Source organism: Oncorhynchus tshawytscha, linkage group LG23, assembly GCF_018296145.1.
Source record: "Oncorhynchus tshawytscha isolate Ot180627B linkage group LG23, Otsh_v2.0, whole genome shotgun sequence".
Classification (NCBI taxonomy): domain Eukaryota; kingdom Metazoa; phylum Chordata; class Actinopteri; order Salmoniformes; family Salmonidae; genus Oncorhynchus; species Oncorhynchus tshawytscha.
Genome location: NC_056451.1, coordinates 2,622,668 through 2,692,437, shown reverse-complemented (window position 1 = coordinate 2,692,437; position 69,770 = coordinate 2,622,668). Strand labels below are relative to the sequence as shown.

Below are 69,770 nucleotides of genomic sequence, written 5' to 3'. Positions count from 1 at the left end.
ATCTTTGACATAGAAGTGGAGGCTTTTTCCTTCAGGAAACCTACTGGAAAAATACTGAAGAGAGCTCATTTTCCATAACCTGTAGGTAGGTAGGTAGGTCTGGGGTCTGAACGGATAGTTCAGAGCTCCTGCTCTTCTCTATAACCTGTAGGAGACACAATACATGGTCTGGTCTATACTTAGCATGTAGGTATCTCACTAAGGTGTGGCACAAATTGCAATGTGGGGGTGGGGAATGGGCAGGGTATACACAATTTAAATACTGTAGTATTTACTATAGTTAAAAAGAGTAGTGTTTTTGAAGACATTACTGTAGTATTTACTACAGTGCTTTTTTTGCGGCTAATACTGTAGTATTTACTGTAGTATTCTAAAGATACAACATTCTATTATAATTACTACACATGATTGAGGGATAATACAGTGTGTAGTATATTATTCTACAGTATACTTCAGTTTACTATAGAATTCTATAGTAAGTACTTCAATATTCTATAGTAAACTAGTCTTTTTTAATGTGGGAGGGGTCTTACCAATGTTGAGCGGACTTTAGCCTAGAGGCTCGGGAAAGCCTGACTAGCTCAGTGGTCTTATGAATGTGATGGGGACGTGTCCAGCCATAGAAGTTCTGACAATATGAGTTTAGTCCCTGTATGCAACCATGTATTTCTCTCTTCTTGGCCAATATACCCCCTGGCCTGGGCTAACTAGTGTTGTGAATGTGTGTTGTGGACATTAGCGGTCTCTGTTGTCTTGAATCCCTTGTTTTCCCCATCATCATACCCCCCTGGGCTTAATGCTCTCTACTGAAGTGTGAGTGAGACAGCTGACACAACAGCACAGTGTTAGTCAGACTCTAATGTCAGTGTCAGACTGAACTTCCATGGCACAGTGCAGCACAGCATGACAGCTAGCATCAGAGAAACAGACGCTCACCTCCATCCAACATCAGAGAGAAACCTGCCAAAGCCAAACATTTCATATTAGGACTAACATGCTGTGCCATGTCATGGCCGGTCGGGGTGGGGCAGCCTTCAGGGCATCTATCAAGCAGTGCAAACCCTGCGTCACTGCTGCCACCCAGCCCTGTAAACCCAGATTATCCCATTAACTCTTAGCCCACAGCAGAGCAGAGATCCCAGAGCCTACCTGCAGTCACACATCACAACAGGGGGTCAGAGGCAATTGCATTCACATAAATCACTGATCATTCACAATCACAACCGCTCCGACATGGCTAGTCCAAATACTTATATTATATTTATATATATTCTTAATTCCATTCCTTTACTTTAGATGTGTGTATTGTTCTAGTCAATGCTATCATATAAAAAAATCTGTAAATATACACTATTCTATCCTACAGATATATACAGATATTCTACAGATATACTAAATATTCTATCCACATACATCATACTATATATTTATACTCCGGACTCCAATATTGCTCATCCTAATAGTTATACATTTCTTAATGCCATCCTTTTACTTTTAGATCTGTGTGTATCGTTGTAAATCGTTAGATATTACTGCACTATTGGAGCTAGAGAAACAAGCATTTCGCTACACTTGCAATAACATCTGCTAAACATGTGTATGTGACTAATACAATTTTATTTTATTTTAAGCATTATAGACTTCGATCCGATAAATTCACAGCCATACTTCCATATGCAAATTATTTGAAATCATGCATCTCACTCACGCTTATACAGCTTTTTATTGGTGGACAGTCCAATGAGAGATCACAAGTCTCTCAAATAGTAACTCACATCTGGAAATGTATGTGAGGAGTCAATGTATTTCCCAGGTGTGGCGGTATGGGTTGGCCTTCGTTCAAGAGCTCTGTGCACCAGCCAACTCCACTCCAGCCAAATCAGAGTGGTTGCCATAGAGACAGTAGGTGTGTATTCCTCAACAATGGTTGACAGGGGCTGCATGGAAAAAAAGGATATGCAAAAATTGTCACATTATGCATTTGGTGACTGGAAACATCCTCATTGCATGGACAATTCTGAATTTTATATCATTACAGACAACTTTATCTTCAGAGATGCCATAATCAGTGAGTGCTTTGAAAAGCAGTAGCGGTGGATGGGTCAAATCACTGGGGATGCCAAGCCAGGGAAAAAAATGGCATATTGTGTGTTGTGATAATTGTGTTGTTTGCACTAGAACATGTTAGTTCATATACCTTGCCACCGTGATATATAAGCCTAAAGGCAGAGACAATACGAGGGGGCAGAATAAATTCAACCACCTTTGTTTCATCACAAAACCGGACAACAACATATGTCCACAAATCCTATTGCATGTAAAAAAATATATTAAAAAAACAGTTACATGACATACAGCATGGACAATCAAGTTCATGTTTGACATTTTCAGACAACTATTTATTTAGAATCACAGAGAGTTACCGCAAGTCGCAAAGAAAACAGGAGATGCCTCCACTATTCCAGCACAATTTCAACTTCCACATCATCAAATCACCTATGCTTAGTCTAATACAGTGACAATTAAAAGATACCAAAAACAATTTAGTCCAATCAACGTAAACTAAATATGATGTGGCTGTCCATGGTACCAATTTCTCTGTGTGTGTGTTCGTACAAGTACAAAAACAACATGTTGACTCACCCTACTTGTAGAGAAACGCCAATGCCATCCTCCTCTCTTTCATGTCGCCGAAACGGTCTATGGCGATCATACTGTAGGCAACACACGTTTAGTTTTTGTTGTCCTAGCTAAAATGCTTGCTCGCTAGCCTAACTTCCTTTCATGGGCAATGATGAACCAGCAAGTTAACATTAGCCTACTATATCTATCTATATATTGAACTTCCATCCTTTCAGGCCAGGGGCATGCAGAATGTATGAATTTATGGTTGGATCAGAATCGCCTTTATTATCATTGGCCAGTACAGAGAATTTAGTAAGAACCACAAGTCCAAATCCCTATCTCCATCCTTTGTTAATTTAGGAACAGGACAATTTTCGCTAGCAAGCTAGACACCGGAGGAAGACAACAACGAGATGCAACAATTCAAGTTTTTTTCTGTCACTGTCGTTTGGCTGTGTTCGTGATGTGATTGGTGTGAAGCCAAATCCAAACTGGCTTCCATTGACGGTTTTTGGGGGGGGTGAATCGGGACCATTCACAGTTGAGCTCAATGCTGATTGACTATTGTTTTTATCAAGGGAGGCCAAATGCACGCTGGCTTCCCTTGTATTCAATGCTACGGGAAGCAAATCAAATCAAATGTATTTATATAGCCCTTCTTACATCAGCTGATGTGCTAATGTGCTGAAGTGCTGTACAGACACCCAGCCTAAAACCCAAAACAGCAAGCAATGCAGGTGTAGAAGCACGGTGGCTAGGAAAAACTCCCTAGAAAGGCCAAAACCTAGGAAGAAACCTAGAGAGTAGCCAGGCTATGAGGGGTGGCCAGTCCTCTTCTGGCTGTGCCGGGTGGAGATTATAACAGAACATGGCCAAGATGTTCAAATGTTCATAAATGACCAGCCTTGTCTCAGGATGGTAAGTTGGTGGTTGAAGATATCCCTCTAGTGGTGTGGGGGCTGTGCTTTGGCAAAGTGGGTGGGGTTATATCCTTCCTGTTTGGCCCTGTCCGGGGGTGTCCTCGGATGGGGCCACAGTGTCTCCAGACCCCTCCTGTCTCAGCCTCCAGTATTTATGCTGCAGTAGTTTATGTGTTGGGGGGCTAGGGTCAGTTTGTTATATCTGGAGTACTTCTCCTGTCCTATTCGGTGTCCTGTGTGAATCTAAGTGTGCGTTTTCTAATTCTCTCCTTCTCTCTTTCTTTCTCTCTCTCGGAGACCTGAGCCCTAGGACCATGCCCCAGGACTACCTGACATGATGACTCCTTGCTGTCCCCTGTCCACCTGGCCGTGCTGCTGCTCCAGTTTCAACTGTTCTGCCTTATTATTATTCGACCATGCTGGTCATTTATGAACATTTGAACATCTTGGCCATGTTCTGTTAAAATCTCCACCCGGCACAGCCAGAAGAGGACTGGCCACCCCACATATGCTCTCTCTAATTCTCTTTCTTTCTCTCTCTTGGAGGACCTGAGCCCTAGGACCATGCCCCAGGACTACCTGACATGATGACTCCTTGCTGTCCCCAGTCCATCTGACCGTGCTGCTGCTCCAGTTTCAACTGTTCTGCCTTATTATTATACGACCGTGCTGGTCATTTATGAACATTTGAACATCTTGGCCATGTTCTGTTATAATCTCCACCCGGCACAGCCAGAAGAGGACTGGCCACCCCACATAGCCTGGTTCCTCTCTAGGTTTCTTCCTAGGTTTTGGCCTTTCTAGGGAGTTTTTCCTAGCCACCGTGCTTCTACACCTGCATTGCTTGCTTTTTGGGGTTTTAGGCTGGGTTTCTGTACAGCACTTTGAGATATCAGCTGATGTACGAAGGGCTATATATAAATAAATACATTTGATTTGACCAGCATGGTCAAATACTAATAATTACAGTAGTTGTCGAGGGTGCAACAAGTCAGCACCTCAGGAGTAAATGTCAGTTGGTTTTTCATAGCCGATCAATAAGAGTATCTCTACTGCTCCTGCTGTCTCTAGAGAGTTGAAAACAGCAGAGCAAGGACAGCAAGGAGTCATCAGGCCAGGTAGTCCTGAGGCATGGTCCTAGGGCTCACGTCCTCTGAGAGAGAGAGAGAAAGAGAGAATTAGAGAGAGCATACTTAAATTCACACAGGACACCGGATAAGACAGGAGAAATACTCCAGATATAACAGACTGACCATAGCCCCCCGACACAAACTACTGCAGCATAAATACTGGAGGCTGAGACAGGAGGGGTCAGGAGACACTGTGGCCCTGTCCGACGAAACCCCCGGACAGGGCCAATCAGGCAGGATATAACTCCACCCACTTTGCCAAAGCACAGCCCCCACACCACTAGAGGGATATCTTCAACCACCAACTTACCATCCTGAGACAAGGCAGAGTATAGCCCACAAAGATCTCCGCCATGGCACAACCCAAGGGTGGGCTCCAACCCAGACAGGAAGATCACATCAGTGACTCAACCCACTCAAGTGACGCACCCCTCCTAGGGATGGCATGGAAGAGCACCAGTAAGCCAGTGACTCAGCCCCTGTAAAAGGAGAGAGGAGAACCGGCCAGGCAGAGACAGCAAGGGCGGTTTGTTGCTCCAGTGCCTTTCCGTTCACCTTCACACTCCTGGGCCAGACTACACTCAATCATAGGACCTACTGAAGAGATGAGTCTTCAGTAAAGACTTAAATGTTGAGACCGAGTCTGCGTCTTTCACATGGGTAGGCAGACCATTCCATAAAAATGGAGCTCTATAGGAGAAAGCCCTGCCTCCAGCTGTTTGCTTAGAAATTCTAGGGACAGTTAGGAGGCCTGCGTCTTGTGACCGTAGCGTACGTGTAGGTACGTACGGCAGGACCAAATCAGAAAGATAGATAGAAAGATAAGAAATCAGCCCTTGCCTTAATAGGAAGCCAGTGTAGAGAGGCTAGCACTGGAGTAATATGATCACATTTTTTGGTTCTAGTTTAGCACTAACTGAAGTCTTTTTGGTGCTTTATCCGGGTTGCTGGAAAGTAGAGCATTGCAGTAGTTTAATCTAGAAGTGAAAAAAGCATGGATTCATTTTTCTGCATCTTTTTGGACATAAAGTTTCTGAATTTTGCAATGTTACGTAAATGGAAAAAAGCTGTCCTTGAAACAGTCTTGATATGTTCGTCAAAAGAGAGATCAGGGTCCAGAGTAATGCCGAGGTCCTTCACAGTTTTATTTGAGACAACTGTACAACAATCAAGATTAATTGTCAGATTTAACAGAAGATCTCTTTGTTTCTTGGGACCTAGAACAAGCATCTCTGTTGGTCCAAGTTTAAAAGAAGAACATTTGCAGCCATCCACTTCCTTATGTCTGAAACGAAGGCTTTCAGCAAAGGCAATTTTGGGGCTTCACCATGTTTCATCGAAATGTACAGCTGTGTGTCATCTGAATAGCAGTGAAAGTTAACATTATGTTTCCAAATGACATCACCAAGAGATAAAATATATAGTGAAAACAATAGTGGTCCTAAAACGGAAACTTGAGTAACACCAACATTTACAGTTGATTTGTCAGAGGACAAACCATCCACAGAGACAAACTGATATCTTTCTGACAGATAAGATCTAAACCAGGCCAGAACTTGTCTGTGTAGACCAATTTGGGTTTCCAATCTCTCCAAAAGAATGTGGTGATCGATGGTATCAAAAGCAGCACTGAGGTCTAGGAGCACGAGGACAGATGCAGAGCCTCGGTCTGACACCATTAAAAGGTCATTTACAACCTTCACAAGTGCAGTCTCAGTGCTATGATGGGGTCTAAAACCAGTCTGAAGTGTTTCATATACATTGTTTGTCTTCAGGAAGGCAGTGAGTTGCTGCGCAACAGCCTTTTCTAAAATGTTTGAGAGGAATGGCCAAGCACAGGAAGCAGCTCTTTCAGTAGTTTAGTTGGAACACGGTCCAGTATGCAGCTTGAAGGTTTAGAGGCCATGACTATTTTCATCATTGTGTCAAGAGATATAGTACTAAAACACTTGAGTGTCTCCCTTGATCTTAGGTCCTGGCAGAGTTGTGCAGACTCAGGACAACTGAGCTTTGGAGGAATACGCAGATTTAAAGAGGAGTCCATCATTTGCTTTCTAATGAAATTGATCTTTTCCTCAAAGAAGTTCATGAATTTATCACTGCTGAAGTGAAAGCTATCCTCTCTTGGGGAATGCTGCTTTTTAGTTAGCTTTGCGACCGTATCAAAAATTAATTTTGGATTGTTCTTATTTTCCTCAATTAAGTTGGAAAAATAGGACGATCGAGCAGCAGTGAGGGCTCTTCAATACTGTACGGTACAGTGCAGTATCGTACTCTTTTTGTCATCCTCTTTTTGACCAGACAACATCAGATAGATGGGCTACTCATACAAAGAAATTATTTGTTTATTTTTTGTTGGTCATTTTTTGGGGGGAAGCCTGGCTTCCCTTGGCATCCATGACTAACACGCCACTGTTGAAAAGACCCTTCACTTCAATGCACCATGGAAGGACCCAACATCTGAAAATATCTTATTTCTCAACTGTGATTGTTGGCCCTCTCCCTCGTAAAAACAATCTTTTACACTCACAGAAAGCCTGCCCCCAGGGTCCATAAAAAATTATCAGGACAATAAACGAAAAGAAGCCAGGGTTTTCACTGTGCCAACCAGCTGGCAAGGAACCATTGGATTGATGCACCGTGAAGAGTCGCATCCTTTCGGACTGCCACATCATCTCCCCCTAAGCTCATCTTTAGAGTTTGAGACGGTCGGGGAGTTAAAAATCTAATGTCTTAGTCACTATTCTTCACTCGTCTGCATCTTCCACATCCAACAACAACTAATAAAGGTCATTGACGTCTGAAACAATGTTTTGAAAACAAAATACAATAGCTAACTAAACATGTTTTGTGAGCGAGTCGCTTTAGTCGAGCAGGGCGGCTAGCTAGCTAATTCCTCAGATCATATGGAGAGGAACGACACGTTAACACATAACGCTAATGAGTTGGATAGAGAGCAGGGCTCTCAAATAAATTTTGGCGATGCGGTTCCGGGGAGAGTGCACTCGTGTGTTTTCTAGTTAGACCTATCTTAATGTGCTGGATGAGATGCATGGGTTGTGGTGTCAGTATGTGGATTGCCCAGAGGGCCATGGAGGTCCAGGGTCCTGTAGCGGCATGATGAGAATTTCTATCTCATTAAGAGCAATAGAGCCAGTCTGACCTCTCTCATCTGACCTCATTTTAACAGGAGGGGATGGAAGCACCGGTTATTATGCTCTAACATGAGTGAATGATTACCGAGGCACTGATTAGATGGGAGTGGGGACTTCGGCCTATAGTAAATGCAAAAATATCTGTTCGTACACATACGTTGCCACAATCGCTCTGAAACGTTCTACAGATGCCAAACTAAGATAGTTGGAATAGGTCATATAGATGGAAAAGTTTGATTTCATGTGGGGAATGACTTTCATAGGATTTATGCGGAGGATTTGAAGTGCTCTTTATTTTTTCAAACCTTTTACCCTTTCCTTCACTATATCTGTGGTCATTACCCCCTTTCCATAATTTCAAGTTATTCAATCATTCTACATTTCTAAGCAATTGATTAGTGCGGGCAAATGAGCAAAAAAAGTTCTCATAATGTAGACCACTCCTTTCAGCGGTATGTGTTTTAATCTCCTATCTTTGGCTGTGAAGTTGTGTGGAAACAACTGACATACATCTAGGCTAATCTGTTTCCTCTTGGCAGCTGAAGTGAGTAACATGAACTACCTTAGATTAGATATTTTTGTGTAGAGCTACAGTTGAGACCAGGACCGGAACTCTTGCATGTTATCTGCATATACCACTAATGGTGATGCAAGATGCATTTTGCAAAGTTGCAAAGTCCATTATATGGGCAGTGCATTTTGTGGGGATAAAGAGCTTAAGGTTTGATTTGTAGCACTTTACTTAAAGCCTGCAGGTATAATGAGGCGGCAGCATTATAAGGCGGTTATAATGCAGTGTAAGACATGTCATACATGCATGACTCCTTAATAACGTCTAGACTCATTATGATCCTGACAAAATACCAAGCATTTTGAGTCAAATAAACATTTCCCACATAACTGTATTATACATCTTGAGCCATTATGAAAGGTCATACACTTATAACAATTCATAAAGCATAAGACCTGCACTTCTGCAGGGTTTAAGTCATCTGTGTCCTCCCCTCTTATTCCTCTACCTCTTTCACTCTCAGTCTCCCCCTTCCCCCTGCCTAAGATGACTGGATTTCCAGGTGGGTCGCATTAGTTTGTCCTGTCGACGTGACATTCCTGGCACTGACGGCACAGTTAGTTTTGGGTGTGGATCAGAAGCTCCCGGACAGAATGGGATTTCCAGCTTTTCTCAGTCAATGTGTTTTGACTCCTGGTGAGATAGGGTCGTGGCAAATGAAAAAGCAGCAGCTGCTTTAATATTGATGTTTCCTACTTCACCGGCGTGCGTGTGACTGTGTGTGAGTGCGCATGCATGCATGTATGTGTGCGTGCATATGATGTATGTGTGTGCACGTTCACGCGTGTGTGTGTGTAAGTGCATGGTGAGACTGATCTGGGTTTCTTTTAACAGGGCCATACTGAGGATAACAGTACGGGTCGTGTTTCAGGGAGACACAGAGAGGCCCATCTCTGTCCTACTGGAGGTCTCATAGGTCGGATTATGGGCTGCATATGATCTGACAACTAGGGAGTCCAGTGACACCTGCGAAGGAATGCACACCGCTAGCTGCTAAAGCATTTTAGAGAGTGATGGGCATAGCAGACCCTATTTGATCTGACCTGTGTGCTGTGCTGTGTGGGTTCACCCTCCACCTGTCATGTGTTGTGTTGGTTTGGCTGGTACATTTCTCCAGTCCAACCGTACACCATCAACCATCACTAGACCTCTGCCCCAACACCTGCACCTCTGGCTCAGCTAGGCCAATATAGCAAAGCCTCCAAACTTTGGCACTCGTTTACACCTACCACGGTGTATTTCAGGGTTTTTTCTAATATCTTAACTAATTGTAATTGAGCTGTTAATTCAATAATGTCGTGGATAGGAAGTGATAGGAGTTTTGCTCCTCACAAAGGTAGTGGGCGAAGACCTGATACAACAAACCTACAACTGACAAAACAATGTCATGTCAACCCTTGGTTTGTCCCCCGCCTAGCAACAGAAACAAAAAGGACTATTTTCTGCAGCCTGGTTGTCTAGCCAAGTGGCCAGTAGGACGGGATGTTTGGTGCGGTCCAGGTAGCACGTGGTTTTAGCCCATCATAATCACCAACCTCATTGAGCTTCAAAGACGTCCCCAGACAGCAGCCAAGATGGCAGGACGGCACATTGTGGGCACGCTCAGTGCAAGCTTGTCTTGGGAACGGACCTTAATGGTCTAAAGCAGCCAGCTGAGCTGACGATTGTGGAGCAGTCAAGTAATCCATGCTTAACTGGCTCCATGACCGCTAAGTGGGATTGGGAGTCCTAGCGGGGCTCTAACCACTCTCCGTGGCTATGAAGAGAGACTATAAGCTGCTGGAAGGAACTTTAGCCAATGGATGGGTGAGGACTGCAGCGTATGAATAACTCTTCAACACTCAACTTATGATGTTCTTGGACTGTCAGACACTCTCTAGTGAGTTAAAGTGACATTTGTCACAGAGTCAAAGAGGTAGAACAGAATTGTATTCTTACTCGACACTGAGTCAGTCTCAAAAGTGATGTAAGAGTACAACCTATAGAGGGCCAGAGTCAAAGGCCACCTTAGTTAGGGACAGAGCCGAAAGCACAGACCGTAAATCAGTCCACATTCGCACAGCCCACTTAAGAGACATACTAGTATCATAAGTCCATTATGGGATGTTCTGTGTTGAGTTCTATTAGAACATTATCTTTATTGAACTGCTCGTTTTGAGCCTGGTGTGGCCAGAAATTATATTCTCTCACCCTGAACCCAGAAGCTTGTCTTGCTATAGTTGTTTGCTGTAGGTGTGAACACTTGTGAAAAATAGTTGATAAATTGTGATGTGAGACAAGGTTGTAATTCAAATCAAACTTTTTCACGTGCCCGAATGCAACAAGTATAGACCTTACCGTGAAATGCTTACTTACAAGCCCTTAACCAACAGTGCAGTTCAAGGAAAGTTAAAACATTTACCAAATAAACTAAAGTAAAAAAGCAAAAAAGTAACACAATAACAAGGCTATATACAGGGGGTACCGGTACAGAGTCTGTGTGTGGGGGTACAGGTTTGAGGTCATTTGTACATGTAGGTAGGGGTGAAGTGACTATGGCTAGATAATAAACAGCGAGTAGCAGCAGTGTACAAAACAAATGGAGGGGTGTCAATGTAATAGCCCGGTGCCCATTTGATTAATTGTTCAGCAGTCTTATGGTTTGGGGGTAGAAGCTATTAAGGAGTTTTTTGGTCCTAGACTTGGCGCTCTGGTACCGATTGCCTTGCGGTAGCAGAGAAAACAGTCTATGACTGGAGACTGGAGTCTCTGACAATTTTATGAGCTTCCTCTGACATCGCTTATTATAGAGGTCCTGATTGCAGGAAGCTTGGCCCCAGTGATGTACTGGCCTGTACGCAGTACCCTCTGTAGCGCCTTACTGTCAGATGCCGAGCACTTGCCAAATCAGGCGATGATGCAACCAGTCAGGATGCTCTTGATGGTGCACTGTAGAACTTTTTGAGGATCTGGGGACCCATGCAAAATCTTTTCATTCTCCTGAGGGGGAATAGGTTTTATCGTGCCCTCTTCATGACTGTCTAGTTGTGTTTGGACCATGATAGATCGTTGGTGATATGGACACCAAGGAACTCAAAACTCTCGACTCGATCCACTACAGCTCCGTTGACGTTAATGGGGGCCAGTTCAGCCAGCCTTTTCCTGTAGTCTATGATCAGCTCCTTTGTCTTGCTCACATTGAGGGAGAGGTTGTTGTCATGGCACCACACTGCCAGTTCTCTGACCTCCTCCCTATAGGCTGTCTCCTCATTGTCGGTGATCAGGCCTACCACTGTTGTGTCGTCAGCAAACGTGATGGTGAGGGAGTAGTGTTTGGCAACGCAGTCGTGGGTGAACAGGGAGACAAGGAGGGGACACACCCCTGAGGGGCCCCAGTGTTTGAGGATCAGCGTGGCAGACGTGTTGTTGCCTTACCACCTGGGGGTGGCCCTTCCGGAAGTCCAGGATCCAGTTGCAGGGGGAGGTGTTTAGTCCCAGGGTCCTTAGCTTAGTGATGAGCACTATGGTGTTGAACGCTGGGCTGTAGTCAATAAACAGCATTCTCATCTAGGTGTTCCTTTTTTCCAAGTGGGAAAGGGCAGTGTCGAGTGCGATTGAGATGGCTTCATCTGTGGATCTGCTGAGGCGGTTTGCGAATTGGAGTGGGTGTAGGGTATCCGGGAGGATGTTGTCGATGTGAGCCATAACCAGCCTTTCAAAGCACTTCATGACTACCGACCAGAGTGCTACAGGACGGTAATCATTTAGGCAGGTTACATTTAGTTTCATTGGGCACAGGAACTATGGTGGTCTGCTTGAAACCTGTAGATATTACAGACTCAGTCAGGGAGAGGTTGAAATATCAGTGAAGACACTTGCCAGTTGATCCGTGCATGCTTTGAGTACACGTCCTGGTAATCCCACTGCTTTGTGAACGTTGAACGGTTTAAAGGTCTTCCTCACATCGGCTACCGAGAGCATTATCAGACAGTCATCCAGAACAGCTGGTGCTCTCGTGCATGTTTCAGTGCTGCATTCCTCAAAGTGAGCATAAAAATGCATTTAGCATGACTGGTAGCCTCGCATCACTGGGCAGCTCGCATCTGGGTTTCCCTTTGTAGTCCGTAATAGTTTAAGCCCTGCCACATCCAACGAGCACCAGAGCCGGTGTAGTAGGATTCAATCTTAATCCTGTGTTGACGATTTGCTTGTTTGATGGTTCGCCTGAGGGCCTAGCGGGATTTCTTATAAGTGTCCGGATTAGTGTCCCGCTCCTTGAAAGTGGCAGCAGATGTTGCCTGTGGCTTCTTCTCCATGGCTTCTGGTTGTGATATGTATGTACGGTCACTGTGGGAACGACGTAGTCAATGCACTTATTGATGCTGCCGATGACTGAGGTGGTATACTCCTCAATGCCATTGGATGAATCCCGGGAACATATTCCAGTCTGTGCTAGAAAAACAGTCCTGTAGCGTAGCATCTGCGTCATCTGACCATTTCCGTATTGAGTGAGTCACTGGTACTTCCTTCTTTAATTTTTGCTTGTAAGCAGGAATAAGGATTATAGAATTATGGTAAGATTTGCCAAATGGAGGGCGGGGGAGAGCTTTGTATGCATCTCTGTGTGTGGGGTAAAAGGTGGTCAATAGTTTTTTTAACCTCTGGTTGCAGATATGACATGCTGGTAAAAATGTTGGAAAACAGATTTAAATTTACCTGCATTAAAGTTCCCTGTCACTAGGAACACCGCTTCTGGGTGAGTATTTTCTTGGTTTGCTTATAGCCTTATAAGTTGGTTGAGTGCGGTCTTAGTGCCAGCATCGGTCTGTGATGGTAAATAGATGGCTACGAATAATATAGATGAGAACTCTCTTGGTAGATAGTGTGGTCTATAGCTTATCATAAGGTACTCTACCTCAGGCGAGAAATACCTTGAGACTTCTTTAATATTAGACATCGCGCACCAGCTATTATTGACAAAAAGACACACCCCACCCCTCATCTTACCCGACGTAGCTTCTCTGTTCTGCCGGTGATTCGAAAAATCCCTCCAACGCTATATTATCCATGTCATCGTTTAGCCACGACTAAGTGAAACATATTACAGTTCTTAATGTCCCGTTGGTAGAATAATTGTAATCGTAGATCATCAATTTTATTTTCCAATGATTGCATGTTAGCAAGTAGAATTGATGTCAGTGGGAGTTTACTTGCTCGCCTACGGATTCTCCAAAGGCAGCCCAATCTACGTCCTCTTTTCCTCAGTCTTTTTTTTACGCAAATGACGGGGATCTGGGCCTGTTCGCGGGAGAGCAGTATATTTTTCGTCGGACTCGTTAAAGGAAAAAGTTTGTGGTGAGTAATCCCAGTTCTTATGTCCAGAAGTTATTTTCACTCATAAGAGACAGTAGCAGCAACATATAAAAAAAAACAAGTTACAAACAACGAACAAAATAGCACAACTGGTTATGGGCATGTAAAACGTCAGTCATCCTCTTCGGCGTCATCTTAAATTCTACTCATCACCTTACTCTCATGTCCAGTCTCATCACCCTTTCATTTCCAAAATGAGGATCCCAGTCTCACACAATGAGGTGGGGCTGAAATGAATAATAAGATGAAGCCAAAGACCGATTCACCGTTATTATTACGAAGCCTCAAATTTTGCTCTAAAACAGAGGGACAACGACTAAGGTCTCATTCAACTGAGTAAGTCGAAGTAAGGTGGGGTGTGTGAAAATGTCCATTCAGGTGGAAGACAAAAAGGTCACATTCAGTAGGCACCAAAAAAAAAAACCTGACAGAAACAGGTAGGGACTACCTGTACTTGTCCAACAAGAAACAATTGTTGTTTTGCTACGGTGGGCACTAGTGAATATGACCCAGGTGTAGCTAGGCCTTTGCCTGGAATGTTCCATGCTCCGGGTTGGATCGGAGCGCCTTGTCACAGACTGGGAATGTGGGATGGAAGGAAATGGTATTCCGTAGAGCGTATAAATGATTCCCTTTTCTCAATAAACATATTAATCCTGAGGTACATTATCTCCTCTGGCTGGCCTGGAGGGCAACTGACGGTACTATGAGCTTCCCATCTGCAGGATGAAGAAAAAAACTGACAGAAATGCTGTCTCCGTCTGTCCCTGCACAGGAGGACTGTGCTCCCAGAATGTCTGGCTTGCTGCTCTGTTACGCTCATCAGGGTCGTATTTATGGGAGCACAACGTAGCAGAACGTTGTGCAACAGAAAACAAAACTAGTGCTTCTTACTGAACAAGTGTAGATAGTATCTCCCCGTTTCTTATTTTTTTTGTGCCTCGTGAATACAACACAGGGAGAGACATTTATTTTACTCAAAAGGTTGACAACCTACCTACTGGTTGTTAGGAAATGACTCGATCGAGAAACATGGTATAGAGGTGATGGACACACTGGTTGCCCTCTAGGTTACAGAGACCTGGTAGTCCTATCCACCAAACTACCAAGAGTGAAACAGGGAAGAGTCAAGGGGTATGCCAATTTGTTATGGACCAGACCTAACCCACTCCAATAAGTTAATTAAAACAGGAGCATTTTACATCTGGTAAGTCAATCTTAACAGAGAAAAATGTCCACCTGTGTGCTACCAATATCCCCCCAAAAGACTCCCCATACTTTAATGACGACAGCTTCTTCATCCTAGAGAGGGAGATCAACCATTTTCAGACCCAGGAACATATAGTCTATAGTGTCCTAAACACCAGAACTGGACAAGAACCTGACACACGCAGCACACAGGGGAACAAACACCTACAGCATTCCCTCCCCCTATGGGAAAGGGGACACCTAGTCAGTCGCACAACTTAATGAATTCAAAAGAAATGTGTTTTGTGACCAAAACATCAGCCAGGAAGCATAGGAACTGAGAAGTGGTCTGTGGTCACCACCTGCAGAACCACTCCTTTATTGGGGGCGTCTTGCTAATTGCCTATAATTTCCATCTGTTGTCTATTCCATTTGCACAACAGCATGTGAAATTTATTGTCAATCAGTGTTGCTTCCTAAGTGGACAGTTTGATTTCACAGAAGTGTGATTGACTTGAGGTTACATTGTGTTGTTTAAGTGTTCCCTTTATTTTTTTGAGCAGTAATATATATATATATATATATAAAAATATATAACTTCTAAAAATGTATGTTACCCATTAGATGGAAATTCAGCTGTTACATTCTATGAACAAGGAGAATTTCAGGAGATATCCACATTCATATAGACCAATTCTGCGCAGGAGAGCCTCTCTGGAGTATGTCACGTTCATTAGCGAGAGGTAAACGACTAATGAGGTAAACACTTCACATCATGTGCCCGTCAGTGACCTAGCTGGACCAGTCCGACTTGACATGGAGCCAAGTCTTTGAGAGCCTTTCTGTGTAACACATCATCTCAGTTTTGACTAATTGAGCTTAATGGAGTAATCACTAGGAACTCAGGTCTCAGTCTCTGGCTGACTCCTGATGTCATACTGTATCGACTTAGGACTATTAGGACCCCTTAATCACCACCCGTCCTCTCTTTCCATGGCAGGGGCATCACGGGTAGGCGTTTAATAGTGGTTTATTTATGCAGAGCACAGATGTTAGAGTGGAGAGAGGCACTGTTGTTTCCATTCAGATAGATTCAGCGAGAGCTACATTTGTCAGGGAGCTTGCCTCCATTCTTGTGGGGACACTACATACATCACACAGAACTACATCATTAGCCTTGGACATTCACCCACTCTTCTGTTTTGCATAACACAAGACAGGTCTATTGTAATATAGCACAAATCAGTATAAGACCAATTCTACAATAAGAGTAATAGAACCAGGAAACATGGTCATTGCACAGGTGAGTTTATTGCATGCCATTTTCTCACATCCAAAGTCCCAAACGAAGGGTGCTGCATGGAATAAGACTGGGTTTACATGGTCCGAGTTACCAAGCCAACACATCGGCTCCAGAACACAAAATAAAGCAAAACAACTCAAATACAGCCAGCCAGAAAGTAGTGAAATTATTAGTGTGTGTACAGAGGATCGTTAGGGTGGAAGCAAGGCACAAACACTCGTCAGCTTGTCCTATAACTCTGATAAAAGGGAAACACCAGCGAACTCTCATATGCAATTAGCTCACATTAGAAAACGGCAGGATGCATGACAGTCACTCGCTACCCTCCTCCTTTCATGATTCAACTACACTGCATCACACAGTATATCCAGAACACAACTAATTGCCCAACTCATAAAGTAGAACTAGGTAGCAACCAGATCAGGCTAGCCTCTGAACTCCAGGCTCTGACTTCCTTTCGTCCTAGTTCTTCTCAGAGGAACTCGTGCTGGAGTACTTTCCCTAATTGGCACACAGCTTACACACGTGCTGAAAACAGACCAATCCTTCTGGGTAATGTAGTTTTGGACCCAATTTGTAGTTTGGACTGCTCCACTTCCTTAAATGCTTTGTCTTTGGCAAATTCTTAACTACTGTGAACATATTTTAAAAATGGCTGAAACTTTTTGGAAGAATATCTTTACTCATGTTTTGATGGCAAGGTGCAAAAAACGTGCATAACATGAGATCTTAACTTGTATACCTCGATCTTTTCTCCCCCACTGTTCCTTCCTCAGGGACACTCGCAAAAGGTTAACCCGAGAAAAGCACACTGGAGTTAAGCATAAAAGACCTGCGTCAGAACCAGCCCACTGGCACAACTGGGCCTGGGGTATATCTTAACACTGACTGACAGGAGAGACACAACGCATGTGGGTGTGGCGTCACACAACGCATGCGTTGTAAGACGTCTCAGTGTTTGTTCCAGAAGGGGGTGGCGATGGGCCCCTGGACAGACCTCTCCACCACAATCATCTCGTTGGGGTTGTTGCGGGCGCCATAGTGATGCAAAAGCTCTTGGATCGCTGCCTCCTCAATCTGAAAAGAGGAGAAAATACAAACACAGTTGGAGTGTTTCAAAGCCACAGCCAAGTCAAGGCAGCTGTCAAATGGCACAGCTGGAAACAAGTCATTCCTACTGACATTAGACAGAGGTGATGAAACTACGCATTTCTGATTTCCCCTTCGAGACACTTATCAAGGTACTGAGTATGTGCGTTGGACAGACAAGCTCACAGTGAAAGGAAAAGCACAGTGTGCATAGTAAACATCTGCTACAAATTTCTGCACACACACGTTACCTGAATGAGTGCAAGCAGTTTCTCTCGGCTACGGATTAGTGCAGCCTCCTGCTGTTTCTCCTCCTCCACGATCGAAGCAAAGGTTACCATGGAGGCCGTAGGGGGGCTGCCCGCCGCTCCCAGCACCCAGGGGCTGGTCAGTAAAGAAAATTACCTTGAGTTTGTGACAGGTTGAACATTATCCCCCTCAAACAATTGTTCCTTTTTCCCCCCTGTGGTTGTTCAGGTTGTTTTTTTTACGGTTGGGACAAGTTGACATGTGTTAGGTACATCCTGTCATAATTCTGACGCTGATCTGACAGAGTAAGACACAGAGAAAGACTGGTCTGAACTAGATATATCATGTGACAGTGGTAACCAAGGATGACCACAGGCTACCAAAGTGTGGGTGAATTACAACTGACATGCACACAGAGAGAGACAGAGTGTGTGTGTGTAAGAAAACGCTAATGAAACAGATGGTCCCTGTAAGGCAATAGAGAAAACATATTCTACTATAAAAAAAAAAAACTACACATATGGATATTACACTTTCCCCAGCCCTGAACTTTCCCTCCTTCCATCCCTCCCTCAGTGCTCATCAGCATGAGTAGATGAGAACCTGAATCCTACTTCCTGTTCTGAGTGATCACTTGTGACATGGAAGTCTTCTCTTATCAATGCTGATTAGGATCAGAAGCCAACAATACATCAGACTCACTGGCTGATTCATATTCAGGGCCCACTACTAGGTTACATCCCAAATAACCCCATATGCCCTACACGGTGAACTACTTTTGACCAGAGCATGGAGTGAGTCATTTGGGCCATGGTGAATTTTTTAAAACTAGGCAAGTCAGTTAAGAACAAATTCTTATTTACAATGACGGCCTACCCCAGCCAAACCTCGACGACACTGGGCCAATTGTTCGCTGCCCTATGGGACTACAAATCACAGCCGGATGTGATACAGCCTGGATTCAAACCAGGGACTGTAGTGGCACCTCTTGCATTGAGATGCAGTGCCTTAGACTGCTGCGCCACTCGGGAGCCCAAATGTAGTGCACTACATAGGGAATAGGGTGCCATTAGAGACTGCAGTGGGAGCGGACGTCACAGACCAGAACGAGAGCGTTTCCAGTCTGTGGGCTTTAATCCATCTTGGCTCTGGGCATAGATAAAAGATCTACGTCTGGAAGACAGATGCCCCGAATGACCCTGATAGAAGAGGAAGTAAGCGAAAGTCAAGAGCTTCTGCAGAAACAGAGAGATAGACACCATTGGGTCACACAAGTACACACACTTCCTGTAATTCTTTGGCCTGATAAGACTTGAGATGTCACAATTCTAAACATTGCTACCAAAGTAAAAACATCCACCCATTGGTTTCACAAGCATTCCTCAAACACCTCTGCCCATATTATGTGTTAATCTAGATGTCAACGTTATAGGATACAGCACCAGTACATGAACAATCTCTCCCAAACGTTTTTGTTATGTCAAAACACCCATTCTGAAGTCGTATCGTTTACTGTCGTTTCAAATCAGGAGCACACAGTATTCAGTTACCCTGGTCTCAGATCGGTTTATGCAGTCTTGCCAACTCCTATGGTTATTTTCATCGTAGCGCAAACAGATCTGAGACCAGGCAAGTATTCAGCTCTTTTGGCATCTAAGGCTCTACCAATCCAGCTGGTGTCTGAGTGGTGGTGTAGTTCACAGTGCAGGTTGAAGTTGCCCTTAGGGAAGCAGATCATAGGATCTGTTCTTATGAGAAAGTTCACCCGAGGCAAAGTCGACTAGGCAGTTCTTCTAACTGACGTGTCAGTCTTGTTGAATGGGAAGTGAAAAGGTCATAGTGACCATCAGCCTAATTGCACCACAGCCCTAGCAGTGAGTCACACCCTGCTTCAGGCAGCTGCCTCCCTTTCAGTACATTGACCATTCACTAAGCCCCACCCCACATGATTACTGTTGGAACCTCGGACAACATCCCAGGAAGCCAAATTCCCCCTTCCAACCACTGCAAAATCCCCTCACAATGATCTAAAAATGTGTTTTTAATACACAATGAAATAAAAAAAAGAATATTATTGGGTATGTTGTGGACTGTCATTACCGGTATTGATGCACAGACCGGTTTGGGTTTTTACTTTACATCCTATAACAGTATTTGAATGTCTGGTTTTTAAAATGTGATACGCCATGTGTAACACACTGCTCAAAAAAAGAAAGGGAACACTTAAACAACAATGTAACTCCAAGTCAATCACACTTCTGTGAAATCAAACTGTCCACTTAGGAAGCAACACTGATTGACAATAAATGTCACATGCAGTTGTGCAAACGGAATAGACAACAGATGGAAATGATAGGCAATTAGCAAGACACCCCCCAATAAAAGAGTGGTTCTGCAGGTGGTGACCACAGACCACTTCTCAGTTCCTATGCTTCCTGGCTGATGTTTTGGTCACTTTGGAATGCTGGCGGTGCTTTCACTCTAGTGGTAGCATGAGACGGAGTCTACAACCCACACAAGTGGCTCAGGTAGTGCAGCTCATCCAGGATGGCACATAAATGCGAGCTGTGGCAAGAAGGTTTGCTGTGTCTGGCAGCGTAGTGTCCAGAGCATGGAGGCGCTACCAGGAGACAGGCCAGTACATCAGGAGACGTGGAGGAGGCCGTAGGAGGGCAACAACCCAGCAGCAGGACCGCTACCTCCGCCTTTGTGCAAGGAGGAGCACTGCCAGAGCCCTGCGAAATGACCTCTAGCAGGCCACAAATGTGCATGTCTGCTCAAACGGTCAGAAACAGACTCCATGAGGGTGGTATGAGGGCCCAACGTCCACAGGTGGGGGTTGTGCTTACAGCCCAACACCGTGCAGGACGTTTGGCATTTGCCAAAGAACACCCAAGACTGGCAAATTCGCCACTGGCGCCCTGTGCTCTTCACAGATGAAAGCAGGTTCACACTGAGCACATGTGACAGACGTGACAGTCTGGAGACGCCGTGGAGAATGTTCTGCTGCCTGCAACTTCCTCCAGCATGACCTGTTTGGCGGTGGGTCAGTCATGGTGTGGGGTGGCATTTCTTTGGCGGGGCCGCACAGCCCTCCATGTGCTCGCCAGATGTATCCTGACTGCCATTAGGTACCGAGATGAGATCCTCAGACCCCTTGTGAGACCATATGCTGGTGCGGTTGGCCCTGGGTTCTTCCTAATGCAAGACAATGCTAGACCTCATGTGGCTGGAGTGTGTCAGCAGTTCCTGCAAGAGGAAGGCATTGATGTTATGGACTGGCCCGCCCGTTCCCCAGACCTGAATCCAATTGAGCACATCTGGGACATCATGTCTCGCTCCATCCACCAACGCCACAGACTGTTGCACCACAGACTGTCCAGGAGTTGGCAGATGCTTTAGTCCAGGTCTGGGAGGAGATCCCTCAGGAGACCATCCGCCACCTCATCAGGAGCATGCCCAGGCGTTGTAGGGAGGTCATACAGGCACGTGGAGGCCACACACACTACTGAGCCTCATTTTGACTTGTTTAAAAGGACATTACATCAATGTTGGAACAGCCTGTAGTGTGGTTTTCCACTTTAATTTTGAGTGCGACTCCAAATCCAGACCTCTATGGGTTGATAAATTGGATTTCCATTGATCATTTGTGTGATTTTGTTGTCAGAACATTCAACTATGTAAAGGAAAAAGTATTTTATAAGAATATTTCATTCATTCAGATCTAGGATGTGTTATTTTAGTGTTCGTGTTATTTTTTTGAGCAGTGTACATTTGTAAAGTTTACTTCGCTACTTGAGTCATCCGGTCTCCACTCTCTCACTCCATGCCGCTTTCCACACAGACCTAGCCCCGTTCGTCACTCAAGGAGCGCATGTGTTATTCCTCACCACGAGACACTTTGTGTTCCGTCTGCATGACAAGGATACTGTTTTCACTTTGATTCTTACCATAATTCCACTAGCGTTCTTTTACTACAATATTAGGTTGTGTTTCTTACATCTGCAAACAGCTCGTTTGTATTTTCTTTGCAAGTTGGGTCTAAATGTTGTTAGCTGCTAATGCTAATCACTAGCTAGCTAATAAACGTTGTCAAAGCAAACGTAATTAGGTGTGTGTGTGTGTGTGTGTATATACACATATATATACATACACATACACATATATATACACACATATATATATATATATATACACACATACATATATATATATATACATACATATACACATACATATATATATACACATACATATACACATATATACACACACACACACACATATACATTCATATACATATACACACAGGTGACAGTGTAGACCTAAATCAGCATGTCGTTTGTGCAACTGTATCTTATAAACCAGAGAGGAATAAGCAAAGCATGAATATGTTAACTACAAGTAGCTAAGAGAAAACATTAAAAGTAGCAAAAGATTATTGGGTCCCTTCGGTAACACTTAACAAATTTGGTTCCTACCCTGTCACAATAACTCCTCCTTGGCATTTTTAATTGTCGTCATGTCAAACACTGTATTCAAATCTCCCACTATTATATTTTATCTATAGAATTAGAATAATCATTATATTTCAATGATGCCAACAGTTCACGCAAGTGTTTTGCTCTAAATCACGTCAAATTGCAATGGCAACATTTGGTTAAAAATAATGGCTATAAAAGTGTGGAAATGCAGAACTTTATGAAAATAAAAATGGGTTGACTTGAACAGTATAAACAAAATCAGAAAGGAGCAAGACCCATTGAAATCACTTAGATTTGACAGTCACGTGTAACCGATGTGAAATGGCTAGCTTAGTTATTAACAGTGGTGCTCGCTAATAGCGTTTCAATCGGTGACGCCTTTGTGGAGCGACGGGTAACGATGCTTCGTGGGTGTCAGTTGTTGATGTGTGCACCGGGTAGGGGACGGACTAAAGTTATACTGTTACACACGCACTCATATAGCAAATGTAGAACTTGTATTATTCAAAAACGTTATACCAACCCACCCTATGGGAACCTGGTAAAATTATCTTTAGGTTTGGAGTGTGGTTAGTCACTGAAGGGCTCGATGTACTGTGCATGCCGTCAAAGGTACTGGAACGACTCTGGGTTTATAAGCGCGGAAATCGACTGACGCTTGAGCATGCTTTTGCGGCACAGGCGATAGCGCGCCGGACCTCAGGCTAGAAGGACGAGGGTTCGAGACCTGCTCCTTGCTGTATCATTACAGTACTAACAACGTTTAGTGCTAAGTGCTCTCAAACATTTTGCTGATGTCGATAGCAGATATGTTACATAACTAATATAGCTAACTTAGAGAAACAAAAGTTATAAGTAGTTAGCTAGCTAGGCAACTTTAGCAAAGTTTGGTGCTCAATGAGAAATATGCTAGTAGCTAATGTTAACCAGTTGAGCTAGCAAAGTACAATTTCGTGTTAGCAAAATACTCCCAAGAGTCTGCATTTCATGAATCACAGTGGCAAGTACCTCTAGTGAATAGTTCAATTATTTAGCCATCCCCACTGGTTTGCATGTGCTCACAAGGTGCTGGACTCGACGACAGTTGCTCTCCATTGGAGTGCTGCGATTGGTTGCCCAAAATTCCAGGGCAGGTTTAGCGAAGGCAGTTAGGGCTACATTTTTCCTCGCTAAAAGAATGACGACGTTGCCATTTTTTTGTGCAATCTGTGCATCTGCATAGATCACTTTGCACCCATGTAGGCAGGAGTTTCATGCGAGTGAGTGTAGAGAAGGCGGCTTCTTACCTTCTGATGACATTTGAACATTTCCTGATGCATCTGGTCAAACAAACCACAGACTCAGGGCTGGTTTCCCAGACTAGCCTAATCCTGGTCAATAGAGAGTCCAGGATTTGGCTTAATCTGTGTCTGGGAAACCGCACTCCAGAGCGTTTCATTTGGACAGTAAAGCTTAACATAGTCAACTCTAAATTCTCTGTATAAAAACAAGTAGTCCTCAATCATTATTCCTTCTTTCGTCTGCTTCCCTTTGGAATAACAGAATAACAGAATCTCTGCCAGTCATTTGCTGCTTTCTTAGTGACTGTTTATTCTAAAGAGATACCTCACAGAGTTTGAACTAATTCCTGTATGGTTAACCATCAGCTATAACATATGCCTAATTAAAGGCACAATCACCATAGATACAAGCTTTACCATCTCCTTACTACAACAAATTTGTTTCTCACCAAGGTAACCAAATGACATTGATGCTAGTAGATATGTTATTGTGTCAGATTCCTGTCTGATAGAAACAAGAATATGCATGAGCATGGCAACACTCTAGAGACATCTGGTGGACAATCCTGGTACTTTGGGGTAAAGACTAGTTTTTATTTAATTTAACTAGGCATGTCAGTTAAGAACAAATTATTATTTACAATGATGGCCTACTGAAGAACAGTGGGTTAACTGCCTTGTTCAGGGGCAGAACGATACATTTTAACATTGTCAGCTCGGGGATTCGATCCAGCAACCTTTCGGTTACTGGCCCAACGCTCTAACCACTACCTGCCGCCCCAAAATTAATCAGCCATAAGGGCATTCATCCCTTGGCCATACACAAATGCTAGTCTATATTGTGTGTTTATATAATGGACACCTCTATGTGTGTGTTGATGACAATTAACATAAAATATGACAGACTGCATATGTGTGCGTGTCTGTCTATGCGTGCATAGTCTTACCCGGCGAGTCTCTCTGGCTCACTGGGGGGCTCAGCCGTACATTTGAAGGTAACCCTCCGAGCAGCAGAGACCGGAGGCCCCTGAGCTACTGGCCTTCCCGGGGCCCCTGGCCCCCCGTTCCTGACCCGGCTCTCCTCCTCCACCAGGAGGTCCCGGAACGCTCGAGATGAAGGAGGTGTCTGGAACGAAGTGGCCCTGAGGAGAGGAGGTAGGTGGAACCACATTTGATAATCAAAAGTTCTACTTCAAAGCATTAAAAAGTAATACTTTTACTAACAGCTGAGGGAATAGGCAGATTTTGTATTTGTACATTTTCAACACAAAATGAGAGACCGGGACAGGACCTATTCTATTACATAGGGATTGTCGCACCAACCCACCACCTTCTGTGCTGGCTCTGATATTAGGAGCAATCCTTATGGAGAGGGGCTTACCATGTTTTCGCACTCTTCGAGGGAGTAATCACTGGTGTCGATTTGGATAGGGTGCACTCAGCACTGCCCTCCTTGGTTGCCATGGCGATCATCTTCCTCTGCTTCTGGGAGAGCTTGGCTGGGAGAGGGGACTGCTTGCTGCTGCTGCCAACACTGCCAGGACTTTTGGGAGTTGCTCCGAGACTTTGTGTCTTTGAGCTGGCTTCCATATCCATGATTGCCCTGAGGTCCAAGACAGGAAGTGGCAGAGCAGGACTGGAGAAAGAGAGAAATGACACAATGTCACATACAGTTCCACCCCTGACCTGGTCCACAGTGACCTGGCTCACCTGGCTGTGATCTTGGGGATGTGCTCTAGAGCAGAACTCTTTGGGGGTTCTGCGGGGAGGCCGTTCCTCATGGTGGTGGTGCTGGGTGGAGTCTTCAGCCTGGAACCTCCTCCAGCCCCCTCCTCCTCAGGCCTGTCGTGGAACACGGGACTCTGGAGGTCTCGGGGGCTGCCCACACCCATGTAGCTGCCCTCAGAGTCAGACGTCATCAGCTCCTGCAGAGACTCCATGGAGTTGGTCTTTCCTGACTTTACCAGGCTGGGAGAAAGGACTGAGACTAGAAGAGACATCATAATCCATATCAGCCCAACTCCAATTAAAGGAAATAATTATTACGTGCCGTGACAGAGTGTGCGTGTGTGTGTGTTCTACCTGCAGCAGGTGGGCTCTGGATGATGTCAGAAAGGGTGTAACCCCCTGAGCTGTCGGAGCGTCGCCTAGGTTTTCTCTTGGCCTTTAACTTAGCCTTCTTCAACAGAGTCTCCCTGAGAGGAGGAAGATGAGACAGATGATGAAGAGGAACAAATTCAACCACGGTTCAAATGTTAGGGAGGTTACTGGCTGGATGCATTTCATTCCAAAACATTGGAACCTAGTTTCAGCACCAATTCAGTCCCATCTCATTCATGACAGGGAGTGAACGAAGGAGCAACTTTGTGGAATGAGATGCAGCCACAGTGTTGTACATAGTTTGATAGATGGTATAGTACCTGCAGGAGTAGTTCAGTTCCGTGTCAGCTTTAGAGCTGAATGAAGAGTCCCAGTCCTCGTACACACTGAGGTCTGGGGCGTCTGGGTAAGGAGTGATCAGTCGCATCTGCATGGCCGGAATCTGACAGGAACAGGATGGTAACAGGTCAGTTAGTCAGAACCAACAGTCGTGTTCAGTAGGAATCGAATGGAAGAAACAAGTGAAACAGGGAGGGACTATCTGAGGAACCATCCAATAAGAAACACCTATTGTCGTTTTCTGTTTGGAACAGTTTCTGTTGAGTTACCCTAATGAACATATGCCAGGTATCTCACCATGCAGTTGATGCAGGTATGGTAACGGCACTGAGGAGAAGTGACTCACCATACTCCTGTAAGAGGCAGAGAGCTCCACCAGCACGTCATCACTCAAGATATCCAGCGCTCTGAAGAGATTGAGTTACGGATATATAAACAGAGAGAGAGAGATGGATAAAGAGAGGGAGGCGGAGAGAGAAAGAGAAGAGAGAGTCTATTGAAGAATCCATAGACTAGCCACTTCTGGGAAGATACCAAACAAAACGAAGAGTTATTGGTCCAAAATAGAGATGTATGGGTAAACCACTTCTCCAATCTTTTTGGCCCTATAACAAAGTAAAAACAGCAAAAACATATACATGATCAAATACAAATCTTAGAGTCAACTATTAAAAGACTACCTGAACCTACTGGATTCTCCAATTACATTGAATGAACTACAGGACAAAATACAAACCCTCCACCCCAAAAAGGCCTGTGGTGTTGATGGTATCCTCAATGAAATGATATACAGACAACAAATTCCAACTGGCTATACTGAAACTCTTTATCATCCTCCTCCTCAGCTCTGGCATCTTCCCCAATATTTGGAACCAAGGACTGATCACTTCAATCCACAAAAGTGGGGACAAATTTAACCCCAATGAGTCAACAGCAACCTTGGGAAAATCATCTGCATTTCATTAACAGCAGACTCCTACATTTGTCAATTTGGATTTTTACCTAATTACCATACGACAGACCACGTAGTCACCCTGCACACCCTAATTGACAAACAAACAAATTAAAACAAAGGTAAAGATTTCAAAAAAGCTTTTGACCTAATTTGGCACCAGGGTCTGCTATACAAATTGATGGAAAGTGGTGTTGGGGGAAAAACATACATCATAAAATCCATGTACACAAACAAGTGTGCGGTTAAAATAGCAACAAACAAAAAAACTTTTATTTTCACATGGCCATGGGGTGAGACATGGATGCAGCTTAATCCCCACCCTCTTCAACATACACAAATTAATTGGCGAGGGCACTAGAAGTCTGCAGCACCCTGCCTCACCCTACTAAAATCTAAAGTCAACGTCTACCGTTTGCTGATGATCTGGTGCTCCTGTACCCAGCCAAGGAGGGCCTACAGCAGCACCTAGATTTTCTGCACAGATTATGTCAGACCTGGGCCCTGACAGACCTGGGCCCTGACAGACCTGGGCCCTGACAGACCTGGGCCCTGACAGACAGACCTGGGCCCTGACAGACAGACCTGGGCCCTGACAGACCTGGGACCAGACCTGGGCCCTGACAGACAGACCTGGGCCCTGACAGACAGACCTGGGCCCTGACAGACAGACCTGGGCCCTGACAGACAGACCTGGGCCCTGACAGACAGACCTGGGCCCTGACAGACAGACCTGGGCCCTGACAGACAGACCTGGGCCCTGACAGACAGACCTGGGCCCTGACAGACAGACCTGGGCCCTGACAGACAGACCTGGGCCCTGACAGTAAATCTCAGTATGACAAAAATAATGGTGCTCCAAAAAAGGTTCAGTTGCCAGGACTACAAATACAAATTCCATCTAGACACAGTTGCCCTAGAGCACACAAAAACGATACATAGCCTAAACATCAGCGCCACAGGTACACTGTGAACGATCTGAGAGACATGGCAAGAAGGGCCTTCTATGCCATCAAAAAGGTACAAAATTCAACGTGCCAATTAGGATCTGACAACAACTAAAAATACTTGAATCAGTTATAGAACCCATTGCCCTTTATGGTTGTGAAGTCTGGGGTCCACTCACCAACCAATAAATCACAAAATGGGACAAACACCAAAATTCTGCAAAAACATCCACTGTGTGCAACATCAAATAACGCATGCAGAGCAGAATTAGGCCGATACCAGCTAATTATCAAAATCCAGAAAAGAGCCGTTAAATTCTACACCCACCTAAAAGGAAGCGATTCCCAATCCTTCCATAACAAAGGCCATCACATACAAAGAGATTAACCTGGAGAAGAGTCCCCTAAGCAAGCGGGTCCTGTGGCTCTGTTCACAAACAGACCCCACAGAGCCCCAGGACAGCAACACAATTAGACCCAATCAAATCTAGAGAAAAAAAAAGAATTCTTTCCAATGTGTCAAGTAATTAACAAACAAAACTGAGCTAACTAGAATACCATTGGGCCCTAAACAGAGAGTACACAGTGGCAGAATACCTGACCACTGCGACTGAGCCAAACTTAAGGAAAGCTTTGACTATGTACAGATTCAGTGAGCATAGCCTTGCTATTGAGAAAGGATGCCAAAGACAGACCTGGCTCTAAAGAGAAGACATTTTGTGGGCAATGTACACATAGCCTGAGGTGGAAACTGAGCTGCACTTCCTAACCGCCTGCCAAATATATGACCATATTAGAGACACATATTTCCACAAAGAATTCAAAAACAATTCTAGTTTTGATAACCTCCCATATCTACTGGGTGAAATACCACAGTGTGCCATCACAGCAGCAAGATGTGTGACCTGTCACAAGGGAAACCAGTGAAGACCAAGCACCATTGTAAATACACAGAGAGCGTGAGCGAGAGCAAGAGAATCATCATCGGTTTCCTAAGTAGTATACAGCATGTTCACATAACATAAGCCATACGTCCAACAGAAATATCTTATTTACATACGTATTCAGACCCTCTGCTGAGACTCAAAATTGAGCTCAGGTACATCCTGTTTTACACTGATCATCCTTGAGATGTTTCTACAACTTGATTGGAGTCCACCTGTGGTAAATTCAATTGGTTGGACATTATTTTGAAAAGGCACACACCTGTATATTTAAAGGTCCCACAGTTGACAGTGCATGTCAGAGCATAAATCAAGCATCGAGGTCGAAGGAATTGTCCGTAGAGCTCCAGACAGGATTGTATTGAGGCACAGATCCAGGGAAGGGTACCAAAACATTTCTGTAGCATTGAAGGTCCCTAAGTGGAATCCATCATTTTTAAACTGAATATTTTTTGTTGCCACCAAGACTCTTCCTTGAACTGGCCAAACTGAGCAATCAGGGGAGAAGGGCCTTGGTCAGGCAGGTGACCAAGAACCCAATGGTCACTGACAGAGCTGTAGAGTTCCTCTGTGGAGATGGGAGAACCTTCCAGAAGGACATCCATCCCTGCAGCACTCCACCAATCAGACCTTTATGGTAGAGTGGTCAGATGGAAGCCACTCCTGAATAAAAAAAGGCACATGACAGCTTGCTTGGACTTTGCCAAAAGGCACCAAAAGGACTCAGACCATGAGAAACAAGACCCTCTGGTCTGATGAAACGAAGAGTGAACTCTTTGGCCTGAATACCAATGGTCACATCTGGAGAAAACCTGGCACCATCCATATGGTGAAGCATGGTGGTGGCAGCATCATGCTGTGAGGATGTTTTTCAGCGGCGGGGACTGGGAGGCTAGTTAGGATCAGGGGAAAGAGGAACGGCTCAGGTCCTCAGACTGGGGTGAGCCAAGACGACGCAGGAGTTGGCTTCAGAACAAGTTTCAGAATGTCCAGACTTGATCAAACATCTCTGGAGAGACCTGAAAATAGCTGTGCAGCGACACTCCGCATCCAACTTGACAGAGCTTGAGAGGCTCTGCAGAGAAAAATGGGAGAAACTCCCCAAATACAGGTGTGCCAAGCTTGTAGCGTCATACCCAAGAAGACTCGAGGCTGTAATAAAGATGCTTCAACAAATTACTGAGTAAAGAGTCCGAATAATTATGTAAATGTGATATTTCAGTTATTTTATTTGTAATAGATTTGCATTATGGGGTATTGTGAGACGATTGAGGGGACTTTTATATATTTTTTAAAATCCATTTTAAAATAATGCATGACAAAATGTGGAAAAAGTCGAGGGGTCTGAATACTTTCCGAACGCACTGTATACACACACACACACACTCACTTGGACTCGAGCAGGGCAGCCATGTTGAGCACAATGAACTGGATGCAGGACAGTTTGAGCTGCTCAGCGTTGTACATGGCAGAAAACTGCAGCAGCTCCGCAGCGTTCTTCAGTGTCACTGAGGAGACGGAAGAGGAAGCCATTTTTTTTTTTTTTTTTTTTTTAAACAAACAGGACAGTGCTCTCACACGAGTGCTTTTTAAGACACAACAAAGCTGTTTGATATCATGTTGAGAGGCATGAGAGAGAGGAGTGGACAGAGGGATGAGACGAGAGCAGAGGAGGCTAAAAGGACAGAGGGAAGATGAGAGGACGTACGGTTCTCAGTAATGGCCACTTCACACATCTCCTTCAGTCGGGTGATGAGAAGCTGATCGGCCACCACCAACACGTTGCAGACAAACTCCACATTCAGAGACTCTGGAAGAGGAGAGAGAGAGAGAGAGAGAGAGAGAGACTTTGCTTCCACCATGTAGCTTTCAACTACCTTGTGCATCAAGATCAAAGTCAACATGATGAGGTTCAGAAATATTATGGGTAGCCACATGACACCTATTTTTAACTCAATATTCATTTAACGCATTTATTTGACAGGGACAGCGCACACTTATTTCAGAGTCAATGTATATGTACCCAAGTTGGCAAAAGAGCTATTTTCCATCCATAGTCCTGAAGCATGTATGTGTGTGTGTGTGTACAGGTTGTATATGCATGATCTGGTGTGTCCTGTGTACCTTTGATAGTGGGAGACTCGTCAGTGTACACATATTCTAGGATGACCTGCAGTATATCTGAACTGGTGGGCATCTCCAGTGCACTACATGAAGTGGCCTGTTGGGAGCGCACAACAACATTACCAACACTGTTCACAAGTAGCAGCACACTTACTCAAGCACAATGTGCGACAACGTTTTCAGAGCCAACGGTTACTTCTGGCAATATTAAAATGAAGCTTTCGCGTACAATGAGCAAGACCACCAATTGCCAGCAACTAAAAACAGATATTTGATCATTTGTATAAACTAATACAGATTGATCAAACTGAAATAACATCAAAAACATTACGACATACCTCTATCCAGGGGTTCGCCAGCATACTGTGGAAGTACTCTGAAAACACATACATGACATGTTTACAATGCAACCGCCACTAAGAAATTTCAATTACATTTTTTGACATATTAAAATCTCCCAGATACTGATTCATCTTAGTGCTTAATTAAAAATAATTTTCAATTTAGATTCTCCATTGAGCATGCTTTTAGGCTAGGCTTAATCTGTGTACGGAGAACCGGCCCCATAGCTTCAACAAATGACTGGAAAATCTAGTGTCAGATGTCGACAACATTGAATAACCCAAACCCGTTCACCCCTCACACTCCAAGAAACGCAACAATATGTTGACACACTGAAGCTCACCAAGTCTGGCACACAGCACACACTTGTGACAGGGGAACTCCTTGCCATCCACAGATCTCAGAGTGACGTCACAGAGGTAGGAGCTTCGGGGAGACAGATACAGCTTAGACGGAACAAGATCTCCTCTGATATTGTGATTATCTGACATTATCTCTGCCGTGATTATCTGGCACAACAATTGAATAAAATCACAGAACATTGACTTGAATAAGAATGTCCATTCTAGTAGTTATCTTTCTATGAACAATATTTTCTCACGTAAATCTGCCACATTGCAATTACTCACCACTTTTTCTGGTTACATCGTGGCTTGTTGGCCGTCATCTTACGCGCTACATTGATCTTCCCGTTTTCAAATTTCACTCCATCCAAACTGTAATAAATGTGTTTAACAAAGTACACTACATGTTAACCCCCCTAAGGTCGATGCCCGTGCAGAAATCAATTTTAACATAATATAAAATTGCCATCCAAATCCGACAGAGTTAGAATTTTATGTGCATGGGGTTGTGTCTCGATCTAACGCATCCGGCGATGTCCTCCTTCCGCATCTGCAATGGAAGATGGCAGAGCTACAGAGGTGTTTGTCAGACCAGGAGACTTCCAGAAAAATGTGTTTTTCACAAAAATGTCCGCAGTGTCAAAACGGTTGCAGCTAGAAACTATTTGAACACAAATGGTGTTCTCGGTTTTGCTCTACGACACACACACGCTTCACAGGACTAGTCTCATGTCGCTAACACCGGGGTCTCAACTCCGGACACTTCTGTCAAGTCCGAACAGTTTGAGCTTTCAAACTTATGACCCCACCATCAAAAGCGAAGACTCACAAATGTGTTCTCCGTTTTGCTCATTAATGCCCACAAGTTTCACGAGACTCTTCTCATGGTAACCCGGTAAAAAAATGAATGAAAATGAATAGGATTTTCTGGCACAAGGTTACACATGTAACCTTTTTTATGCTTTCCTATATACACACACACACTATCTCAGATGCATTTCAGACACCTCAAACCATACTTAATTTTGACACATTTTTCGACTATTGTCACGTATGAATGTTATCAAATGTATCTATAAAGCCCTATACAGAAACCCAACCTAAAACCCCAAACAGCAAACAGCAAGCAATGTAGATGTAGAAGCACAGTGGCTAGGAAAAACTCCCTAGAAAGGCAGGAACCTTGGTAGAAACCTAGAGAGGAACCAGGCTCTGTTATTCAATGCGTTTAAGGCTAATAGCATAAGCCCAAATTCAATGTTTCAAATTTAAAAAAAATTATATATATATATTTTTTTTATACCTACAGGGGTCCTAAAATTCCAAATCAAATAGCTAAATGATCCATGGTATGACCATCTTAAAACAATTCCAAATGTTAAGCCCCCAAAGGCTTAGGGGTTAATAGCAAGACAAATAACAGTAAACATGTTGTCCCCCACAAATGTCAAAATTGGGCAAGTGGTGTCTGAGATAACGTACATACAGATGATTAGCGCCCCCCTTGGGCGAATCAGTGTAATTTTGCAAATGCTGGATCTCTATGGCAAGGCAAAAAGTCACGCGAGACAAAATCAGCCAGTGTTGACTGAGATATCTCATGGGTTAGCTAGACTCATATCCTGAGCAAATGTGCCAAATTCTCACTCCGAGTCAAACAGATCAAGAGATATAACATGTGCCTGTAATGGCGCCACCGTGTGGCCGATATGAGTCCTGACAGTGTTTGCGAAAATGTGTACTTTTTTTATATAAATACAAATATCCTTGACTGATTTATATGCCTTTATGTGCCAAACCACACCCACCTGAATGTTTATTGGTCATGTTTCAGGTACTAGTTTAAAAATATTGCATTAAGAGACATTTTTCCATTGATGCCACATATCAAATTTTGCCATTCGGTGCCAGAAGAGCATTTTAAGGGTTTTTCACAAAATTCTAAATGACAGAGTATCCATCATGGCGGACCTTGTGTCCCCCCGAGGCAAATGTGTTCCTTGTGGGGAGAAGGACCTGTTTTTGAATTTCATGACTTCAGGTCAAACCGGGGTGAGGTGCATGACCTTTCAAACTTGGCATTTTCAATCTCATTTTATAGCACCACCATCTGGCCAATCAGTATAATTTTGTAAATGCCGGATCTCTATGGCAAGACATCATTCACCCAAGTTGTCAAAATCGGGCCAGTACGGTCTGAGGTATCGCGTGTGACGAACGTACTTACGGACAGAGACAAACGCACAGTCCACTACCCGATTTCATCGTGGGGGACAACAATCATAACCAACTCAGTCCTCACCGTGCCGACAGACTGCCTATGCCGAGCTTCTTGGCTACACCCTGTAAGGTCTTGACCGGGTTGACTTTCCCTCCCTCTCCAGCTCCAGCCTTGCCTCCCTTGCCTTTTTTCCCAGGCTTGGTACTCTTGCTTTTGGGCTTGTCTCCATCTCCTCGGGCCGAGGGGGTCAGCGAGCGGTACACTTCCAGGGCCGAGCGGTCCCTCAAGTTGCCCTCATGGAAGCCCAGGTCCTGCAGGCTGCTGATCAGCTGCTCCTGCTCCGGGTCCTGTTGTTTCTGGTTCTGGCCGAAGACCCGAGGGCAGTGGCCCTGCACCAGCAGATCACAGGAATCTGTATAGATGAACTTCAGGACGTGCTCCAGCATCTCAGGGCTCACCGTCTCCACCACCAGCAGGTCACAGCCCACAGCATCCTCACTCCTCCTCACCTCCCGGTCTCCCTCCTCCCCATCCAGCACCAGCTGCTTCCTGAAGAACTCGGACCTCATGGACAGGAGGTACTTGTGTGCGGGGAAGGTGCGGTCTCCGGCCTGCAGGGTCACGTCGTGAATACTATCCGTCTCGTCCACTTCCTCCAGCAGGCTCTGGAAGTGTTGGGAGAAGGAGGAGGGAGATACGCTGGGAATCTCATACAGGCTGGGCAAGGGAAGGAGAGAAATCAGACATTTTGTTCAGTAGGCAGAAAATGCTCCAAAAATGAGTTAGTACATCCCTGTTTATGTGAATTTACCCAACAAACACTTCTTGTCCATTTAAAAACTTTGTTACAGTGTGGCCTAATGAAGACGACATAGTTCAAATGTTTTAAAGAAGTGACAACACACAGAGAGGAACAGTACCTGGTTTTGGGGTCCGACTGCAGCACTCCAAAGTTGCGTCCCTTGGAGTCCATGGTGATGCTGACCGCACGGTGGACATAGGGGAGCTTCTCTAAGCGGATTCGCTCGTACACAGTTCCACCCTCTGGGTAACCACACACCTCCACATTCCCATCTAAAGCACACAAGGGAAAAACGCTTTAGTCAAATTACAATGCAGTGATTCCAACTTACAAAAAATGTCTGATTTATCTTGGATGATACACATCATGAAGTACAGAGAAATAGTAAACAAGATTACTTTTGAATCCAAGTCTTGTTTACTATTTTTCCATAATTCATGAAGTTTATCATCCACCATATATGTAAGAGGAAAGTGTGAGATACTGAGTATTCAAAAGTATCATTATGTCATCGCTGAGCTATGAGACTAAAACAATTCTCATCTCACCTTTCTTCTCCACACTCTTCCTGTACTCTCCGTGCCACTGTCCGCTGAAGCCCTCCCCTTCCCGTGTGACAAACATCATGTTGTTCCTGCTCAGGGCAATGTCCGACATGAACACCTGGCGCCCGTACACCCACCTGCATTGTCTCACCGAACCACCCACTGAACGCCAGCAGAACACCTGATGGAGGGAGACGGAAATCAATTGAATACAACTTTAATAATCCAGAGGAACAATTAGAAAGGCATCGTCAGTGAGTGGAGACAACAAATACATTGGATAAACATAAAAGACCATACAGATCAACACACATCATCCAAACTTCATAACATCCAGACACATGAAAAAAAAGTGAGAAAGACTGGGATAAGATGATCAATGACTCAAATACATCGGCTAGAGGTGATCATATGGAGTGAACATTAAGAATCCACCAACAAATGGCTGTAGCTAGTCACTACTAAGTATTTGGTATTTTTCAATGTATCGGACCCAGCTGGTCCTTACCCGCCCAGCTTCATCCAGGGCCAAGATGGCCACCTTCTCTCCACCTCCCTCGTTCAGGACCTGGGGGTCCACACGATGGTCCAGGCTGCCTCCGCTCACAAGGACCTTCCGGATGTTCAGTTGTCTGAAAGAGAGGCATTGGGCATGGGAAAGAAAAACTGAGTTGACAGCGAGCGAGTGACTGAGAAATTATCACATCTCTCATGCTCTCCCTCTCCTGTTAACCCATGAGTCTAAACTGAAGATCCCGTACAACGCTGTGTACAGAACAGCAAGAAGATAAGTACATTAGAGTGTCTAGTTTGAGAAACGGATGCCTCACAAGTCCTCAACTTGCAGCTGAATTAAATAGTACCCGCAAAACACCAGTCTAAGTATCAACAGTGAAGATGCGACTGGGATGCTGGCCATCTAGGCAGAGTTGCAAAGAAAGCGCCATATCTCAGACGGGCCAATAAGAAGAAAAGATTAAGATGGGCAAAAGAACACAGACACTGGACAGAGGAACTCTGCATAGAAGGCCAACATCCCGGAGTCACCTCTTCACTGTTGACGTTCACTGTTTTGTGGGTACTATTTAATCAAGCTGACAGTTGAGGACTTGTGAGGCGTCTGTTTCTCAAACTCGACACTAATGTACTTGTCCTCTTGCTCAGTTGTGCACCAGGGCCTCCCAATCCTCTTTCTATTCTGGTTAAAGCCAGTTTGTTATGTGAAGGGAGTAGTACATAGTTTCTTGCCAATTTCTCACATGGAATAGCCTTCATTTCTCAGAACAAGAATAGACATGAGTTTCATAAGAAAGTTGATGCTCCAGATAGTCAAGTATAAGAAGGCCAGGTTTATTGCTTATTTTTCAGCTGTGCTAACATAATTGCAAAAGGGTTTTCGAATGCTCAATTAGCCTTTTAAAAATGATAAACTTGGATTAGCTAACACAACGTGCCATTGGAACACAGGGGTGATGGTTGCTGATAATGGGCCTCTGTAGATATTCCATTTCTTTTTAAACAGTCATTTCTAGCTACAATAGTCATTTACAACATTAATAATGCCTACACTGCATATCTGATACATTTTATGTTATTTTAATGGACAAAAATGTGATTTTATTTCAAAAACAAGGGCATTTCTAAGTGACCCCAAACTTTTGAACGGTAGTGTATGTGTTCATGAGTCACACCTTTACACAGAGGGGTCAATTTAGTATGTTGCCCAAACTGCCACTACAGACAGAAGTTGGGAGACCGGCTATACCGACTTCAGACGAGTCCACTTGTGGGGGTCGTAGATGAAACACTATCGTGTTCGTGAGAGTAACCTTTCCATAGAGTGGACATAATATTTTGTAGGCCACAAACTGGTCGGATGCTCTAGAAGATTTGGTGATTAGACTGATTTTTGGGATGTCTCATGGTCTGACAAACACCCCTCAAGCTCGGTCACCTTTCACCGCAAATGCAGAAGTGTTAAACAGGCAGATGCTGTGGATTGTGATGCATCCAATGCAAAACAGATATCTCTAGCTTAAACTGACATTTTTGTATTATGCTAATTAGAAGGGTCTTAGGTTAATGTCATCTCTATCATGAAGAAAATGTCATTTGGAATTCGGTCAATTCAGGAGGTAAATTTAAAATTACAATTCTCCTCAATGAGAAATTGGAATTGCAGTTTACTTCCTGAGATGACCGAAATGGAATTTACGTCAACCCTGGTAGTCACTTCTCCACTATCGGTGTAGTCACCTGGATGCCAACTTCTTGCACTGATAGTTAGCCAGCAAGTAGACATCTCCCTTCTCTGTCACCACCAACGTTGCCCCATTACTGGCCACTGCCATGGCGATGGTGACATCCTTGTGGTAGAGGGCGGACACCTGGCGAGGCGCGGTCACACACCGCTCCCCGTTTGGGTCCATCAGGTAGCCTGTCAAACGTCAATCATCACCATGTATAATGGTAGGGGAATAATAGAGCATATCATTATAGTGGCCGTGGCTTAGCTTCAAGTTTCGCTACGGTGTGCCAGTCATAATGACTTACCCAACTGCCCTCCATTCAGTCCCACTGTGTAGAGAGCCTCCCTGGTCCACAGCACTGTGTGGAACCTCCCTGCAGCTACACCAATCACAGTCCTGCCTTTGAGGGTCTTGGAGAATACCTGCATCCAATTGGTCAAGACCAATGTCAGTCAACAACCAATCCAAACTGTAATTCAGCATACCACACATTCAAGTGCCTGCTCTGTGTACATGTTTGTCTTATGATGGGGGCCGGGGGCCGTGAGTGTCACGTTCATAAATAATTAATATAAAACACCTTGTCAATGTGATTTCAGCATTTACATAAGTTTAAGTTGATTGAAAAGGAAAACATTTATGCAGTAAGTATTCTTGCATTGATTTTGTTTATGCAATTGTCATAATAAATGAGACCACAGGAGTTTCTTAGCTTGTCCTACTACGGTCACATGGTAAGGGAAAACTCCCCATCTGGCTGCCTAGCTATGATGGCCAGGTGCTCTCTTACCTGTTTTGGCAGGTGGCTAGAGGCGGGCGGGGGAGCCAGGCCCAGCTGGTGGAAGGTGTTGAGGCCGAAGGTGTAGACATAGCCCTCCTCGGTCAGCACCACTGTGTGATCCTTGGCTGCAGCCACCTGGGAGCAGTGATGAGACAGGAGCCCCTCCACCATCCGAGGAACCTGACAGATGATAGGCACATGAGCCCAAAATCCACAGCCCTATTTGACTTTTTAAATATATCAAATACTTTGAGCGTTTGCTTGAGCCTGCCTTGGAGTACCTTCAAAAATGGGGTAATATTGAAGTTGACACTTTTGGAACTATTCCATTGGTTCCATTGTGCCAGACAAGCTCAAACATATCAAAAACGGTTTGAACCCAGGTTAACAAAAATGGTGTTATAGAGAGAGGAGGCGGCAACTAAACCCCAGGTTCACTCAGGGTGGAGTGGTTACAGCTAACCAAGCTAGAAGCATGTGAACACAGTTAGACAGCCATACAGCAGGTAGCCTAGCAGTTAAGAGCGCTGGTCCAGTAACCAAAAGGTTGCTGGTTCAAATCGCCGAGCCAACTAAGTGAAAAATTTGTCAATGTGCCCTTAAGGGCACTTAACCCTAATTGCGCCAGGGTCGCTGTCAATAATGGCTGATCCCTGGTCATGACTCCCTCTCCAAGGGTGTCTCAAGGGGAGTAGGATATGCAACAACAAAAAAACATTTACAATTCACACACGTGTAGAATATACATGTGAAAAAGGACAAATGTAAGCACCAACAGAATTATTATAATACAGACCAAAACAGTCGGAATAGGTCAAGCATTACACTACAACATCTGCTAAACACGTGTATGTGACCAATAAATGATGTTAGGTCAGATATAATACAGCAGAGGCGTGGCCTCGAGTCACATGACTTGAACTAGAGTCAGAAACATGATGACTTGCAACTCGACTTTAACACCAATGACTCGACCTGATACCCTTCCCAAGCCCAAATATTTTAAAAAGTATGCTATTAAAAAAAAGTGTACAGCGCATCAACTCCTCATTTAACGGATTACAGTTTGAATCGGACAGCAGCCAATCAAATTGTGCCAGCTAAGAAAAAGCTGTGCATGGCAGTGCAGAGGAATGTCGGCGGGTGAATTCAGATGGAGCCCTTGGAAGGATGATACCCCAAATTATTATTTTCAGATATTTAGACTACGTTGTATCAACAAAAAACAGATTGCAACTTGCAAAACATGCGGGAAGAAAATTATAGACGGAGGCGCAACAATTTCCAACTTTGTTCGACATTTGAAGGTGCACAAAGAACGGTAAATCGTGGCTAATATAGCCGACAGCTACAGTGGGGAGAACAAGTATTTGATAACCTGCAAAAATCGGCAGTGTTTCCTACTTACAAAGCATGTAGAGGTCTGTAATTTTTATCATAGGTACACTTCAACTGTGAGACAGAATCTAAAACAAAAATCCAGAAAATCACATTGTATGATTTTTAAGTAATTCATTTGCATTTTATTGCATGACAAAAGTATTTGATACATCAGAAAAGCCGAACTTAATATTTGGTACAGAAACATTTTTTTGCAATTACAGAGATCATACGTTTCCTGTAGTTCTTGACCAGGTTTGCACACACTGCAGCAGGGATTTTGGCCCACTCCTCCATACAGACCTTCTCCAGATCCTTCAGGTTTCGGGGCTATACGGACTTTCAGCTCCCTCCAAAGATTTTCTATTGGGTTCAGGTCTGGAGACTGGCTAGGCCACTCCAGGATCTTGAGATGCTTCTTACGGAGCCACTCCTTAGTTGCCCTGGCTGTGTGTTTCGAGTCGTTGTCATGCTGGAAGACCCAGCCACGACCCATCTTCAATGCTCTTACTGAGGGAAGGAGGTTGTTGGCCAAGAACTCGCGATACATGGCCCCATCCATCCTCCCCTCAATACGGTGCAGTCGTCCTGTCCCCTTTGCAGAAAAGCATCCCCAAAGAATGATGTTTCCACCTCCATGCTTCACGGTTGGGATGGTGTTCTTGGGGTTGTACTCATCCTTCTTCCTCCAAACACAGCGAGTGGAGTTTAGACCAAAAAGCTCTATTTTTGTCTCATCAGACCACATGACCTTCTACCATTCCTCCTCTGGATCATCCAGATGGTCATTGGCAAACTTCAGATGGGCCTGGACATGCGCTGGCTTGAGCAGGGGTACCTTCGTGCGCTGCAGGATTTTAATCCATGACGGCGTAGTGTGTTACTAATGGTTTTCTTTGAGACTGTGGTCCCAGCTCTCTTTAGGCCATTGACCAGGTCCTGCCGTGTAGTTCTGGGCTGATCCCTCACCTTCCTCATGATCATTGATGCCCCACAAGGTGAGATCTTGCATGGAGCCCCAGACCGAGGGTGATTGACCGTCATCTTGAACTTCTTCCATTTTCTAATAATTGTGCCAACAGTTGTTGCCTTCTCACCAAGCTGCTTGCCTATTGTCCTGTAGCCCATGCCAGCCTTGTGCAGGTCTACAATTTTATCCCTGATGTCCTTACACAGCTCTCTGGTCTTGGCCATTGTAGAGAGGTTGGAGTCTGTTTGATTGAGTGTGTGGACAGGTGTCTTTTATACAGGTAATGAGTTCAAACAGGTAATGAGTGGAGAACAGGAGGGCTTCTTAAAGAAAAACTAACAGGTCTGCGAGAACCGGAATTCTGATCAAATACTTAGGTCATGCAATAAAATGCAAATTAATTACTTAAAAATCATGCAATGTGATTTTCTGGATTTTTGTTTTAGATTCCGTCTCTCACAGTTGAAAAAAATACAGACCTCCATATGCTTTGTAAGTAGGAAAACCTGCAAAATCGTCAGTGTATCAAATACTTGTTCTTCCCATTATATATATTTTATTACTTTACTAGTGTATGATGTAGGCTAACATAATGTTTAATCAATGAGCCTCCACAGTCAGTCAGTGCGTGAACTTGATCATTGCACCCAAGATTGAGCAACAACTGGCTAGGCAGTTGGTAGCCTAAATCCTGCCTGATGTTACTGCTACTCCTAAAACAAAGGTTGGGTGATGGTGTACAAGCCTACATCGCCCGATTGCACCCCATAGCGATCCTCGATAGTAATACACTATTGGGGGGGGGGGGTAATAAATAGATATTTTTAAAAGCATTCATGATTTGCGTAAATGTAATATACTAACTATTACTCTTGTTAAAAATATGAAATGGTATTACATTTGGTGAAGAGTACATTATGAATTGTTCAGGACTTGAAACTTAAATGGTCTTGACTTGAGACTTGAGTGCTAAGAGTAACTTGTGACTTGTAAAACAATGACTTGGTCCTACCCCTGCAATACAGTATAGTATTCTCACCAGATATGTTTGTTCGTCCCCGTGTCCCAGCCGACCTCCCTGCCCGTGTCCACAGGTATACACCTGTCCCTTCTGAGACAGGAACACTGTGTGGAACTTACACAGCACCACCTGAGAGGAAAGGAAACACTTTTTTTTGGTCATCAATAACATAGGTCGATTCATGGAGACAAATTCTGCTCCGTTGTCAAATTCTCTTTACAAGAACGCAAAGACATCAGCATGTTTGTTGATTGTGCGCTTCTTCCATTTCCGTGGCCAAAGCCCTCTCGTAGTAATAGTCAAATAGTGGTGGTACTTTAGGCCGGGGCACAAGTGGAAAAGTAAACATCATTAATAATGCATCACTCCCCTCCAGCTCGCAATAGGGCGAAAGGGATGTTTCCCCGAGTATCACATTGATAACGAGACAGCCCCACACACACAGCCGTGGCTCATTTAATTAAAGCATGGCATACTGGATTAAATATTTAACACCCAGCACCTGCTGAACTGTGAGCAGGTAGCACTGAGGACAAAGGCTCTCTGCTCCATGTAGGGGGTACCAGTAGGTCACTGAGAGGTCTTGAAATGGAATCTGCTCCCCAGTGAGCAAAGGTCATGAAAATGCCCAGGTCATGAAAAGGTGTATAAAATACAGAAGCTAAATAGCAACCTGCCATAAGACAATTATGAAACTCAAAAGTTTCGTCATTACCTTTAAATATGACATCTGATATATCTATAATGCATCTAACCCAAAGACTTTTGTCAAAATCTGTAGTAAACTAGGAATGCATGCCACCCTATGACATCATGAGCTGTAGCAGAGCACTAGAGCTGATGTCATAGGATTGCATTCCCTAACATAAGTCTAAATAACCGCTGGAAAACGGTTCTAACCACAGTTAGGGTCTACATCTTTACAACATTATATCACAGATCTCTAGAACATTACCTAAAAAATACAAAGTTACCTTACAAGGTTTCTTCCTCAGACCTCTCAACGCCCTCTAAACCAGTGATGGATTCTGGGTTCTAACTCCTAAACTTTGAATAGGATAAATTATCAGGTATCATACTGAAATTTTAAGTGATTAGGTTTAGGTCTACACCAGAAGTTAACAATCACGTGGAAGCACTGAAAAATGGAGAGAGCAGTGGATTAGTGATGAAGGGGGTTGAGGTCAGGTCACGTTAAAGAAGAGTTTATTGCCCGCGTCACTTAATTTCCTGCCTAACAGAGAAGTAGTGTTTAGAGAGGAGGAGAATCCACATCCACAAATTGGGGTACATATACCACCACCATTGTAAACATGTTTTTGTCTGTTCAGCTGTTCGATCCTTTAGGAAGAATAAACTTGGTTTAAGCTTTCAAAGTGTCCGTCGAGTTCTTACTCTGATAATTAAAACCTAACACATGGGACCATTAACTAGATTCAGCCGCGGCCTGATTTGTTTTTGAGCGGATGATAGGGGCCGGAACATACAGTTGAAGTCAAAAGTTTACATACACTTATGTTGGAGTCATTAAAACTTGTTTTTCAACCGCTCGACAAATTTCTTGTTAACAAACTATAGTTTTGGGAAGTCGGTAAGGACATCTACTTTCTGCATGACAAGTAATTTTTCCAACAATTGTTTACAGACAGATTATTTCACTGTATCACAATTCCAGTGGGTCAGAAGTTTACATACACTAAGTTGACTGTGCCTTTAAACAGCTTGGAAAATTCCAGAATGGCTTTAGAAGCTTCTGATAGACTAAAATGATGTCAATTAGCCTATTGGAGGTGTACCTGTGGATGTATTTCAAGGCCTACCTTCAAACTCAGTGCCTCATTGCTTGACATCATGGGAAAATCAAAAGAAGTCAGCCAAGACCTAAGAAAAAAATTTTTTACACCTCCACAAGTCTGGCTCATCCTTGGGAGCGATTTACAAACGCCTGAAGGTACCACGTTCATCTGTACAAACAATACCATGCAAGTATAAACACCATGGGACTACGTAGCTGTCATACCGCTCAGGAAGGAGACACGTTCTGTCTCCTAGAGATGAACGTACTTTGATGCGAAAAGTGCAAATCAATCCCAGAACAACAGCAAAGGACCTTGTGAAGATGCTGGAGGAAACAGGTACAAAAGTATCTATATCCACAGTAAAACGAGTTCACTAGAACGTGCGTTGAAGATGTCGTTCCCATAGCAACGATTAAAACATTCCCAAACCAGAAACTGTGGATTGATGGCAGCATTCGTGTGAAACTGAAAGCACTGCTTTTATTCAGGGCAAGGTGACCGGAAACATGACCGAATACAAACAGTGTAGCTATTCCCTCCGCAAGGCAATCAAACAAGCTAAGCGTCAGTATAGAGACAAAGTAGAATCGCAATTCAACGGCTCAGACACAAGAGGTATGTGGCAGGGTCTACAGTCAATCACGGATTACAAAAAGAAAACCAGCCCCGTCACGGACCAGGATGTCTTGCTCCCAGGCAGACTAAATAACTTTTTTGCCCGCTTTGAGGACAATACAGTGCCACTGACACGGCCTGCAACCAAAACATGCGGCCTCTCCTTCACTGCAGCCGAGGTGAGTAAAACATTTAAACGTGTTAACCCTCGCAAGGCTGCAGGCCCAGGCGGCATCCCCAGCCGCGCCCTCAGAGCATGCGCAGACCAGCTGGCTGGTGTGTTTACGGACATATTCAATCAATCCCTATCCCAGTCTGCTTCAAGAGGGCCACAATTGTTCCTGTTCCCAAGAAAGCTAAGGTAACTGAGCTAAACGACTACCGCCCCGTAGCACTCACTTCCGTCATTATGAAGTGCTTTGAGAGACTAGTCAAGGACCATATCACCTCCACCCTACTTGACACCCTAGACCCACTCCAATTTGCTTACCGCCCAAATAGGTCCACAGACGATGCAATGTCAACCACACTGCCCTAACCCATCTGGACAAGAGGAATACCTATGTGAGAATGCTGTTCATCGACTACAGCTTGGCAATTAACACCATAGTACCCTCCAAGCTCGTCATCAAGCTCGAGACCCTGGGTCTCGACCCCGCCCTGTGCAACTGGGTACTGGACTTCCTGACGGGCCGCCCCCAGGTGGTGAGGTTAGGAAACAACCTCTCCACCCCGCTGATCCTCAACACTGGGGCCGCACAAGGGTGCGTTCTGAGCACTCTCCTGTACTCCCTGTTCACCCACGACTGCGTGGCCACGCACGCCTCCAACTCAATCATCAAGTTTGTGGACGACACAACAGTGGTAGGCTTGATTACCAACAACGACGAGACAGCCTACAGGGAGGAGGTGAGGGCCCTCGGAGTGTGGTGTCAGGAAAATAACCTCCCACTCAACGTCAACAAAACTAAGGAGATGATTGTGGACTTCAGGAAACAGCAGAGGGAACACCCCCCTATCCACATCGATGGAACAGTACTGGAGAGGGTAGTAAGTTAAGTTCCTCGGCGTACACATCACAGACAAACTGAATTGGTCCACCCACACAGACAGCATCGTGAAGAAGGCGCAGCAGCGCCTCTTCAACCTCAGGAGGCTGAAGAAATTCGGCTTGTCACCAAAAGCACTCAAACTTCTACAGATGCACAATCGAGAGCATCCTGTCGGGCTGTATCACCGCCTGGTACGGCAACTGCTCCACCCACAACCGTAAGGCTCTCCAGAGGGTAGTGAGGTCTGCACAACGCATCACCGGGGGCATACTACCTGCCCTCCAGGACACCTACACCACCCGATGTCACAGGAAGGCCATAAAGATCATCAAGGACAACAACCACCCGAGCCACTGCCTGTTCACCCCGCTATCATCCAGAAGGCGAGGTCAGTACAGGTGCATCAAAGCTGGGACCGAGAGACTGAAAAACAGCTTCTATCTCAAGGCCATCAGACTGTTAAACAGCCACCACTAACATTGAGTGGCTGCTGCCAACACACTGACTCAACTCCAGCCACTTTAATAATGGGAATTGATGGGAAATGTAAAATATATCACTAGCCACTTTAAACAATGCTACTTAATATAATGTTTACATACCCTACATTATTCATCTCATATGTATACGTATATACTGTACTCTATATCATCTACTGCATCTTTATGTAATACATGTATCACTAGCCACTTTAACTATGCCACTTTGTTTACATACTCATATGTATATACTGTACTCGATACCATCTACTGTATCTTGCCTATGCCGCTCTGTACCATCACTCATTCATATATCTTTATGTACATGTTCTTTATCCCCCTACACTTGTGTGTATAAGACAGTAGTTTTGGAATTGTTAGTTCGATTACTTGTTGGTTATTACTGCATTGTCGGAACTAGAAGCACAAGCATTTCGCTACACTCGCATTAACATCTGCTAACCATGTGTATGTGACAATTAAATTTTGATATATATATATATATAGACATAGCCTGAAAGGCCGCTCAGCAAGGAAGAAGCCACTGCTCCAAAACTGTCATAAAAAAGCCAGACTACGGTTTGTAACTGCACATGGGGACGAAGATCGTACTTTATGGAGAAATGTTCTTTGGTTTATGAAACAAAAATAGAACCGTTTGGCCATAATGAACATCATGTTTGGAGGAAAAAGGGTAACGCTTGCAAGCCGAAGAACATCATCCCAACTGTGAAGCATGGGGGTGGCAGCATCATGTTGTGGGGGTGCTTTGCTGCAGGAGGGACTGATGCACTTCACCAAATAGATGGCATTAAATGTCAGGAATTGTGAAACTGAGTTTAAATGTATTTGGCTAAGGTGTATGTAAACTTCTGACTTCAAATGGAATTACAAATCATTTGTAAACTGCAAATTGACTGCAAGATGCCCAAAAAGATCATGTTTGACTAAAACAATCATTCCAAACCTTGCTTAAATTTGTGTACGATCACATCTCTATTTTGCGTGGGAATACTTGGGAACAGATTTCTTAAATTAAAATCACTTGAGTGGATTTCCTGCTGTTTTTACAGTCTTATGTCAAACAATGAAAACAAAATTGGCCAAATAAAACAAGGGGCCAACAGTTAGGGAACCCTGCTCTATACTAAAGAGAGAGACAGACTGGGCAATGACACCGGTGCAGTCTGGTGCCAATAGCTATAGTCACAGTAAGAGCCTCCACATGGCCATCAGTGACACTGTAGAGCAGATCGCACATAAGGCCAACGTGGGTTAAACCATGCAGAGCTGGGCTAGACAAAGCCAGACACAGAACCCAAGCCCAGTGCATCTGTCCTACTCCTCTCATTCATTCACCCTCTCACTCAGCAGCTCACTCCTGATATTTCAATTTCTAAAATCCATAGTGATTGGAGGACAATGATGTCAGCCAGTGTTTCCCCTGTATTCATTTAGGCGCATTGCCTCAAAATTGTTGCGACCACACCAAAAAAAATAAGGAACAGGGGAAAAAAAATACAGCTGTCTTCTGGTAGATGGAAAGGCTTTCCCAAAAACCTAATCAATTATAACAATAATTAACTAAAGAGTAGCCTCTGCCTACCTGGTAGAACTATTTCAGGATTATTTTCATCAGTGCAGTAAGCATTTGTTTTGCTAACACTATCACGTATGCTACAGAGAAACAAAGCTAACTAAACAGTGCTCGGTGCATGTGCACTTGAATTAAAAGGTAACTACACAAAAGAAAGTGGGTCTTAGATTTTTCCCAGACTTTAAAAGTGGTGCCCTGATGTGGTTTTTGTTAATATTTGTTAATAGAGAGCTTCATAATAGCCAGTTACCATTGCTATGATTTTACCCCTTATACTGTACACAACCACCCAATAAGAACAATGCCAACTTATACAAAACATGCCCGTTGTTCCTGGGAGAGCAGCCTGTTGTGAGGGAAATATCCCAGGAGGGGGTCTGTTTTGCAGGAGGTGGGGGGGGCAGGTGACGTGCCTGTTATCCAGGAGACGCTGCAGATGGTACAACCGTGTTTTTACATAAGCATTGTTGTGATGGATCCCCCTGGTGAGCCAAAAATTGGGTCCGAGTGTGTGGGGGGGTAGGAGGCCCCAGGAGACTAGGGTGTTTAAGGTGGGGAAGCCCTATAATGACTCAGGTGACTAGCTAATGGCTGGTGGCAAACAGAGGCAGAACATCTTCTCCACTTAAGAGGAACGGAACAGAGCGTAGACTGAAAATAATTCAAGAGAACATTTATTAGATCTCTATAGTCTCTCTCACTGTTGCAGCTTGCTATAGACCTACCTCTGCCCCCAGCTATGCCCTCGATACTATATGTGAACTAATGGAAACTAAGCTTGATGCCCTCAATCTCACACAAATGATCAATGAACCTACCAGGTACAACCCCAAATCAGTAAACACAGGCACCCTCAGATGTCATCCTAACTAATTCGCCCTCCAAATACACCTCTGCTGTTTTCAATCAAGATCTCAGCGATCACTGCCTCATTGCCTGCATCCGTAATGAGTCTGCGACCAAACGACCACCCCTCATCACTGTCAAACGCTCCCTGAAACACTTCTGCGAGCGGGCCTTTCTAATCGACCTGGCCGGGGTATCCTGGAATGACATTGACCTCATCCCGTCAGTAGATGATGCCTGGCTATTCTTTAAAAAGTACCTTCCTCACCATCTTAAATAAGCATGCCCCTCAAAAAAATTTGAACTAGGAATAGATATAGTCCTTGGTTCACGCCAGACCTGTCTGCCCTTGACCAGCACAAAAACATCCTGCGGCGTTCTGCATTAGCATCGAATAGCCCCCGTGATATGCAACTTTTCAGGGAAGTTAGGAACAAATATACACAGGCAGTTTGAAAAAGCTTGCCATAGCTTTTCTAACAGAAATTTGCATCCTGTAGTACTAACTCAAAAAGGTTCTGGGACACTGTAAAGTCCATAAGAGCACATCCTCCCAGCTGCCCACTGCTCTGAGGCTAAGAAACATTGTCACCACCGATAAATCCACTATAACTGAGAATTTCAATAAGCATTTCTCTACGGCTGGCCATGCTTTCCACATCGCTACCCCTACCCCAGTCAACTGCCCGGCACCCTCCACAGCAACCCGCCAAAGCCCCCACCATTTCTCCTTTACCCAAATCCAGATAGCCGATGTTCTGAAAGAGCTGCAAAATCTGGACCACTACAAATCAGCCGGGCTAGACAATCTGGACCCTCTCTTTCTAAAATTATCTGCCAAAATTATTGCAACTCCTATTACTAGCCTGTTCAACCTCTCGTATCGTCTGAGATTCCCAAAGATTGGAAAGCTGCCGTGGTCATCCCCCTCTTCAAAGGGGGTGACACTCTAGACCCAAACTGCTACAGACCTACATCTATCCTACCCTGTCTTTCTAAGGTCTTCGAAAGCCAAGTTAACAAACAGATTACTGACCATTTCGAATCCCACCATACCTTCTCCGCTATGCAATCTGGTTTCAGAGCTGGTCATGGGTGCACCTCAGCCACACTCAAGGTTCTAAACGACATCATAACCGCCATCGATAAGAGACATTACTGTGCAGCCGTATTCATCGACCTGGCCAAGGCTTTCGACTCTGTCAATCACCACATTCTTATTGGCAGACTCGACAGCCTTGGTTTCTCAAATGATTGCCTCGCCTGGTTTACCAACTACATCTCTGATAGAGTTCAGTGTGTCAAATCGGAGGGCCTGTTGTCTGGACCTCTGACAGTCTCTATGGGTGTGCCACAGGGTTCAATTCTCGGGCCGACTTTCTGTATACAGCAATGATGACGCTCTTGCTGCTGGTGATTCTCTGATCCACCTCTATGCAGACGACACCATTCTGTATACCTCTGGCCCTTCCTTGGACACTGTGTTAACTAACCTCCAGACGAGGTTCAATGCCATTACAACTCTCCTTCCGTAGCCTCCAACTGCTCTTAAATGCAAGTAAAACTAAATGCATGCTTTTCAATCGATCGCTGCCCGCACCTGCTCGCCCGTCCAGCATCACTACTCTGGACGGCTCTGACTTGAGAATATGTGGACAACTACCTAGGTGTCTAGTTAGACTGTAAACTCTCCTTCCAGACTCACATTAAGCATCTCCAATCCAAAATTAAATCTAGAATCGGCTTCCTATTTCACAACAAAGCATCATAAAACTGTAAAACTGACCATCCTACCGATCCTCGACTTTGGTGATGTCATTTATAAAATAGCCTCCAACACTCTACTCAACAAACTGGATGCAGTCTATCACAGTGCCATCCGTTGTCACCAAAGCCCCATACACTACCCACCATTGCGAACTGTACACTCGCGTTGGTTGGCCCTCGCTTCATACTCGTCGCCAAACCCACTGACTACAGGTTATCTACAAGTCTCTGCTAGGTAAAGCCCTGCCTTATCTCAGCTCACTGGTCACCATAGCAGCACCCACTCATAGCACACGCTCCAGCAGGTATATTTCACTGGTCACCCCCAAAGCCTATTCCTCCTTTGGCCGCCTTTCCTTCCAGTTCTCTGCTGCCCATGACTGGAACGAATTGCAAAAATCTCTGAAGCTGCAGACTCACATCTCCCTCACTAGCTTTAAGCACCAGCTGTCAGAGCAGCTTACAGATCACTGCACCTGTACATAGCCCATCTGTAAACAGCCCATCTATCTACCTACCTCATCCACATACTGGTATTTATTTATTTAGCTCCTTTGCACCCCAGTATCTCTACCTTGCACATTCATCTTCTGCCTATCTACCATTCCAGTGTTTAATTGCTATATTGTAATTGCTTCGCCACCATGGTCTATTTATTTCCTTAACTTACCTCATTTGCATTCACTGTATATAGACTTTTTGTTTTCTTTTGTTCTACTGTATGTTTTGTTTATTCCATGTGTAACTGTTGTTGTATGTGTCGAATTGCTACGCTTTATCTTGGCCAGGTCGCAGTTGCAAATGACAACTTGTTCTCAACTAGCCTCACTGGTTAAATAAAGGTGAAATAAAATAAATAAAAATAGTAGTCGGTTTGTTTACCTGTTTGACGTAAACCCCAGTCCGGGAAAACAGATCCACAATCTCAGGATGATGCCTGCTCTCCTGGTTCCCATGCCCCAGACTGAAATTGGTGTTGTTCCCCCAGGTATAAACCTCAGTGGGGTCTGAGAGAGAGAAAACCAAAAGTTTTTAAAAAAATGCCTGCCACAGCCAAGACTTCCAACACTATTTTCTACAAGTAGGCAACAACGATTGACAACCGTCTTGACTATGTGCTTAAAAGAAACATCTGCTTTTCCCTTTTTAATCATGCAGTCCAAATGAGAGATCGATATGAAATGATAAGCGATCCTCACCAGTCTTTGTAAATACAACGTGTGCTGGTCTGTCCTTCATGGTTAAGTCCAGGACAGAGAGGCCCTCCTTATCCTGGGTGGAGAGAATGCCGCCATGCTGCAACACAGAAGCACCATTCTAGACTAGAGCCACAATATTATTCCCATGTAACTACACCTAACTGTAGGCCAGTGATGAAGCAAGCAAGAAAAGAGTAGCTACAGAACAAAAGTACTGCCAATGGAAGCCATATAAATGTCTTCCTCCACATACCAATCATTTACAGTGGCAAGCAAAAGTATGTGAACCCTTTGGAATGACCTGGATAAATCGGACCTTAAAATTTGATCTGATCTTCATCTAAGTTACAACAATATACCAACACAAAGTGCTACAACTAATAACACACAAAATATTGTATTTGTCTTGTCTATATTGAATACATAATTTAAACATTCACAGTGTAGGTTGGGAAAAGTACATGAACCCCTAGGCTAATGACTTCTCCAAAAGCTAATTAGAATCAGGAGTCAGCTAACCTGGAGTCCAATCAATGAGACGAGATTGGAGATGTTAGGGCAGGGCAGCTCTAACTATAAAAAGAAACCTCACAAAATGTGACTGCTGTTCACAAGAAGCATTTCCTGAAGTGAACCATGCCTCGAACAAAAGATCTCAGAAGACCTACGATTAATAATTGTTGACTTGCACAAACCTGGAAAGGGTTACAAAATGATCTCTAAAAGCTTTGATGTTCGTCAGTCCATGGTAAGACAAATGGTCTATAATTGGAGAAAGTTTAGCCCTGTTTCTACTCTCCTTAGGAGTGGCCATGCTGCAAAGATGACTACAAGAGCAGTGCAGAATGCTCAATGAGGTTAAGAAGAATCATAGAGTGTAAGCTAAAGACTTACAGAAATCCCTGGAACATTCTAACATCTCTGTTGACCAGTCTACGATACATAAAACACTACACAAAAATGGTGTTCATGGGAGGACACCATGGAAGAAGACACTGCTGTCCAAAAAAAACATTGCTGCACATCTGAAAGAGCACCTGGATGTTCCACAGTGCTACTGGCAAAATATTCTGTGGACAGAATAAACTAAAGTTGAGTTCTTTGGAAGGAACAAACCCAACGTGTGGAGAAAAAGAGGCACAGCACACATCAAAACCTCATCCCAACTGTAAAGTATGATGGAGGGAGCATCATGTTTTGGTTCTGCTTTGCTTCATGCTATCATTGACATAAAAAATGAATTCCTAAGTTAATCAAGACATTTTGCAGGAGAACGTAATGCTATCTGTCCGCCAATTGAAGAACAGAAGTTGGGTGTTGCAACAGGACAACGACACAAAACACACACAAAAATGACCTCAACCCGATTGAGATGCTGTGGCATGACCTCAAGAGAGCGGTTCAACCAGACATCCCAAGAACATTGCTGAACTGAAACAGTTTTATAAAGAGGAATGGTCCAAAATTCCTCCAGACCGTTGTGCAGGTCAACTACAGAAAACCTTTAGTTGAGGTCATTGCTGCCAAAGGAGGGTCAACCAGTTATTAAATCCAAGGGTTCTCATACTTTTCCCACCCTATACTGTGAATGTTAACAAGGTATGCTCAATAAAGACATGAAAACATATAATTGTTAGTGTGTTATTAGTTAAAGCACACTGTGTTTGTCTATTGTTTGACTTTGATGAAGACCAGATCAAATTTGATGACCAATTTATGCAGAAATCCAGAAAATACAAAAGGGTTCACATACCTTTGTCTTGCCACTGTGTTGTAGAGGCCAAAGGAGGCCCAGTCATCTCAACATTAGTTCCGAAACACAGAGGGAGACTCACCTTAACAAGTGACATGAGGCAGTGGATGTGTCCGTAGAAGACGCTGCGGTGCAGGGCGGTCCAGCCAGACTCCTTGTCCTTCACCATGAGGTCAGCGCTCTTCCTCTCCAGCAGCCACTCCAACAGGGCCCTCTTGCCCAGCGAGGCGGCCAGGTGCAGGGCCGTGCGGCCGAAGGCGTCCCTCAGTGTGGCCGCGTTGTGGCAGTGAGTGTTGAGGAAGGCCCGCAGGCGCCCCTCTGAACCCTGCGTCAGCGCCGCCACCACCTCATCTGCATGCCGCATGGAGCGGCATTTTGGCGTGCAGTCTGGGGTTGCCATCACCACGCTCATCCTGAGTGCCTTCTAAATCTTGCTGTGAACTACCCGCTCTAACGCGGTCAGAGAGACCCTGCTCCCCCCCCCACACTCCCAACTCTAAAACAAACACTGAAACACCCTTCAGTACAACAACAAACCCTAAGATAACGCTTTAGGGCAAGTCAATTTGACTTTGAAACTATAATGTTTCAATGTAGCTGCTCTCGGAAGAAAATAGAAAAAGGTGGGAGATTGTTTTGGGGTGCTAGAATTGTGCTTGTGTTGAGGTTCCACCGCACCCTAGCAACCCCAGGGCCTTGTTTTAGGTCATCTCAGTCCACCATGTCAACCCAAAGTTCAACACAACAAAATGTGTTTGAAACATACAATGGCATCAGGAATTCATTAAATAAACGTCTATAAATACTATACTTATATAAATTACAAATATACTAGAAATATTTCCAAAAATACCTTCTCCTTTTACAATTATTATTATATATATATATTTTTTAAATACAATATTTTACAAAGGGCAACAAGTTCATTAACCCTCCAGAAGGTCCCTTCAAATAGTCCATCCAAATTGAGGGGAAAGGCCCCCTTTCCCCCCCAAGACACACAAAACCCTTCTCAAAACTCCATAATTGTATTCGGAACCTGGGGGAGAAAGGGTGGACAGTCATTAGTTGTAAAACACTGGAAGTACATGCAAGGCAGAGAAAACAACTGCTTACACAACATAAACCTGGCATGTACTAAATGTGTCCACAAAGCCACAGAACAAGTTTATTCAAAGCACCAAGAACAAATACATGCTCTGGAAAATCCAACATACCCATCTTGCTCTTTAACTGTACTATGCTACATAGATGAAATGGTTCAAACCTAGCAAGACATGTTGAAAGGTCAACTTGCAGTTCAGCGTGCAACAACCATCAAGGATCAATTGACTTGACACTACTATGCCTATAATAGCAGCCGAGCTAGGCTGTCTATTGACTCCAGGCCAAAAATATTGCACAAACTTTTTAGTAACACGAAAATGTGTATCAAAACAGGAACATGCAACAGTTTGACTGTTTCCACATCATTCACCATTTGGAGTTGTGAAAGTGAAAAACATGAGTATAATAAAAAGGTATTTAAATAAAGATGCATTGGTCTGCAAAATACTTTCTTTTTTTTTTACTAGGCAAGTCAGTTAAGAACAAATTCTTATTTTCAATGACGGCCTAGGAACAGTGGGTTAACTGCCTGTTCAGGGGCAGAACGACAGATTTGTACCTTGTCAGCTCGGGGATTCGAACTTGCAACCTTTCGGTTACTAGTCCAACGCTCTAATCACTAGGCTACCCTGCCGCACCATACACACTTGTCAGGTGTATGGTGTGCATTAAAATATCCACAGTGTAGTGAACATAGCTAACATATCTTGATTAGTTAAGTTAGAAGCGGATACAGTCGATGCTGCTTCCATCTACCCCATTTGCTACTTGGCTAGCTAACTAACATAGTTACCTTAACGTTAAGACTCTTAGGGAGAACTGCACCAGACAATAGGCCACCATTTGTATTCATTGTGCTACTAGTTACAAAGTAATCCAGTGTTATTGCAACCAGCTATATACATGTACACCAACGTTATTCACCATGATTTAACAGTTTCCTTGATCTTTCATTCTCGAAATCATGGCTAATTACCTGCTAACGTTACATTGATAGATAGTTAGCATTTGAACTTGGAAAGATAAAAATTAGCTACAAACTATTAACATATTGGACAATATCTCAAATACTTTAATCTAAATAAAACTTGTTATATACGGCACAGGTGACAATGTATCGTTGGTTGTTACTCTGATGTGACCATCGAGGTCTGAATGATGTTACTGACGTGATGATGTTTAGTTAGATTAGCTATGCTAGCGAGTTGCATTGAAAATAGATTGCCACGATCACATTTCACTTTCTCACCTGTCGCTAGATGAAGACGAAAGTGCTTATGAAGCTTGCGCCAATGATACACATCCACTGTGTCATCGTTTCAAAAATATACATCGCTAAATGCTCTTATTAAACCTAGATATTTGAACAAAACAGATGCTATTCCACAGTTAAGTAAGGATCCAAAAAAGAGGGAGGCTGGGCAACACGGAGACTTCTGATTGGTTGAAAGATCTTGCAATCCCGTTTTCTATTGGATGGTTTCATTATAATCGCTTAAATAATTCCTCTCGATGATTGACGTCACTGCTTGGAGAAATAGGCTGTTTTTTAATTAACGAAAAGTGACACCTACTCTGAGTTACGAGTTGGGAGTAGACTAATTACATGAACGTATTGATTGTTATATCAACACAATATGTTTTTGTATTTTACCTTATGACTGGTTTCTCTGGTCCTGGGGGTGCCCAGAGTAGGTCCAGGTTTGCCTACCCTTGGGCCACTGGTTTACAACTTGAAAATAATACATCATGACCTCAAGTAATAAATGCATGAAGTTTCCTGAAAAGGAAAAATTATTTCTCCTCCACATCTCTTAGTTTCAAATAATGGTCACTTGGGCTCCAGTTAAGAATAGATAAGGGGTCACAAGGTTGGAGTTAGGGTTAGACGTTGGGTTCACGCCAGGCTTGACACACAATTACATATTGATGAGTCTTTCCTTCTCTAGTCACACATTTACTTTTTTTGCTACAATAGCAGCATTATTCTTCTTAATCGTAGGAGAACAATTCTGCTGCTGAGTAAGATCAGGAGGCCAGTCATTAGAAACCACCACTAATGAGGAAAGAGTGCAGTCAGAAAGACTTTGGTACATACTTTGGTAAAACTTTAAATTAGGTTATTCTTCAAAACTCATGCCTGTGTAGTTATGAAGAGTTTCAATTCAAAACACTATATATCCATTTTAAGAAATGTTGGTAAATACGCTTTTTTAGTTTAAAGAACATAGGAAGGAGATTAGTGTGTTTGTTCACCATCTAATCCTGGCATGGGGTTGTTAAATGACAGGCATGTATTTGTTTGAAACCTATCACTAGATGGTTTTATTTCGTGGAGACAAACATTTTGTTGCAAAACGAGATACAATACATGCCCAAAGGTATGTGGACAACCGTTGAAATTAGTGGATTTGGCTATTTCAGCCATACCCATTGCTGACAGGTGTATGAAATCGAACACACAGCAATGCGATCTCCATAGACAAACACTGGCAGTGGAATGGCCTTACTGAAGACCTCAGTGACTTTGAATGTGGCACCTTCATTGGATGCCAGCTTTCCTACAAGTCAGTTCCTCAAATTTCTGCCCTGCTAGAGCTGCCCCGGTCAACTGTAAGAGCTTTTATTGTGAAGTGGAAACGCCTAGGAGCAACAACAGCTCAGGTACGAAGTGGTAGGCCACACACACTCACAGAACAGGACCGCCAAGCACTGAAGTGTGTAGCATGTACAAATAATCTGTCCTCGGTTGCAACACTCACTACTGAATTCTAAACTGCCTCTGGAAGCAACGTCAGCACAATAACTGTTAGTCAAGAGATTCATGAAATGGGTTTACATGGCCGAACAGCCGCACACAAGCCTAAGATCACCATTTGCAATGTTCCACGTCCACGTCTGGGTTGATGATTCACGCTTCACCACCTGGCAGTCCGACGGACTAATCTGGTTTTGGCGGATGTTAAGAGAACGCTACCTGCCCAAACGTAGTGCCAACTGTAAAGTTTGGTGGAGGAGGAATAATGGTCTGGGGCTGTTTTGTGCCCCCATGCACAAAACGAGGTCCATACAGAAATGGTCAGTCTAGACCGGTGTGGAATAACTTGACTGGCCTGCACAGAGCCCTGACCTCAACCCCATCGAACACCTTTGGGATTAATTGGAAAGCCAACTGCGAGCCAGGCCTAATCGCCCAACTTCAGTCCCCGACCTCACTAATGCTCTTGTGGATGAATGGAAGGAAGTCCCCGCAGCAATGTTTCAACATCTAGTGGAAATCCCAGAAGAGTGGAGGCTGTTGTAGCAGCAAAGGGAACTCCATATTAATGCATATGATTTTGGAATGAGATGTTCGACGAGCAGGTGTCCACATAACACTACATGGCCAAAGGTATGTCTGCCTCACTCTGAGAAAAAAAGTTGCACTACAAAGTTTTACACCGTTAAATGTGACACATAATTACATTTTAATAAAGAACTGTACAACTGTATTTATGTACTTAAATATGAAAAAATAGGCCTATATTTAACCATCATATGATATCTGGGCTCTGGTCAAAAGTAGTGTACAATACAGGGAATAGGGTGCTCCTGGGGACGAGACCAACTAAACACTATAGCATGAGGATAGATTTATTATAGGTAGAATTTATATGTTAAATATACTTTTGTTATTGACCAAATACTTATTTTCCACCATAATTTGCAAATAAATTCATTACAAATCCTACAATGTGATTTTCTGGATTTTTTTCCTAATTTTGTTTGTCATAGTTGAAGTGTACCTATGATGAAAATTACAGGCCTCTCTCATCTTTTTAAGTGGGAGAACTTGCACAATTGGTGGCTGACTAAATACTTTTTTGCCCCACTGTATATACATAGAGTTTTGCAGGGGGAAACATTTTTTTAATACACATCTAAGAACAGTAATATTTTACACACACATATAAAAGGTACACATAAACATTTATTTCTGATTTAGAAAAAAAGCGAAAAATTGGTGGATATACCATTTTGGAAATAAACTATTTTAATGCTGCTCTCCTTTATTTGGACCAGATTAAGTTCTGGTGAGCACCAGTTTAGCTATTTTACAAGGGGATAAGTTTCTCTTATGTAATTACAAAAACATTACAATGGATCACTAAAAGTTATGTTAATAGGTTTTTATCATTAACATTTTAACAGAATGTTGTTACTAGAGTACTGTTGTCACTAGAGTAATTACAGTGCAGGTAGCCTAATGGTTAAGAGCATTGGGCCAGTAACCAAAAGGACAATGGTTTGAAAAATCTGTTGATGTGCCCTTGAGCAAGGCACTAAACCCATATTGCTCAAGTAAGTCGCTCTGGATAAGAGTATCTGCTAAATGACGTAAATGTAACTACATGTATAAGAGCATGAATTTTAGTGTAAACCTATGTACTATTTCTCTCTCAATCACACACACCCACACACACACACACACACACACACACACACACACACAAACACACTAACAGCAGTGCTTGGTTTCTCTCCACCCCAGAACTTCATCCGTGTTATGGCCTGGACCCTGGGGACTTTGTGCTCCTCATCAATCAGTTAGGATTATATATTGGCTGCTAACTAATATAAATTAACGATCACTGTCTAAAATGACACATGTATGGCCGCGGGAAGATGTTCTGGGTTGGGGGTGCTGTCGGGTGAGGGGGTTCTAGTTCACTAATTTTGTGGGACAAAAAAAATCATATTTTATTTATATATATATATATATTATTTATCTGCAGCACCCTGAGAACCCCTACTTCCCACAGCTGGCTATGCTCATATTTTACTGCTGGCTATTCAAAAAAGCACAGCCCAGTAGGCTATAGTACATTAAACCACCCACATTATTCTCTATCTTTTGATTGTCATTCCCCTCTAAAAGCATATAATAGCCTACATTAAGTGAGGAAGTGCATTACACAACCAAAGTGATGGATTTTCACTTGACAATAATTTTTCATTTGAATCATAAAGTCTAAGACTAATGGGTTCTTGTGTTCTGAGGTTTAAAACTGCATTCCCTTAGCTCTCCAGCACATTGGCTGAGTGGCCCTGATATCTACAATGTATCTGAGATGTAACTAATTATATTAAATAATATGCAATACTTGTTTACCGTTTCCAATAATTGAGTATAGTTGATGATGTGTTTGATTTTGGATCGAAAACCTTTCATTAGATTAAACTAGGCTACTTCTGCTATGAAGCAGTGGTTTATTTGGTGCACACCCATAGCATTTTCTTGACCATTAGGCAAATGCCCAATAGAGACTGCACATATTGTGATTGTATATACATTTAAATAAATAAAGGAAACAAGAAATGTGAGCAATAATAAGGATATATAACAAATATTGAATTTGTTGAATGCCAACATTAAGTTACAAAAGCTTCATTGCTCACCCATCGTAATGGAACATGGTATAGCCTAAGCCTTGCAGTGGTTTGGCCGTCGCGGACTAATTTTTCGCATACCCCACTTGGAGAAGGGTCTATTCTTTTGATTCGAGGAAAGCATCGTTGGACCAAGTGTGCTCAGATACTTTTGTTCGAACATTATATCGTGTTTTCTGTGCTTTATTGGACTCCTCGAAATCTAATGGCTGTTTACGCACCTTCACGTCAAAGGCTGACTCGAGCGTGTGCGAATACATTTTAGTGAGAACTGCGATAAAACGAACGTCAACCGGATTTGAAAGCCCCACTAACACGATGAGCATGGTGATAGACTGGTTGGCAACAAAAACTTTTCTCTTCGTAAATGTATGCGAGGATGCTGTTTAGCTAATGAATGTAATCGTTGCCACCCAGTTTAAATCGGAAGTGAAGCTATTTCCTTCAGGAAAAAGGTTGAAAAGTAGCATTTTGCATGTGGAGGACAGGAACTTGAAGGTGGATTGTGTGACTCGGGGGGTAAAAAACATTTGTACACGGTCTACGCGTTGTGCTTCGTTTCATCTATCAGACTCATTGGAACCACGGGTGAGAAAATGCGTTTTTTGAGCTCATTGTTATGTTGTAAACTTGAAGAAACCCGAGAGAATACGACTCTGCTTCGTTTGTGGTTTTTCTTTGCTGTCCTTGTTTCAAATTCAGCCTGTCCTGACAAATGCGTCTGTTTCACATCCACGGTCAAATGTTTGAACCAGGGCTTATTCGCGGTTCCACAGCCATTGCCAGCAAACACTAAAACCCTGTTCATTACTGGGAACAACATTTCCCATCTCACAGCTGTGTCTTTCCCTGTGCCCCTTGAGCAGTTAACAGACTTGTATCTCACAGGAAACCAGGTGGAGCTGGTGGACCACGATGTATTCAACAATTTGCCAAATCTCAGGTTGCTAGACTTGAGTAACAACAGGATTCTGCATTTTAGTGCTCAAGCCTTCTCTGATTACAACAAACTGCTGGACCTTAACCTCAGCAGGGCTTTTTACAACCATACTTCCATGGGTGAGCTCTTCAGTCTGCTACGGAGTGGCGGAGCCCTTCAACTTACCCGCTTAGACCTGTCCAACAATGACCTGGTGGTCCTCCCTGAGGACATGTTCTCCCGCCTCTCCAACCTCACCATCCTCAACCTACAAAACAACTCCCTCATTTTCATCCAGAATGGGACGCTGAGTGTTCCTCGGCTTCGTGAGTTAGACTTGAGGGACAATGCCCTGAGGGAACTACCCAACACTACACTGATGGACTTCAGCCTCAAGCCTGGGCTTCAGGTGCATCTGGCAGGAAACCCTTGGCTCTGTGACTGCAATATCGAGGACCTTGTGGCCTGGCTGAAAAGCTCTGAGCAGGTCACAGACAAGCAGAATATGACCTGTTCTGACCCTGAGGTTCTGAGGCAATTACCATTGCTCCAGATAAAAGAGTTGGAGTGTACCTTTTCAGGTGAAATGAAAGGTGTGCTGGAGACCTCGTATGTCTTTCTAGGCATGGTGCTGGCCTTGATTGGAGTGATCTTTCTGCTGGTCCTCTACCTCAACAGGAAGGGGATCAAGCGGTGGATATACAATATTCGGGATGCCTGCAGGGACCACATGGAGGGCTACCATTACAGGTATGAGATCAACTCGGACCCCAGGTTGGCCAACCTCAGCCTCAACTCAGACATTTAAGAGGACTGCTATGTAAGCCAGGGCCCCACAGTGACTGAGGCATTATGACATGTTATGAGCAAGAGATACAGGAGCAACTCTTTAGTTCCGGAGTGCTCCAGCCTGCCTGCAACCCCCTCCATGGTACTGTCCAGACTTCCACAGCCGTTATGACGACCCACAATCTGCCACCACGCATGCCCTTGGCCCCTGCAACGCAGTGTCTGATTATTTGTTTTTACTCCTTTTCATGCAGTTCCATGGATTGAGAACCATGACTCAGATGGGGTTTGTGAGTGGGCTCTCTGTAATATAAAATGTTCCCTCCCTTGAGCAAAAAAGGATGGTACGTAAAACTCTAACTAACAGACTTATTTTGACTGGTAGTAACTAGGCTATATACACACACATCTATATCCTTTCTGCTGGTTATATTTGAATCACATTTTTTTTTACACTTTCCTCCCACTGTACAGTGTTGCTATGCTTGTTTAGATGTCTTTATTCCTTTTTAATATAATGTGATTATTAAAGCACTTGCTAATTTATCTCACTGGTATTGCACTTGTTTGGTGGACATTATCAACATTTTTCATGATGTACAGCTGAATAAAATGTAATGCGTTGCTGAATTCCTTTCTCGATTGAGGTCCTTTAAACTCCAGAGACTGAGGAATGTGGAGGTATTTTGGGCAGCAGAGATTCAGGGTCATGAAATGGAGAAGTGCACACTCATTGCAGATTCAAACACATGCAGCAGACTGGTCATCATGCTACAGTCGGTACCAACCATACCACACAGGCAATACTTTACATGTCACCTCTATACATTTAACAAGCTCTCTGTCAGCTCGTGCATATGAGACATTACAGGTAGAAGCCATTGTGTCCAAATTTTACTCTTAAGGAGGTGAGGAAAAGGCTAACTGGGACTTTCGAAGGTGGTAGATTGACTTTGAAGATTAATTGATTTTGAAATACTTTCCAATTAAAGGTAATTCATCTAGATGTGAAGGAATGTTCCTGTCCAATTTAATCCCTGCAAGGATTTGGTTAGAAATCCCTGGCGCGATAGCCAAATAATTGCATAGCGCCGAACCATCCAAAATAATATTTTGACGTCTAGCCAATGGTCAGTGAACAAGCTCTTGGTTCAACTACACCAAGTAGAGGAATGGCACTCATTCAAAGCATTCCAGCGTTGTGAGTGCAAACAGCTGCAAAAGGGGGAAGTTAAGTGCTGTGTTTCCTGACAAATGCTAAGGAAGGTACACAGTACCCAAGTTTCTTACCAGGAGGGCACTCTACAGGCAGTATGGTATGAAAATTAGCTCAAACTCTGCTTTAATCTGCACTGTTTTAGGGGTGTGGCATTAAAGTATCTCATTTTCAAGTATTGTTTCCTTTCCTGCTAACTAAACACTGATCTGTTTCTGGTGTCAGTATGGATGAGTAAATATCAAATGTGGAACATTATTTTACAGTGAAAGTGGTCAGGCATAGTCAACATAATTTGGATGGTAAAGTAACTGCACAGTTGGTGAATGTGTGAGTAAAAAAAAAATATACCTGGCCATTACCTCACCATGCACATAGAAGACCACGGGAGAGTATGAGCTAACAAGCACAAAACAGAAACACAGTCTCTGTGCACAACTAACTACTATCTTTGCATAGCCCTGAGCTACTGTATCCTCTTACCGTAACAATACCAGACCCCCCTCAGTCACTAGTGATATGTGCTTTTCAGGCAATGTGTTTGAACGTTAAAAAGTGGCCCTGGTGTAAACTGTTTTTGTATTTCCCAGGTTTGTGATCATAGAGATTTTGTGTCCAAATTTTATGCAGTGTGTTAACCATGTTTCTTCATACCTCACTTTCAATACAAAGACAGTCTGTGTACAGGGTCCAACAAGGATAATGCATTAAAACCATTACCCAGTAGATACATTTTAACCCAGGATTTACTATGGAGATGAGTTTAAAATATATAGGTGTATTACGTCTGCAATCAATCTTCCCAAGGCATTGTTTGCTTTTAAATAAGCCAATAAGGTATCAGAAGTAGAGGCTATCCATTTCAGGAATTCTGTGTTTTTGTCATTCATCTTAATTCCTTTCCAGCCAACCACCATTGCTATTTATTTTATAAACACACTACTGTTCAAAAGTTTGGGGGTCACTTAGTAATGTCCATGTTTTTGAAAGAAAAGTACCTTTTTTTTGGTCCATTAAAATAACATCAAATTGATCAGAAATACAGTGTAGACATTGTTAATGTTGTAAATTACTATTGTAGCTGGAAACGGCTGATATTTAATGGAATACCTATATAGGCGTACAGAGGCCCATTCTCAGCAACCATCACTCCTGTGTTCCAATGGCACGTTGTGTTAGCTAATCCAAGTTTATCATTTTAAAAGGCTAATTGAGCATTAGAAAACCGTTTTGCAATTATGTTAGCACAGCTGAAAACTTGTGTTGCAATAAAAAAGAAACAATAAAACTGGCCTTCTTTAGACTAGTTGAGTATCTGGAGCATCAGCATTTGTCGGTTCGATTACAGGCTCAAAATGGCCAGAAATAAAACACTTTCTTCTAAACTGGCTTTAACCAGAATAGAAAGAGGTTTGGGAGGCCCTGGTGCACAACTGAGCAAGAGGACAAGTACATTAGTGTCGAGTTTGAGAAACAGACGCCTCACAAGTCCTCAACTGTCAGCTGAATTAAATAGTACCCACAAAACACCAGTCTCAACTGTGAAGAGGTGACTCCGGGATGCTGGCCTAGACAATTCCTCTGTCCAGTGTCTGTGTTGTTTTTCCCATCTTAATCTTTTATTTTTATTGGCCAGTCTGAGATATGGCTTTTTCTTTGCAACTCTGCAATATATGTAGTGTTTTCAGTAATATCATTACCGATCTCCTTAATCCCACCCCTCAACTACTCTCAGCCCATCCCATCATGGCCAGCCATCTCATATGGTAGGTTTAGGCCGCCGTCTACGGCGGCAGATTGACAAGGGCGGAATTTGAGGTAAACTGACCAAGACGCGCCTCCAACAACACATAAAACCTCACATAATTCTGCCCAAAAACAATGACAATTTCTCCTAACCAGAGGCATATTGGCTTTTTAGGTGAGCGTTGATGCCTCTGTGACAAGCAGTGCCCGCTTTATCAAAGGCAGGGGCGCAAAAATATTTTGCTTGTCCTTTCCCAGCGCGCCTCACCAGGGTGCTGTTGGAGAGACGCATGCTAAGGCACTCCACCAACGTTGCGTCAAAGAAATAATCTAACAAATCATGTAGCAGATATAGGATATGGTAGAAAGTGTATGTGACCTTTTCTGTAGTCTACAGGCTGGAGATAAAATGTATGACAATGCAATGAAACGGACACTTTTTACATTATGCAGGTTTCTCTGATCAAATAGCCTAACCTAAATGGCGCTCAATCAAATAAAAAAATGTACTATCACATCAACAAAACATGTCCTAAAAACAGGACAGGTCAAAGTAAAATGAACAATATGGAATGGACAATCACAACTATTGTCCAGGAGTTTCACCCCATTGAAATGATCAGTGATTTCAAGTTTGTATCCATCGTTTTTTGACAAGCTGATCATAGCGAAAAAGAAAATACTTCTGCATTTCCCGCTGTGTAAAGACATTGCAAATAGGCTCACGATAACTGCTTGAAATTTGGGTAGCTGATTTTCAGTGCTTAAATAGCCAAATTGATTAGTCACATGAGGCAGGACTAATAAAGCCAATGCATCAGCCCATTTTACGAACGGTGGGCCTACAACATGGATGGGCATTCATAAAGTTCCATTTTTATTTAACTAGGCAAGTCAGTTAAGAACAAATTCTTATTTCAATGATGGCCTAGGAACAGTGGGTTAACTGCCTGTTCAGGAGCAGAACGACAGATTTGTACCTTGTCAGCTCGGGGATTTGAACTTGCAACCTTCCGGTTACTAGTCCAACCGCTACCCTGCCGCCCCATAAAATTCCACTGCTGGCCAACATGGTAGGATACCCAATAAGCAAGAGCAGACGTCTTTTGGACATCTTTTTTTTAATCCAGTAGATTTACCACATAGATGGGCATTCATAAAATTACATTTCTGGCAACGCTGTAGGTTACACCCGAGTTAGCGCGGACAGTCATTTGGACCTCTTTTTTTTTGGTGAGTCCGGACTTAATTTCCACATCGACAGACATTGGTCTTTGGTCCAGTCTGGACCAGCCTTGATTTGGCCGAAACACGGAAGTCTATAAATTACTTATTTTCATTCAGAGCCCAAAATGTGCCTGATTTCAACATCCATAAAATAGATCTAAAAAAATACATATTTTCAACATACGGAAAATAAAGTAGCCTATTTTCAACTTTCATTCAGAACTGAACATTAACTTGATTGCGTCGTCTGGAAATTATGTATTGTTCAACACCCAGAAAATGTTAAACATATGGAAAATATATTTTCAAATTTGATTCACAATTTAAATTGAACATAACTTCAACGTCTGTAAAATATGTATTTTTTAAAAACTTTTTCAATGTCATTTTTCTTACTTTTTTGGTTTCGCCTAGAGCGGCAGAACGGGAAAGACAGGTCCTGCATTCTACATATCACCATAGACCAACCTCATGTCATATTTTTCAGCTATGCTGTGATGTTTTACATTCATTTAGAATCTTTCTAATCGCGTGGTATCCACCGACTTTGAGCTAAAGATGAAAACCATTCCGACAAGTATTATTATATTATTGATTGATTGACTGTGACTTTCCAAATCGCCCAACAATGCTATTTGTAGGGTTAATTTTTAATGAATGTTGTGTTTTTTTTTTGTCATTCCTGAATCTGTGACCAGAAGCTACATGTCTCGTCACATCAAAATATGCAATCAGTTGATTAACTTTGGATTGAGCAAACTTTCCCATATATTTTCGAAAACTGCCTATAAATCCACCATTCCTATTCAAAATATCATTAATAAAACATTTTTAATCCATAAGCAATGTGTTTTTATAAATCAGTATGTTGAGTTTCACCTAACTATAATATTTGTTGTAATATATATTTTTCTGGGGGATAAAATTGAAATTGTAACCAGCTTTGTATGGCTTGTTTAAGAAAGGTCGATACTTTGAACAACGTTTCACTTTAAATTAATCGGAAATGAGAAGTTGCGGTCTGTATAAATTCAAAAAGGCCATTTTTGAACAAATTATAAGACTTTCTTAATAATCTACTAGAGAACCAGTTCGGGTTTAAATATAATTTATGTATGAGTGAAGCTTTTAATGTGAGGTTTAATGCTTTAATATTTAATCATTTGAGCCCCCTCAAACTCATATTTATTACATAAATAGGCATGTTTAATTTTGTCTGGCTTAGTGTTCCAAATAACGCAAAATATTTTTTGCTCATATGACTTAAACAACGAGTAGTCTGGAGTAGGCAGGCCATTACTAAATTCACTGAATACAACCGTGTAGATCTTACAGTGAAATGCTTACTTACAAGCCCTTAACCAACAATGCAGTTAATAAAAATAAGTGTTAAGAAAGTATTTACTAAATAAACTGAAGAGTTATATAAAAAATAACAATAATGAGGCTATATACAGGGGGTCAATGCACGTTGTCCGGGTAGCCATTTGATTAACTGTTCAGGAGAAATTATGGCTTGGGGGTAGAACGATCTATGACTAGGGTGGCTGGAGGCTGGCAATTTTTAGGGCCTTGCGCTGACGCCTGGTATAACTTAATGATGGTGTTGGAGTCATGTTTGGCCACACAGTCGTGGGTAAACAGGGAGTACAGGAGGGGACTAAGTACACACCCCTGAGGGGCCCCAGTGTTGAGGATCAGCGTGGCAGATGTGCTGTTGCCTACCCTTACTACCTGAGGGTGGCCCCTCAGGAAGTCCAGGATCCAGTTGTTTAGTCCCAGGGTCTTAGTGATGAGCTTAGTGGGCACTATGGTGTTGAGCTGTAGTCAATGAACAGCATTCTCACATGTGTTCCTTTTGTCCAGGTGGGAAAGGGCAGTGTGGAGTGCGATTGAGATTGTGTCATCTGTGCATCTGTTGGGGCGGTATGCGAATTCGAGTGGGTCTAGGGTATCAGGGAGGATGTTCTTGATGTGAGCCATGACCAGCCTTTCAAAGCACTTCGTGGCTACAGACGTGAGTGCTATGGGTTGGTAGTCATTTAGGCAGGTTGCCTTGGTGTTCTTGGGCACATGGACTATGGTGGTCTGCATGAAAAATGTAGGTATTACAGACTTGGTCAGAGACCGGTTGAAAATGTCAGTGAAGACTCTTGCCACTTGCCAGAGCTCATGCTCGGAGTACACATCCCGGTAATCCGTCTGGCCCTGCGTCCTTGTGAATGTTCACCTGTTTAAAGGTCTTACTCACATCGGCTACGGAGAGTGTGATCACACAGTCGTCCTGAAGAGCTGGTGGTCTCATTGGAAGTAAGTAAACTGTGATAGGACCAAAGAGTTAATAAATGTAATTTTTCCATAAATAGACCTCTCCATGGTTGCAGAAACTTGTCTATTTTAACTAAATTTCTATTGAAATTGGTTGTGGTAAGTGCATTTATATTTTTTTAGATATGAATACTAGAGGTCGACCGATTATGACTTTTCAACGCCGAAACCGATATTGATTAATGGAGGACCAAAAAAAGCCGATACCGATTAATCGGCCGATTTGTATTTATTTATTTGTAATAATGACAATTACAACAATACTGAATGAACACTTATTTTAACGTAATATAATACATCAATAAAATCAATTTAGCCTCAAATAAATAATGAAACATGTTCAATTTGGTTTAAATAATGCAAAAACAAAGTGTTGGAGAAGAAAGTAAAAGTGCAATATGTGCCATGTAAGAAAGCTAACTTTTAAGTTCCTTGCTCAGGACATGAGAACATATGAAAGCTCGTGGTTCCTTTTAACATGAGTCTTCAATATTCCCAGGTAAGAAGTTTTAGGTTGTAGTTATTATAAAGAATTATAGGACTATTTCTCTCTATACCATTTGTATTTCATTAACCTTTGACTATTGGATGTTCTTATAGGCACTTTAGTATTACCAGTGTAACAGTATAGCTTCCGCTCCTCCCTGGGCTCGAACCAGGAACACAACGACAACAGCCACTCTCGAAGCAGCGTTACCCATGCAGAGCAAGGGGAACAACCACTCCAAGTCTCAGAGCGAGTGGCGTTTGAAACGCTATTAGCGCACACCCCGCTAACTAGCTAGCCATTTCACATCGGTTACACCAGCCTAATCTTGGGAGTTGATAGGCTTGAAGTCATAAACAGCTGCTGGCAAACGCACGAAAGTGCTGTTTGAATGAATGCTTACAAGCCTGCTGCTGCCTACCATCGCTCAGTCAGACTGCTCTATCAAATCATAGACTTAGTCATAACATAACACACAGGAATACGAGCCTTAGGTCATTAATATAGTCAAATCCGAATCATCTCGAAAACAAGATGTTTATTCTTTCAGTGAAAAACGGAACCGTTCCGTATTTTATTTAACGGGTGGCATCCATAAGTCTAAATATTCCTGTTACATTGCACAACCTTCAATGTTATGTCATAATTACGTAAAATTCTGGCAAAATAGGCGGCCCAAACTGTTGCATATACACTGACTCTGCGTGCAATGAACACAAGAGAAGTGATACTATTTCACCAGGTTAATATTGCCTGCTAACCTGGATTTCTTTTAGCTAAATATGCAGGTTTAAAAATATATACTTCTGTGTATTGATTTTAAGAAAGGCATTGATGTTTATGGTTAGGTACACATTCGAGCAACAATATGCACCACATCGATTATATGCAACGCAGGACATGCTAGATAAACTAGCAATATCATCAACCATGTGTAGTTAACTAGTGATTATGATTGATTGATTGTTTTTTATAAGATAAGTTTAATGCTAGCTAGCAACTTACCTTGGCTTACTGCATTCTCGTAACAGGCAGTCTCCTCGTGGAGTGCAATGTAATCAGGTGGTTAGAGCGTTGGACTAGTTAACTGTAAGGTTGCAAGATTGAATCCTCCGAACTGACAAGGTAAAAATCTGTCGTTCAGAACGAGGCAGTTAACCCACCGTTCCTAGGCCGTCATTGAAAATAAGAATGTGTTCATAACTGACTTGCCTAGTTAAATAAAGATTAAATAAAGGTGTAAAAAATAAATCGGTGTCCAAAAATACCGATTTCCGATTGTTATAAAAACATGAAATCGGCCCTAATTAATCGGCCATGCCGATTTAATCGGTCGACCTCTAATGAATACCAGGTATGTCTACTTCACCATCAGACCATTTTATTGGTAAACTACAAGGTACTGTAGTGTAAACGTTGTGTCTTTTAACGATCCAACATGTAATATGGTACACTTATTGCAATTCGGTTTTAGTCCAGAGTCACTCGAAAAGTGATCTAGATCTTCAATGAGACTGCAGGGATCCAGATTTCAGACTTAAGAAGAAACTTGAGTCATCGGCAAACACTGACACTTTTGTTTTTAACCCCTTGATGTTCTTGTTGGATCTAATTTTAATTGCTAGCATTTCGATGGTTATAATACATAGATATGGAGACAATGGACAGCCTTGTTTTACTCCTCGACAGCTCAATACTTTCTGAGATGTAACAATTATTTACTATTTTATGCCTGGGGTTGCCATACATACAGTGAGGAGAACAAGTATTTGATACACTGCCGATTTTGCCAGTTTTCCTACTTACAAAGCATGTAGAGGTCTGTAATTTTTATCATAGGTACACTTCAACTGTGAGAGACGGAATCTAAAACAAAAATCCAGAAAATCACATTGTATGATTTTTAAGTAATTAATTTGCATTTTATTGCATGACATAAGTATTTGATACATCAGAAAAGCAGAACTTAATATTTGGTACAGAAACATTTTTTTGCAATTACAGAGA

General features: G+C 43.2%; 2 protein-coding genes across 3 annotated transcripts; one reads left to right on the top strand and one right to left on the bottom strand.

Moving 5' to 3' along the window:
• Window positions 1-16,233: 16,233 nt before the first annotated feature.
• On the bottom strand, window positions 16,234-55,063 carry LOC112223151 (inhibitor of Bruton tyrosine kinase). Of its 2 annotated transcripts, XM_024386158.2 has the most exons (26): window positions 54,871-55,062; window positions 52,597-53,553; window positions 50,762-50,858; window positions 50,445-50,569; window positions 41,426-41,536; window positions 38,046-38,216; window positions 37,560-37,677; window positions 37,263-37,443; window positions 35,515-35,638; window positions 35,010-35,187; window positions 34,580-34,733; window positions 33,741-34,376; window positions 31,724-31,810; window positions 31,438-31,520; window positions 31,091-31,128; window positions 30,753-30,849; window positions 30,337-30,438; window positions 30,019-30,136; window positions 26,132-26,192; window positions 25,767-25,888; window positions 25,429-25,541; window positions 25,057-25,333; window positions 24,728-24,982; window positions 24,294-24,488; window positions 17,585-17,717; window positions 16,234-17,321 (listed from the first exon to the last, which is right to left on the bottom strand). In XM_024386158.2, exons 2-26 carry the CDS (start codon window positions 52,924-52,926, stop codon window positions 17,196-17,198), a joined length of 4,032 nt encoding a protein of 1,343 aa, XP_024241926.1. In that variant the 5' UTR covers window positions 52,927-53,553; window positions 54,871-55,062; the 3' UTR covers window positions 16,234-17,195. The 2 variants fall into 2 exon arrangements, with proteins under 2 accessions (XP_024241926.1, XP_024241927.1); XM_024386159.2 differs by lacking the exon at window positions 41,426-41,536 and having other exon boundaries at window positions 54,871-55,063.
• Window positions 55,064-59,085: 4,022 nt separating this feature from the next.
• Window positions 59,086-61,389, top strand: LOC112223152 (trophoblast glycoprotein). Its single transcript, XM_024386160.2, has one exon. It carries the CDS (start codon window positions 59,648-59,650, stop codon window positions 60,776-60,778), a length of 1,131 nt encoding a protein of 376 aa, XP_024241928.1. The 5' UTR covers window positions 59,086-59,647; the 3' UTR covers window positions 60,779-61,389.
• Window positions 61,390-69,770: the final 8,381 nt, after the last annotated feature.

Excerpts from the sequence above, each read along its gene's own strand:
- LOC112223151 (XM_024386158.2), bottom strand. The coding sequence starts at position 52,926 with ATGAGCGTGGTGATGGCAACCCCAGACTGCACGCCAAAATGCCGCTCC. Across the intron at positions 50,859-52,596 it reads GCCTCATGTCACTTGTTAAG|CATGGCGGCATTCTCTCCAC; the intron begins GTGAGTCTCCCT and ends TCTGTGTTGCAG. Across the intron at positions 24,983-25,056 it reads ATCCCCAAGATCACAGCCAG|TCCTGCTCTGCCACTTCCTG; the intron begins GTGAGCCAGGTC and ends CTCTTTCTCCAG.
- LOC112223152 (XM_024386160.2), top strand. The coding sequence starts at position 59,648 with ATGCGTTTTTTGAGCTCATTGTTATGTTGTAAACTTGAAGAAACCCGA.